Source organism: Lolium rigidum, chromosome 2 (genome assembly GCF_022539505.1).
Source record: "Lolium rigidum isolate FL_2022 chromosome 2, APGP_CSIRO_Lrig_0.1, whole genome shotgun sequence".
Taxonomy (NCBI): Eukaryota; Viridiplantae; Streptophyta; class Magnoliopsida; order Poales; family Poaceae; genus Lolium; species Lolium rigidum.
Genome location: NC_061509.1, coordinates 147280480 through 147341427, shown reverse-complemented (window position 1 = coordinate 147341427; position 60948 = coordinate 147280480). Strand labels below are relative to the sequence as shown.

The window sequence follows — 60948 nt, the reverse complement described above, 5'->3', positions numbered from 1 at the left end:
TCATGGTTATGCGAAGATGCGCCGAAGAAGAAGCTCTCCCATGGTGGTTTATGGGGGAGCAATCTACAAGACTTCGTCAAGCAAGCACAAGCAAGAAAGGCGTTCCATCTTGTTGAGGTCAAGATCGTCGTCATCAAGCTCAAGTGGAATGCGCAAGTATAAGGTTTGCTCTTGATAGGGTTTCTTTCTCACCGGTCTCATAGTGTAGTTGGAGACCGGTTTTTAGTTTAGTTGCCGTACTATCAAGAGGGCTCTCGAGTGAGTAACTCGATCGTATCGTTCGGAGAGAGCTCAAACCTTTGCATCATTGCATCATCTTTCTTGGTTGTTATTTGGACCTTATCCATGTGATGTTTTAGAGCTTGTGCTTATTCTCATGACAAGCTCTAGTTCATCGAAAACGGATTTTGCATAGATCACTTGTTGCGTTTTCGAGTTTGGTTCATCATCTTTCTTGGTTATTATTTGGATCTTATCCATGTGATGATTTAGAGCTTGTGCTTATTCTCATGACAAGCTCTAGTTCATCAAGAATGGTTTTTGCACGGGCAACTTGTTGCATTTTCAAGATTAGAGGTTTTACCGGTATGTCTTTTTTAGATAGGTCAAACCTTTCATCATTTGTTTCTATCCTCCCTTGTTGTACTATGATGGTTTCCTGCATGATCTTGTAGAGCTTGTTCCTAGCTTTAAAACAAGCCCAAGATCATCAAAATCGGAGTCCGGATGCTAAAGTTATGCCCGTTTCGGTTTGATGTTTACGCCAGTTTTCAGGGGGCGGATATTCCGGCCCAAGTTTGGGGCGGATAATCCGGCCCCCGGAAAATCCGGTTTTTGGACAAATCCGGGCAAATATCCGGCCAAATGTCCGGCCCCCATCCTGAGAGCAGTTTTCTCATGTCCTTAGCCGTTTTTTGGGGCCCGGATATTTTGCAAATATCCGGCCCGGAAAATCCGGCCTGAGCACACCCAAACGGTCATATTTCGATGGGAGGGGGTATTTAAGCCCCCCTTCTTCCTCCTTGGGCAGCCACCTCTTCCCCTAAGTGCTCTCCACCATTGTTGACCTTGAGAGCTTCCCTTTCCCTCTACTCCTCCTATGCTTCTTGAATTTTTTTGAGGGAAAAGGAAGAGGAGATCTAGATCTACATTCCTACCAATCAAATCCCTCTCTTTGTGAGGGGAATCCACTAGATCTAGATCTTGGAGAAATTTGGTGTTCCTCCTCTTATTTGTTCTTCCTCTCTTGTTCCCCCAATAGCTTTTGTAGCTTTGTTGGAATTTGAGAGAGAAGGACTTGAGCATCTTTGTGGTGTTCTTGCCATTGCATTTGGTGCATAGGTTTGAGTTCTCCACGGTGATTCGTGGTGGTGAAAGCAAGAAGGTTGTTACTCTTGGGTTCTTGGAACCCTAGACGAATTCTAGGCCTTTGTGGCGGTTTGTTGGGAGCCTCCAATTAAGTTGTGGATGTGTGCCCCAATCTTTGTGTAAGGCCCGGTTTCCGCCTCGAAGGAAATCCCTTAGTGGAACCGTGACCTAGGCCTTTGTGGCGAGGGTCACCGGAGATTTAGGTGAGGCGCCTTCGTGGCGTTCGGGGGTGTGGTGTGAGTACCGCATCTTGGGGTGAGGCCTTTGTGGCGTTGGTGTGCATCGAGCAACCACACCTCAAGGTGAGCCTCTTGTGGCGTTCGGGAGCACTAAGCAACCGCACCTCTCCACCGGAGATTAGCACTCGCAAGAGTGTGAACTCCGGGATAAATCATCGTCTCCCGCGTGCCTCGGTTATCTCTATGCCCGAGCTCTTTACTTATGCACTTTACCTTGTGATAGCCATCGTGCTTGAAGTTATATATATCTTGCTATCACATACTTGCTTGTATTGCTTAGCATAAGTTGTTGGTGCACATAGGTGAACCATTGCTTAGAATAAGTTGTTGGTGCACATAGGTGAACAATAGTATATAGGCTTTGGGCTTGACAAAGTAAACGCTAGTTTTATTCCGCATTTGTTAAGCCCATCTCGTAAAAGTTTTAAATCGCCTATTCATCCCCCGTAGGCGACATCCGTGTCCTTTCAACAGTGTCCTTTCAACAGCTTCACAGACTATGTCCGCACGTGCGCCGCCGGTAGGTTTATCGCCGACCTCCAACATGTAATTCTAAAGTTAATGGGTAAATTTACGGAGTTCAAGGCTAAAGAATAAACTTGAGCAATACTTTTGACCGTTAAAGAATGGACTTGTTTCCTGATAAAACGAATGTTTTTAAGGCCATGTGAAACATAAGAAATTTTGGTCATGTGCATAGAAAATTACAAATAGTGGCCTGACCGTTCTTTAAATTGACATACAACCTCATTGCTTAAATAACAAATAAATATACAGACTAACCTCACGTAATTGAGTATATGATCATAAAAAATTAATTATTACACACATATGCACACTTTACACACACAACTCTATCTAGGATCCGCAGAAATACATACAGATGTATGCCTAGAATGCAGAGTTATGTCTTCTGTGTATGTATGATCAGTTCAAAACATGCATTCCACAACAATTAGCCCAAATCTAAATGACTGAAATTTATTTAAACCTGTGATCTAAAAAAAATCCAAGTCCAAATGACCAGAAAGCAGATCTTCCAAATATATATCACACTACACCAGGAGACGCAGTAAGTAAGCAGCAAGCCGTGGCGTCTTCACTCTTCACTTCTTCAGCTCATCCCCCGATCTCCGACCCGTACTCTAGAGCGAATGGAGATGCCTGACTTTCTCGATCGCCTCCTTGATCCTCCGCGTTGGCTCCTCATACAGTACTGCTGGGTCGTCGAATTGTGCGGCGAGGCTGGGCTCATCGAGAAACGCTCGGAAGGTGTCGGCGACAGAGCTCGAGAGAGACTGCAGGTTGTACCCGCCTTCCAGGAAGAAGACACAACGGCCACCGCAGAGCTCCCTGGCCAGCTCCTTGATGCTAGATGCCAGCATGTAGAAAGTGCCCGTTGTGAATTGCAGCCCAGCTAGAGGGTCCAGCACATGTGCATCGTAGCTGAAAAAGGGATGGATGAACTTTGTGTATTTGTTGAACTTCAATGTAGATAATGCATATTCAGATTGATAAGCTACCAGTTATTTGCAGAACTCTGAAGAATATTAACTTTTCCTTTTCGGCATGTTTCAGTTCTATGAGTAATGAGGTTTGTGAACTCACCCAGCTGAAACGAGGATGATATCGGGCTTGAACCGCTGCGCTGATGGAGCAATGACCTCATCAAACGCACACCTCATCGAATAATCACCTGAACCACCGGGAAGTGGCAGGTTCAGTGTTGTCCCTTCACCACTGCCCTGACCAATTAGGTTCATCTTGCCAGTACCGGGGTAGCTTCCTAGCTGCACACACCAAATTTAGATGATTATATGGTAGGATAAATTTAGCAACAAGTACGTAAGATGATAGTATTATAGACCTGATGCGTTGAGAGGAAGAAAATGTCTGGATCGTCATAAAAGGCATCACACGTACCATTGCCATGGTGAACGTCAAAATCTATAATCATTACTCGCTTTAATCCATGTTGATGCTGAGCATACCTTGCAGCAACCGCAATGTTCCCAAAGACACAAAAGCCCATGGGACCTTCAGGAACAGCATGATGTCCTGGTGGCCTTACTAGTGCAAATCCAAGGGGTGGACTTGGGCCCAGCTTTGATGCTGCAACCTAGCAAAACATACAACATTCTCGGGAAACGAGCACTGCAAAGGAAAATTTACTAAATCGTGAAATAACAAACATGCCAAAACCACCAAGGAAATCAATTGGAAGAAAATTAGTTACCACTGAATCAACCAATGTAATTCCAGCACCAGCTGAAAGAAGTGATTCTTGGAAAGTCTACAAAAATAGAACAAAATTATTTTGAGAAAGAACGGGAGTATCTGAATTTTGATGATTATAATTGTACACAACAATAGTTAAAGTAAAGTACGAACCATCCTCCGGGTCAAACAAAAGTATGAACTACGCCCCAGTCAAATAAAAGTATGAACTAGCCTTGAGTAGTAGTTCAAACAATCCTATCATAAGAAGTTTTTTTCTTATTAAGATTGCACTCAACAATATCACCCATCATAACTTTATTATCTGATCCATTTTGTTTACAAAAACAGGGGGCAAAAACCAGGCTCCATTGCATAAACTCAACTCCGTTCATTGTAATATATAATATGGCAATATATGTATAGCGGTTGAACTATGTTCATCCTAAATCCTACAGTTTCTTTCAAGAGGCAATGAAAGGTGTCTCAGCTGCTAGGCATCACTCTTAGGGACAACAAGCAAATTTAGCTTTTTCTTACATCAGAAGCACGAATATCCTCAAGACCTGAACTAATCACCAGGTCACCAAATAAATACTCCCTCCGATCCAAATTAATTGACTCAACTTTGTCTAGATATAAATGTACCAAGACGCGTTCGTTGTCTAGATACATCTATATCAAGACAAACTTGAGTCAATTAATATGAACCAGAGGCAAGACCAAATTTTCCTTAATTTAATAAGAATGAATCACGCATCAATTAGCCAAACCATTGTTATAAGAGAACTGGAAATAGAAGGTTTATAATGCAATTCTGCAGTGCATTCATGAAACAGGGAAGTGCACAAAAGACTGACTCTGAAGGGATTAGGAAAAATAGTACAGAGGCATAGAGCATTACAGTGTGTGTAGCATATGTTGGTCCAGTTCCTTCGATGAATATCAAACCTTCATCCGAAGCCCTACTCATAGCCTGCAATAATGACCTCTTTACTGTTGTACTTTTCAAAGCAGATTTGGTACATCCATTTACAAGACTTTCAATCTTTTAATTGGAAGAAGGTAATGCAGATCAGAAGATGTGTTCTTCATCCCTACAAAGTATGACCACAAAAAAAAAGAGCTTTATGAAAATTACCTTTTCTAGTCCAGTAATGTATGTTCTTGAATGAACTCTCGCAACATCATCAAGTGAAGCAGGGTAGAAATTTTGAATTTCAAGAACCTGCGAACCGCGATGCTGGATAGAAAACAAATAAGATGTCACATACTCCTAGTTATGAAATACTGTTAGAACATTGATCTTTTCAGTGAGATATGATACAGATGAGACTATTAGCAAGAGATATCAAAGGTGTATTCAGATTTTATTGAAAAAACTCAAATTATACGTTGTTATTTTCGTTTATCTATCTATAAATTCCAGTTTTGACATGCAAGAACATGCCATTACATGTTCCAGAAACAGAACATCCCACTTTTAACTGAAGTGTACTCAGAGAAGTTAGAAGTTAAGGGCAAAAAATAAACCAGTTAAAACCTTAAATAAATAATATAAAAAAGAATAAGAGGGGTTGTTTGAGGGAAAAAAAATTAAGAGGGCAAAGTGTTCCTGCAATTCTCTTTACTTACCTTGGGCGTAAGCTCCAATTTTTCAAGAGCATCAACTATTGCCGGCACTCTTTTGTTTGATTCTGGATGTGATTCCTAAATATCATTTTCCATGATATATTAGAATATAAATCCGAAAATACAACTATCATTGCTTTGCTATGCTACATCCTTTCATTTACAGGACTTACACTTTGGACACAAAACTTATACAGTACGACTAGATAGCAGGATGTCTGTATAATATAGTTCAACAGTAACTCATTTCTGTAACAGACTAAAGTTGCAAGTAAATAGTTCGATCAGGAGGCCAATCTACAAACAAAAGATAAAAATCTGTTCTATTTAAAGTCTATAATCTTTATTCCCCCTCAGTTTGATCAAAATTTACTATTTTATATTACCATGCATTTATATATTCGATGGCTTGATCAAAGAAAGGCATACTAGAGCTAATTAAATTACTGAGTGTTGTTCAGCAATTTGCAATCAAGTTTTTGTGGCCTGAAATCCTGATCCACAGGCGGTAGACCACATGAAGATGACAAAGGATAAAAACATGTTGCTTTACCTACATATTATCACACATATTTCTCTGAACAAAGTAAAACATACTCTTCAATGTCATTTGGATACATGCAAAAAAGATTAAAGTGAACTGTATGTTGTTTTTTCGATCAGTAGTAAGCTTTTAGTTACAAACATGGATGCTAAATTTCACTGTTTGATTTGCTGAATACATGAGAAGATCATCATACTTGTGAACTGTTTAGACAGAATGGACAACGTGTCCGGCTTTAAATTAATAAAGCCCCACGGCAAGATGGTAACAAGGTTATGCTGATAAACTCAGCTTACAACAACAAAACACAGGCAAACACTGCTCTAGAGAAGTAACATGGTCATACCTGTGAACTGGATGCAAAAGCTGCTCTAGAGAAGATACAGAGGATTGGAAGTAGCTTACCTTGTTATGACCCATTGCAGGAGATGCACAGTAGAGAACACGGGCATCGCGAAGCAAACTATCCGGCAAAGCAGAATCCTTCCGAGCACCATTTCCGTCAGAGACGGAGGTTCCACTGCCATTTGGTGCGCACGGCACAGACCAACCCCCACTCAGGTTCTGGTTTCTCCCAGCTGTTTGTACTAAGGGACGATGAGTTCCGAAGACACGGTAGTGCCTGAGAAAAGGAACCATCCTTCCTGAAAAAGAAGTAGCAGTCCCCTAAACGTGTCAAATTTCTTACTGCTATTGCATTCTCTGGGCTAACTGGTTAAGGGGTTGATCAGCAACAGAAGCATGCAAAAAAACTCCGGTAAAGTGGAGGTCAAAGTACACGTGAGCATTTTCACAAGCAGGTGGTAGGAAACGAGGATTTGAGGCGATGAAGGCAAGTGGGTTTGCTGACCTACCTCCAAGAATCGGAACGGGTGGTATCCGCAGCCGCTCCACCACATGCCTCGAAGCCCTCCCTCCTCTTATCCTCCCCTGAGCAAGCCAAGGGAGCCGCAAAACCACAAGTTTTCACCAAAATCTTCTTCCTCTCGCTGTCCTTTTTTTTTTTTGAGAAACCTCTCGCTGTCTTCCGGAGCCTCGTCTCTGCCGTCTAAGCGCGTAACGGGCCAGGTATAGCCCAGGCCCACTATGGCTGGGTGAAGTTTGCCCAGCTGATCGTCACCTACCTTCTCTCGTCTACCTTTGTCTCTTTGAGCTCTCCTTCACCTGCTGCCTCCTTCCCCACAAATCTCGATCTAGTCCAGTCCTTCGATCCAGTCTCGCGCCCGGAGTTATCCGTGGCAAGGGGAGTCTTGCAAACCGGTCACCGCCGCCGGTAGCAGTCTTTTCGCGGTCCGTGTCGAAACCCCAACACCGAGCAAGGAGCCGTTCAAGGAGGAGGCGTCCGACACCCAGGCCTGCCACTCCAAGAACCTCTTCGATTCCAAGAAGTAGGACTCCTATTCTCTTTCTTGCTAATTGATTCGAGGAATTTATGGATAATCTTGGATTTCAACTATGAGTGCCTGGGTGGGGGGTTTGAAGAATTCTTTTGCGATGCTTGAGCATGTCCCAGGATTGGGTAGACCTAGGGAAGCATTTGAGATAGACCTAGCAGTTAGTGGGATTTAGAATGATAAGAATTCATGTATCACTTCTGAATAGCCAGCATCTACATCCTATACCTTCTGCAAAAAGTGGATATTGATGCTTCACATCTTGCAGGTGCCCAGATGGCCACCATAAATTTTGCAGCATTTTCTCCTGCTTACATATTCTTAGGAGCCACCGCATGTACGCGAGTGAAACTATTATTGATGTATTCTCAGACAACTGTTAGTCTTGGCTGCGTAGTAAAATAGTGGCATGGTATGTCATTGTGGTAAACTGTGCTGCTCTTCTATGGTATAGTCTGATATGCTTAGCATATTTGGAATAAACTCTCCCATGTACATTTTGACGGTCCCCGAGGTTTCTTTTATTATTGTATTCACTGCATATGTAGATAATGCATTAAACTCTCCCATGCTTCTCTTGAGTCTTGACTTTCAAGAATTACACGAATACAATATATATAATGCTAATCTGTTGCTAGGACACTAGGTGTGCATTCTGTTTTTATTGGTTACATTGGTTATTCTTACATGATATTAATAGCTATCATGGCTTGATGACACTTTTTGTAGGGAACAAGCAACACCTTGAGCCCCAAGCTGTGAAACCGAAACGTTGGCAGTGAAGTCCGCGACACTCTCCATTGCGTTGCATGGAAGCCTCTGGTGGGGCCAGCGGAGGAGGAGGTGGTGGAGGCGGTGGACCAGCGCCGTTCCTGTTGAAGACGTACGAGATGGTGGACGACCCATCGACGGACGTGGTGGTGTCTTGGAGCGATACGTCGGATGCGAGCTTCGTGGTCTGGAATTCGCCGGAGTTTGCTGCACGGCTGCTGCCTACCTACTTCAAGCACAGCAATTTCTCCAGCTTCATCCGCCAGCTCAACACCTACGGATTCCGTAAAGTAGACCCTGAGCGATGGGAGTTCGCTAACGAATACTTTGTCAAGGGGCAGAAGCACCTGCTGAAGAATATCTACAGGCGAAAGCCAATCCACAGCCACAGCCATCAACCTGGTGCGCTGCCTGATAATGAGCGTGCATTCTTTGAGGATGAGATTGACCGGCTTGCACGGGAGAAAGCAAACCTCCAGGCTGAACTCTGGAAATTCAAGCAGCAGCAGTCGGGAACAATGTTCCAGATTGAAGATCTTGAGCAACGGGTGCTTGACATGGAGCAGCGGCAAGGCAAGATGATTGCCTTCCTGCAGCAAGCTAGCAAGAACCCTCTTTTTGTTCAGAAGCTTGTTAAGATGGCAGAGGCATCCTCAATCTTCTCATATGCTTTCCACAAGAAAAGAAGGTTGTCTGGCTTAGATCACGCCACTGGGGCCACCGAAGCTACTAGTTTTTATGATGACCATAGCACCACTTCCAAGCAAGAAATGGGCAACCTGTTGAATCAGCACTTCTCCGATAAGCTTAAGTTGGGGCTTTGTCCCACAATGACAGAGAATAATCTCATCACTCTCAGTGCTCAAAGTTCGCACGAAGATAACGGTAGCCCTCATGGCAAGCATTCAGGGTGCAATAGAATGGGGACAGAAGACCTTCCGCTGGTGCCACAAACGATGGAACTCTCTGATACTGGGACTTCCATCTGTCCCACCAAGGATGCTTGCTTTACGCCAGCTGTGAATGACGAAGGGCTCTTCCCGTGCCACCTGAGTCTTACTCTCGCATCATGCTCGATGGGTGTCGACAGAAGCCAAGTCCCCAATGCAGATGTGAGCACCGCTGATGAAGGAAGTGAAAACCCACTGGAGGCCACCAAGGATGGTAATCAGAACTCATCAGCTGATGTCGGTACAGCGGACCCGACGACGCCACGAGGGGATGCGCAAGTTGCCACTGAGCTGGCTCCTGCAGCTCCCCCTGTCGTGGTGAATGACAAGTTCTGGGAACAGTTCCTGACCGAGAGGCCGGGCTGCTGTGAGACAGAAGACGCAAGCTCTGGCCTAAGGAGTGACCCTCCAATGGACAAGGGGCAAACAGAGGGCAACTGGAAGGATGGCAGAGAAGACCTGGAACAGCTGAAACTCTGATTTTACTTCTAGCGCTATCAATTCCGCAGCGGTGATATATTATACACATACAGGCATACTATTGTAAGATGTTAGGATCAGGAAGGTGCTGTGTAATCAGAATTAAGTGAATTATTGGGTGTGTGTGTGTGTGATTACACACAACATGGAACGTCTGTACATATTTATAAGGAAAATGTAATAGCGCTGTTGATGGTATGATGCCCTCTGGTTGTACACAATATGCTGATCATATTGGTGAGTATGTAAAATACTACCTTTATAATGCATAGTGTAGTCGCATAAAACAAAGGTTAGGAGTGGCAAAAGTATTGTCAAACTAAAGGACTAAATCATTGCATATCTCAAGGTTCGCTAGCTTCATTACCAAATAATAGTGTTATTCCTGCTTGCTATTTTTCTTCAGGTGTTCGAAAATTCCTCAGTCACTTCTGTCTCGTTGTGAGCAACGTGAGTACAAATCAACACATTCTGTTTCTTTGTCTTGGTTACTGAAGAACATTTCAAAGTGATGTGGTCAGGCCACTATGTTTTCCTGTAACCGTTTTAATAAGGGTAAGATCTATTTTATGAGTTACCAAACTTTATTTTAAACTTATCCGGGCGTGTAGAAACTGAATGTGTGGACTAAATGTTCGAAGCATATTATATGGCAGCCATTTGTTATTTCAAACTTTTACTGTGGTATCTGGAAAATGTGTTACAAAAACAGAGGGAGTATGACAGGTGCTACCATTTACAAGTTACACATATATTCAGTCTCCTACTTTTTGAAAGTATGTGAGCATATCTCGAAAATCTGATCGAGTTTATGGTCATACTCATATGTCACCCATGCCGACTGAACAAGACTTGATTTGATACAAAAATCTACAAAAGTCACAAAATATTGATCAACTTGGTACCTTGCATCAAGCAAGTCCTGTGTAAGTTGATCCTGTTTCCAGAGCAAAAAATTTGAGTTCTTGGAGTAGGGTGGGTGTGAGATCTCTGACATCACAAGAGTGCACCAAAATCCCCACATGAGCACCGACCATCCTTAAACTTGTGGAGCCGTTTACTGTCCCGGACAACAATCTCTCTGTTTGCAAGCAATGAGAAGAATTTAATAGAGCTGTGGCAGTCCCTGCACATGGTTATGTTCTTCGTGACACGGACTGTCGCACCAGGAGGAGTTTCGAGCAGCCCCAGAGCAACGGCTAACCTCTCACTATGGTGCTTTAGTGAAGAACCTGCAGCGGGCTTGTCATCATCCTGGCTGACAGATAACTCAGCATTCTGGTATGGTTCATACCCAACGCCCTTTGCTTTTTCCAGCAAATTCTCCAATAGTTGATACAGCTCGGTAGCTCGAGGGTGAGTTCTGTCCTCAGCTCTGAAGAAATGCACCTTGTCTCTGATTGTAATCCAGCTACGATCTCTAAGAACCCCGACATCTTCGTGTTTGATCAGTTTCCGCACTCTTGCCACATCCCGCCATCTACTTGTCGAAATGTACATGTTCAAAAGCAATACATAGGTTTCAATTACTTTTGGCTTGAGCTCAAGGAGCCTATCAGCAGCGTAGAAAGCAAGTTCCATGTTCCCATGACTCCGACATCCAGCTACCAAACTGGACCAGATGGCTTCGTTCGGCTCGAAACCTGTTCTTTCGATGAATGAAAATGCATCATCCAACCGGCCCAACCGCACAAACATGTCAACCATGCATCCATAATGGTCCACAAGAGGCTCTATCTGATACACATTCTGCATCATGTCGAAGTAGCGCTCAGCTTCCTTGACTAAACCCGCGTAGCTGCAGGCTGATAGTACACTTACAAATGTGATCTCATTTGGTTTAGCGCCAGCTAATATCATGTCCTCAAAGAGTTGTAACGCATCTTGCGATCGTCCATGCTGCGAGTAGCCAGAAATCATAGAGGTCCATGTGACAAGTGTCCGTGTCGGCATTTCGACAAAGGCTTTGGTTGCATATTCGATGCATCCACACTTGCTATACATGTTTACCAGTGCGCTGTTTACAACAACATCTGACAAAGAGCCAGTCTTTATCGTCTGTGCATGGATTTGCTCACCCTGCTCCAAGGCCATCATGGCACTGCAGACTGATAGGATACTTGAGAAGGTGAACAAATCTGGCTTCGTTGCAGACCTCACGAGATCACGGAAAAGTTTGAGTGCCAGGAACCCTCTTGAGCGAGCATGGAGATCATCCTTTGCTGAGTCCATGATTTGCGCATATCCCGCTATCATTGCATTCCATGTAATAATACTGCTGTCCTCCATCTCCTTAAACAACCGCATAGCCTCGTCCGTTTCACCCTTCCTGAGATAGAGGTACATTGTGGAGTTCTTCACTGGAAGATTCGCTTCACATCCAATCTTAACGCAGAAAGCTTGGACTTGCTTGCCCAGGTTCATATCTAGCTTTGCACCGCACAGGCTCATGACACTCGTTAACGTATACTCATTTGGCATCACTCCTTCCTCGAGCATGTCGAGAAACAAACGGAACCCAAGCTCTATGCGGTTCTCATCTTCGGCGCAGGCAGATATCATCGTTGTCCATGTGATCACATTCTTATCGGGGATCCTCTTGAAGGCCTTCATACCAGATTCTAAGTCTCCAGACTTGGTATACAATCTACAAAGTGAATTTCCCATGCTTGTGATCGTATCAGTCTCATACTTGATGGCGTAGCCATGAACCTGCTTGCCCACATCAATGTCGCGTGCGGCAGAGCACGCGTTCAGCATGCCACCTAGCGTGTAATGCGACGGGTACCTTCCCAGCTTAAGCATCTCGACAAACACATGCAGTGCCAATACCGGTTCAGAATTCAGAGTGTAGCCTGTTATAAGTGCTGTCCACGTGACGACATTCTTCTCAGGCATTTCATCGAACAGGCTGCGCGCATCCTGGCTCGCCCCGCATCGCATGTACACATTCACCAGGGATGTTGCCACAAACATATCCTCATTAGTGCCACTCTTCACCATGTGCGCGTGGAGCGCCTTGGCGGTGCTGAGGCTGCCAGTTTTGATGCAGTGGTGCAACAGAGGCACGTACATCGCTGACTGCACCGTTTGGGCGTCTTTCAGCATGCTCATTGCTTCCTGGGCATCTAGAGGCCGAGGGGGGCTCTCCGATCTGCCATTTTCCAGCCCTTGGGTGCTCCTTTGGGAAGAACTGCCCTGGGAATATGCAATTGTGAAAAGAAGATAGTAAGATAATCATCGTTCGCTTACATTCCCTGATTAGCGGAGCTACAAATTTTTTTTTTTTGGTAGAAAGACTTTGGGGGTGAATCTTTTGGAACTGAAAAGCAATAAAATGTCGAATCTTCATAAGAAATTGCGACCTGAGCATGTGCGGAGCTAACAAGAATGCAACAAAGAAGCTATCAAGAGCCCTGCTGAAGCACACATCCATTTTTCATAGTGGAGAGAAAACAGAGACGAGTTAGTCACCTTCTCTAAGCCGACCAAGCTCGGCAGTGGCTTGCGGGAGGGCACAGCGACGACGGCCGGGATTGCAGTGGCGGCGCCGGAGACGGCGACGAAGGGGATGGATGTCATTGGCGGGCCGGGGCTGGGTCAGAAAGGTGTAAGGGGGAACGGGAGAGGGCCACCACCATCACTCCGAGAGCTAGCTTAGCCTGCGGAGCGGATAAGTTTTCAGCCGACCTTCTTCCTCTCGAGCTCCGTCCGCCTCCGATTTCTCGGTCGTCTCTGCTGCGCCGCGTGATGGGCCGGATATAGCCCAAGCCCACTATGGCTGGGTAAGTGGGCCGAACTAAACCGACAGCTCATGGGACAGAATCACCCAGTCTTCTCACCGCCGCCCAGGGTGCGTGTCAAAACCCCAACACCGGCGTCTCTCTCTTGCCCTGATCCGACCAGCCGCGGGAGGGAGAGAGATGGCGCAGCCGAGCAAGGAGCCGTGCAAGAAGGAGGCGTGCGACATCCAGGCCTGCCTCTCCAAGAATCTCTTCGATTCCAAGAAGTACGACTTCGTTTCCTTTTCTTGGTTCTTGCAATTGCTTCTGTGGATTCGCGGATAGTTCGGAACTGCAGCTGGGGTTGGGGGATTCGGAGAATTCGAGGCCGATGCTTGAACATGTCCTAGGATTGGGGAGACCTAGGCTAGCGTTTCAGGTAGACCTAACTTTCATGGGATTTGGGGGCCATCGTGACCTCGTGATGGATTCGCTCTGTGGCGTGGTTGTAGCCAGCAGCTATGCTCGGTTGCAGTGTCGAAGCTAAGTTCTCATCGATGGTCATGGCAGCAACTATCGAGGTGTTGCTTCTTTTCCACGAATGTGCTTATTGGGTGTTGTTGTGGCATATGTTTTAGCTGTGCTATATGTTTTTCAGTTGTGGCAAATGTTTTAGTTGGGATGTGGAGTTCATTGAAGCTGTATTTATGTTCCTTGTTTTCTGCGGTTGTTCTGATTGCATCACCTGTTAATTAATCATGACCAAAAATTGGGGATGGACGATAAGAATCCATGTACTACTTCTGAGTTCTGAATAGCCAGCATCTGCATCCTATACCTTCAGAAAAATGTGGGTATCGATGCTCCAGGTTGCATTTGTCCGGATGGCCTAGCCCTTTACTTCTTCTAGTTAATGAGCTATTTAACCATGAATTGCAGTCTTTTCTCCTGGCTAGCATTGATGTATTATCAGGGAACATTTAGTCTAGGCTGCATAAATAAATAGTGGTATGTTATGCCATTGTGGTGAACTCTGTTGCTCTTCTATGGTATATGCATAAGTACGTAACATTGATATTTTTTCCTCCAATGTACATTTGTACTGCCCATGAGGTTTCTTTCATTAATGTCTTCACCGTATTACCTAGATCATGCATCAAAATCTGAGAATGTTTTTTTTGTTTGCCAGATTTCCAAAGGAATGCATTCGTATCACATTGCCTTTCTTAAGTATCGACTTTCGAGCATTACACAAATACAACGTTTCACATATCAGTCTGTTGCTAGGACAATTATGTGGCACTGAATTCTGTTTTTATTGGTTACATCGGTTAGTCTTGCATAATTAAAACATGCTAGCATGGCTTGCCAACACTTTTTTACGGAAGCAATGCAAAAAGTAGCTTGTTTGCAACAAAGGTATTGGTTCTGACAACTCCCATTTGGGGCATACTCTCAATTTGCCAAGAAAAAAAAAGATGTTTGTGCTTTGTTTGTTGCCACATACCAACTTTTAGCATTTTGGGGAACTTTGCTTACGGATTGAGAAAGTTAATCATGTCAAGTATGTTAAACTAAAGGAGTAAATCATTGGAAATCTTAAGGCTCTTCGGCTTCATTACCGAACAATAGTGATATTCATGCTTGCTATTTTTTCTCTAGGTGTTTGAAAGTTATTCAGTCACTTCAGTCTTGTTGTGACCAGTGCGAGTACAAATCAACACATTGTGGTTCTTTGACTGGGTTACTGAAAAACATAACAAAGTGATGTCACAAGATCGCCATGTTTTTATGTAGCTGTTTAATCAAGGTAATATTATTTCTACAAGCTACGTACCAAACTTTTTCTACAGTTACCAAACATCATTGATGTTCTGCAGTTCCCTGTTCTATTTAAGGTCAATTGTTGCAATTAAGGCTTTCTATCTGAATAAATTATTCTTATTCCCTTCGCACCAAAAATCCAGGTGTTAAGAAAGCTTGTTAGTAGTTGCATAATAGATGGTACTGCACTTTAAATGTCTATTTTGGTTATTCAGCTTTCTTTTCTACAGTGTACATTTCTGTTTTCTGTCACTGAGTACTAGCCTACTAGGTATATTGTAAATACAGTATATTAGATCGACTATAAACTAAGAATAATATTTTTTTCATCTGTCCATATCAAAATGTAAATGCATTAGTTTGTCGTCTTTGGCATCCAAATACAGGCCAGTACTGTATGTGTTCTTGAGAAACCAAAGATTATTGATGCATGTACGGATGAACTACAAACATGCACCAGAAAAGAAATATAACCATGACGGAAAATGTGGCACTGTCAGCATAAATTAAATTGCTGCATGAATACAACATATGATCGTAAGTACTTGGTCAGATTCACAAGTAGAATAAGAATCTTACCAGGTCTATTCTGATACTGTAGATAAGCAGTACACCTACTTGCACTGGGCTAACTGTTATGTACAACATTTTGTGCTGCTGCCATAAAGTTCTGTTTCAGTTAAACGCTAAATAATGTTTTTTTGTTGACCGATGATCTTCGCATTTACAGGTCATTGTAGGTTACTAGGTTTGCTCAGTTTCTCTTATTCATCATGGTACAGTACAATCTGGATGCTTCAATTTACTTTGCTTAGTGGATCATGTTGACCATAGCATACCATATTTAGTTTTTGATTTTGGTGCTATTATGAGAGGAAGTCACATGTGACTGGTTGATTGGCTGAATTATTATGTTATTCCTACTTGCAGCATCACTGAGGGGAAAAAAAAATACTGCAATCATTCTCAACCTCCAGAATGATGCTCTGGTTGCTGAGTTGTTCGGTACTGAGATTTGTCAACAGATAGACATTTCTAGAAGATGGATACTGCTACACCATATGCTTGTAATACCCTTCATAGTTCTTATGCTCCTGTTCACATGTAATCCCATGTTTCTTTTCAGAAAAATAATTAGCCGCTGGTGTTCATGTACATTTGTCCACATGTGTGATACAGGGAAAATGTCTGGAGTGTAATTGTAATTTTCACAGTGCATGTTCTAGGTAACAAGGAATAACAAGCTTGTTAAAAAAACATGTACCTCTTCCTAATATATTATGCAGTTAGGAACTTAGGATGTAGATATGCTTTTGAACGTCAAATAACGTGTCAGATCATATAATGTCATTATTCCATTGCTTAGCATTTGTGGTAGTATCCGCTTATTGGTTAGTATATTCTCGTTAAGGAATCCAGAACTTTGCCATGACTATCTACTGCCAGTATCCAACAACCTTAGTGGGTCTTATCTTCTGTGATGCGATACCTACCAAGCAAGTGTAGATCGGTACGCTATGCAATGACACCTCAAGCTGACATGTACATTACATTCTGTACAACTATTTTTTGCTGTCCAACTGGGAGCTGGACCGACCAGTTCGTTGGTGTGTCATCTCCATGGGCATGTCTTAATTTTCATCTTATCTTCCATAGATGCCATAATTCGATTAGCATTAATATCTGCAGAAGAGGGGTCGGTTTATATGCGGCCAAACCTTTGTAATGATAATAAGATCACACTATTGTATTTCCATTATTCTTCAAAAAATAAATATCATATTTCCGTTAAAGCTGGATTTTGTTCTTTACAATGAACTTGTACATCTATTAAACTACTAGCAGGCTGAAGGTGCTGCACTTTGAATTTGTTGAAGGAAATTCCCTGACATCATATACTCATTAGTTCTGTGAGTTCTTTCTTAGTTTAGTCACCATGTCAAGTCAGAGAGGTCACTTGATTCTGTCACGATGATTCCACTGGGACACTAAGCTGTTAGTGGGTAATCATGACTGTCATTTGAGCTTGAGGACCGATATCCGCATGATGGTTGCTGCACTAAAGAGGAGACAATAAACTATATGGGCAACCTTTCGAAGGAACTTTCTAATTGTTCTGAATCTTGAAATGATTATGAATTTAGCCTAAGTATTTAATCTGAAAAGAACTAGCAAAAGTACAGAACCATCATAATTTCAGTATGCTCTGAACTTCTGATGTGGCTGCTCAAGCAGATCCCAAGTACAATTATCCATAATAACCATAATTGAGCTGAATGGAGCAGAACAAGTTTCTGAAGAGCCACATAGAAAGGAAAAAAAGAAAATCAAGTGAGAGAAACAAGAAGATCCATTCATCACACAAAAAAACATAGTGAGAGAAAGATGTATTGATCAACCGATATATACACCTGATATCGATTTATCAAGCATGCACCCTATATAATTCTTGCATCCAAGATGTTGATCAGATCGGTGGCGTCGTCCTTGAGGTGGTGGCGCTGGACTTGCGGCGCCCCAAGAAGAGCTTCTTGAGCAGCTTGAGCATCATCAGCAGGCTCAGCCTCCTGCGCCGGACCACGCTGCATCCGGAGGCAGCCACCACATGCCGGGATAGTGTGCCGTCGCCGGCGAGCCACGCCTCACTCGCCCACTCCTTGCTCAGCGGGCATGGCGGCGCCGCGCGGGAGAGCTCCTCGTTGAAGTCCTCCCACAGCATGTCCATCTTGTGCTCCTCCACGACGGTGAACCTCTCCGAGCGTGCTCCCAGGTATTCGCCGTTGCTGGCTTTTCCGGCGTGCTCGACGGCCGAGAAGCACCTACGGTGGTGGTCGTGCGCCGCTGCCGCATCCCCAGCGATCGGGACGACGAACCACGGCGGCGTGGAGGCGAAGTGAGGGAAAGGGAGCTTCTTGGAGCCGCACTGCTCTGGTGGGATGCTAGGGAATGTGAAGTCTTCCACCATGACGTATTTGTTTGTGTATGATGAAGTCTCTCTGTGTCTAAGTCTGTATGATGTATATGTGGAATTGCTAATGTTGGTTGCAACTTCTTATCTACCTCTTCCAATGCCTAGAGAGAGAAACACGAGAGAGAGAGAGTATGGTCTATGGTGGTTTCTTTATTTCTGAAGCTCAAGTGATGGTTGGCGAATGGGACTATGGGAGTACTATAGTTTGGTGGTTGGCTTGATTCGAATTGGCTTGATTAGCTTGGCCTATCAGGAAACGCCAATCAGTCAGGAAGCACTAAGACAAAAGGACCTACCAATTAATTGTTAATGTTTAGTTGCAACATTCCAAGGTCATGCCATACAGCTAGAGTTCAAGAGCTCAAGATCACATTGAAAATTATTGGGCCCTGGAGAATGTCCAGTTCAGACATGAACAGCGCCTAGACATAATAATCTTAGCTGAAAACTCTTAGTTAACCAATTAGGCATGTGTGGGTGTGCTTCTCTTTTGCTGTTAAAGTAAATCAAGTGGAGTGTTGGTTAGGGTAATGGGTGATTATGTGGGAAACAGAGCCAGGCAAGCTGGAGTCCATAGAGCATAAACTGGAGTAGTGATGTCGGGAATAGTGATGTTTTTTTGAATGGTTTTGGAGGGAGCGAGCATAGAAGTATTTAGATGGGACATACAGGGCAGTGTTTCGCGGCTCGTGATGTGTGGCTTTCTGCTAAAGGTCTCGTCTATTTGGATTTGACAACGACGATGCTCATCGTCGGTTTTGTGCAGACAATACGAGACCGCCTGCCGTGCTCACTTTTCGTGCCATTAGGCCATCTCCAACCGCGCGACCCATCCCACGCCCGCGCGTCCGGATGGGTCGAGTCGGATAAAATCCCGGCCCAACGCGGGAACGCACCGCAAAAGCGGATGGCCGCGGCGTCCGGAACGACGCAAACCCGACCCAAATCTGGACTAGGTATGCGTGACCGCGGATGCACGCGCCGTCCGCTCGCGTCCGGGCGCTGGTCGCCTCGTCTCCCTTGGGCCCACCTTTCGGTGGCCAGGGAGGCTATTAAATGGGGACTGGAGGGGATCTGCCCTCCACTCCAGTCCCCACTCCACTCCCGCAGCGAAACCGCCGCCATGGCCCCGAAGCGACGGTTCGCTTCCGGAGCCAACGACGACGAGGCGAGCAGCAGCCGTCGTCGTCCGCCGGCGCTGCGGCCATCCGGACGAAACCGAGGCGGCCTCCACATCGAAGAGGCCGCCCGCGGCGGCGCGGCATTGCCGCAACCGCCGCCGCTGCTTCTCGAGCCCAAGCCCAAGTCCTCGGAGGAGGACCCGGACCTCCGCGCCGCGCTGCTCATCTCGGCGACGGAGGAGGACGCGAAATGGCCGCACCTCCATGCGGCCATTCGCACCTCCGAGATGGAGGAAGCGGCCCGGCAGGCCGTGGAGGAAGCCGAGGGCTAGGAGCTCTACGCCCAGGCCCGCCAGGCGCGACGGGAGGAGGAGGAAGCGGCGCGACGGGAGGAGGCCAGGCGCCGCGCCGACGAGGAGCGCCGCGAGGAGCAGCGGCGGCAGGGGGCCAGGCGCCGCGCGGAGGAGCAGCGGCGCCAGGAGGCTAGGCGCCGTGCCTGGCAGGAGAGGGCTGCTCCGTGCGCCGCCGCATCCTCGGGTGGCTCCGGACCCCCACTCGGCCTGGAAGGAGGCCATGTGGTCTCCGTGGCCGGAGTCCCCGGCGCGGTCGAGCCACAACAGTGCCTCGCCGCCCGGGGACGTCGTCCACGACGACGACGACGCCGCCGACGCCCACAGGGGCTAGGCGGCGTACCGGCGGCCACCGCGCCGCCGACCAAACCCTAATAGAGGGTTTTTAGTTTAAATTTTAAAGCCCATATAGGGGCTTCTTTTGTTAGTTATTTGCCCAAAATAGGGCTATGTACAAATTTTCCCAAAATAGGGCATATGTTTAATCAAATTTCGTTTAAATTTGCCATTTTTCTTTTGTTTTGGTGTTTCTCCGATTATGCGCTGCATCCGCCCGTTGGGCGCAGCGCGCGACCCAAACGGACACGCGGACGCGGGCCGCTGTCCGCGTGTCCGCTCGGCCACCCAAACGGCCCAAAACGGACGGCCCAGCGCGTCCGTTTGGATCGCGCGGTTGGAGATGCCCTTAGAGCATCTCCCCCGCGGTTCCCAAATAGGCGCCGGCAGGGACGTCGGTACTATCGTATGGGAGCGCTAGCAGAGCATCCTCTATTTGGGGATGTTGTTCCCACACCGACGCCCTCCGTACGGCAGCCCTAACAGAAATTTAAATTCAAATTAACATTTAAAAACCGAAGTTCATACGAATATTGACTAGTTTTATACAAAAGTGATCCGAATTTAAACTAAAAACTTTTAAAAAAATAGCAGCGGCGTTCATCGAAGGCGCTGAAGTCGATTTTGTTGGCGTCGTCGTTGTCGTCGTCGCTGGACGAGCCGAAGGACCAATCGTCGTCCTCCTCCTACTTTGGCGCCGGCGGCTCAGAAGGTTCAGCGAGGTCGACGAACTTGGCACCGTGGTCCCTGGCGGACCACACTGCCGCCTGCCGCGGGTCCATCGTCATTTGCCAGTAGTCCTCCTCGATGGAGCAGCCGATGATGAAGTTTTGCCCTAGGAATTCCTCCGGGTCGTCGCCGCCACGGAGGATCGCTTGCGCCTCTGCCTCCATCTCTCACCATTGCCTCTTCGCCGACGGAAGTTGTGCGGGGGCGTCCTCCTCCTGGATGTGGCGGCGTTGGGTCAACCCCATCGTCCGACGGGCCGGAGCCAAAGACGCTCGCCTCGCCCTTTCGTGGATGACGACGCCACCCGAAGGAGGCGCGTGCGCGGATGAGCGCGCGTGGTCGCCGGCGACGGACGACCCAGTGCACGAGCTCCTAGACGCCGTCGTCCTTGCCGATGGCCTCTGTAGAGTCGGCGCCACCGGCGCCATGCACCCCACCCGTGGGTAGTACAGCGGGATGCGCGGCGGGTCGCCGCGGACGCACTGGCGGTAGCTGTATTGCTGCAGTGTGGCGTCGACGTCGCGGCCGAGCCACCAGGCACGGCGACCAACATTGTTGAAGCGGCCGTTCGCGCGGCCGGCTACCCGCGCGAGCTGGATGGCGCGCTCCTCTTCGAATCGCCGCGTTCACGCCAGGCTGTTGAGCGCGTTCGACGGCAGGCTCCTCTGCACCGGCGTCATCTGCTTCCGCCACTCAGTGATGAGGGCACGCAACTCCGGTCCTGCCGGTGGCGGCGGTGGCACGACGAAGCTGGCGTTGGAGATGTGCCACACGTGCGGCATCTTGTACTGTACTGGCACGGGGATGCGCTACTAGTACAGTACATCCGCCTTGTTAGTTGCAGCGAGCGGAGCATGCTGCGCTGCCTCCGGCCTCATCGTTGTGTGCCATCGCGTCGGTGGGGTGCATGGGGGAGGTGGGTGTTTGGCGCGGCGTCTGCGACAATGGAGGCTGCTAGGGTTGGAAGACGGGGAAGAAGAGAGGTGCGCGCCGGTGGGGTTTTAAGGGAGGCGAGGGACGCGCATTGAAGGTGCGTGGGGGAGGTGGGTGGACGCCGCGTGGCCAGTCGCCGCCCTCGTCGCCGCTTCAGTTTTTGCGCGGGAGTCCATTAACGCCGACGATCAACCTTCCCGCGTCGTTTCCAACGTGAACCGATCGCGTCCTCTCGCTGCCAAGGTGGGCCCATCTGGGAAAACCGACGTGCCGCAAGGCGTCGGCGTGCCTGATTCGCGCTCTTCGCGAAGGTTGCCGACGCTTCTATTGGGCTCGAAAAAGCGCCGGCGGTTTGTGGGACGCGCCGGTGCGACATGGGCGGATACACAGGGTGGGCCGGGTGGGCTGATACGTCTCAAACGTATCTATAATTTCTCATGTTCCATGCTAGTTTTATGACAATACTCACATGTTTTATATACACTTTATATCATTTTGATGCATTTTCCGGCACTAACCTATTAACAAGATGCCGAAGCGCCAGTTCCTGTTTTCTGCTGTTTTTGGTTTCAGAAATCTTGCACAGGAAATATTCTCGGAATTGGACGAAACAAAAGCCCACGGTCTTATTTTCCACGGAGCTTTCCAGAACACCGAAGGAGAGACGGAGAGGGGCCAAGGCGGCCCCACACCCTAGGGCGGAGCAGCCAAGAGATGGGGCGCGCCCCCCTATGGGGTGGGCCCCTCGGCCGCCTCCCGACTCTGCCCCTTCGCCTATTTATTCTCTCCGTCGTGAAAACCCTAGTACCGAGAGCCACGATACGAGAAAAGTTCCAGAGACGCCGCCGTCGCCAATCCCATCTCGGGGGATTCAGGAGATCGCCTCCGGCACCCTGCCGGAGAGGGGAATCATCACCGGGAGGACTGTACATCATCATGCCCGCCTCCGGATTGATGCGTGAGTAGTTCATCCTTGGACTATGGGTCCATAGCAGTAGCTAGATGGTTGTCTTCTCCTCTTGTGCTATCATGTTTAGATCTTGTGAGCTGCCTAACATGATCAAGATCGTCAATTTGTAATGCTACATGTTGTGTTTGTTGGGATCCGATGAATATGGAATACTATGTCAAGTTGATTATTGATCTATCATATATGTGTTGTTTATGATCTTGCATGCTCTCTCGTTGCTAGTAGAGGCTCTGGCCAAGTTGATACTTGTGACTCCAAGAGGGAGTATTTATGCTCGATAGTGGGTTCATGCCTCCATTGAATGCAGGACAGTGATGGAAAGTTCTAAGGTTGTGGATGTGATGTTGCCACTAGGTATAAAACATCAATGCTTTGTCTAAGGATATTTGTGTTGATTACATTACGCACCATACTTAATGCAATTGTCACGTTGTTTGCAACTTAATACTTGGAAGGAGTGCGGATGCTAACTTCGAAGGTGGACTTTTTAGGCATAGATGCATGCTTGGATAGCGGTCTATGTACTTTGTCGTAATGCCCTAAGTAAATCTCATATTAGTCATCATGATATGTATGTGCATTGTTATGCCCTCTCTATTTGTCAATTGCCCAAGCTGTAATTTGTTCACCCAACATGCTATTTATCTTATTGGAGAGACACCACTAGTGAACTCCGGATCCCGGTCCATTCTTTTACATCTGAAATACAATCTACCGCAAACTCTGTTCTCTGCTTGTTCTTTGCAAACAAACATCATTCTCCACACCATACGTTTAATCCTTTGTTTACAGCAATCCGGTGAGATTGACAACCTCACTTGTTAAGTTGGGGCAAAGTATTTTGATTGTGTTGTGCGAGGTTCCACGTTGGCGCCGGAATCCCTGGTGTTGCGCCGCACTACACTCCTCCACCAACAACCTTCACGTGGCCTTCATCTCCTACTGGTTCGATAACCTTGGTTTCTTACTGAGGGAATCTTGCTGCTGTACGCATCACACCTTCCTCTTGGGGTTCCCAACGGACGTGTGCTTTAGGCATCATCAAGCTAAATTTTTGGCGCCGTTGCCGGGGAGATCAAGACACGCTGCAAGGGGAGTCTCCCACATCCAATATCTTTACTTTGTTTATTGTCTTGCTTTACTTTACTTTATTTTCTGTTTTGTTTGCTTTCCTTATATCAAAAATAAAAAATTAGTTACTTGCATTTACTTTATTTCATTTTCTGTTTTGTTTGCTTTCTTTATATCAAAAACACAAAAAAAATTAGTTACTTATTTTACTTTACTTAATTTGCTTTACTGTTAAAATGAATACTCCTGAGAACACTAAGTTGTGTGATTTCACTAGCACCAATAATAATGATTTTATATGCACTCCTATTGCTCCACCTGCTACTACAGCAGAATTTTATGAAATTAAACCTGCTTTACTAAATCTTGTTATGAGAGAGCAATTTTCTAGGTGTTAGTTCCGATGATGCTCGCTGCCCATCTTAATAATTTTGTTGAACTTTGTGAAATGCAAAAGTATAAGGATGTAGATGGAGACATTATAAAACTGAAATTGTTTCCTTTCTCCTTAAGAGGAAGAGCTAAAGATTGGTTGCTATCTTTGCCTAAGAATAGTATTGATTCATGGAATAAATGTAAAGATGCTTTCATTGGTAGATATTATCCTCCCGCTAAAATTATATCTTTGAGAAGTAGCATAATGAATTTTAAGCAATTGGATAATGAACATGTTGCTCAAGCATGGGAAAGAATGAAATCTTTGGTAAAGAATTGCCCTACCCATGGACTGACTACTTGGATGATCATCCAAACCTTCTATGCAGGATTGAATTTTTCTTCGAGGAACCTATTGGATTCAGCTGCTGGAGGTACTTTTATGTCCATCACTTTGGGGGCGGCAACAAAGCTTCTTGACGATATGATGATCAACTACTCGAATGGCACACTCGAAAGGACTCCTCAAGGTAAGAAGGTAAATTCTGTTGAAGAAACCTCTTCTTTGAGTGATAAGATTGATGTTATTATGTCTATGCTTGTTAATGGTAGATCGAATGTTGATCCTAATAATGTTCCTTTAGCTTCATTGGTTGCCCAAGAAGAACATGTTGATGTGAACTTCATTAAAAATAATAATTTCAACAACAATGCTTATAGGAATAATTTGGGTAACAACAACTATATGCCATATCCTTCTAATAGTAGTAATTCTTATGGTAGATCTGTTTTGCCTAGTGAGGAAAAGATGCTAGAAATCGAAAGAGCCACTAAGAGCTTTATGAAATCACAATATGAGCAAAATCAATTGTTTACTAAAACTATGAATGAACAATCTGTCTTGTTGAAAAATATAGGGAATCAACTTGAAAATTTGGATATGAAAATTTCTGGTTTGCAAACTAAGCTTTCAAATGCTGAAAACCGAATCTCATACATGTCTGAGTCACAAGCTTCTTTAATTAATAAAATGGTTGCTAAACCCGAGGATAATGATAACAAAATTCTTACTACAACAAATGCCATACAAGTTCGAATTAATGAAAATATTAGATTGATGGCTGAATTGCATGCTAGGTGGGAAAGAGAAGAAAAACTAGCTAAAGAGAATAATGTTGCTAAAGTTTGGACTATTACCACCACTAGTAATGATGATGCTTCAGATGTTGCTAAACCTCCTACTATCAATGGTAAAATAATTGTTGTTGGCAATGTTTCTACTCCTAGTGCAAAGCGTGCAAAATTGCCTGAAAGTGCTGAAAGTGCTGAAACTGTTTGCGATAAAAGTGCTGAAATTTTTCAGAATATTGGGAACAATAATCCCATTGCTTTAGATCATAATGGTTTAGATTTTGATAATTGTCATATCTCTGAAGTTATTAAGTTCTTACAAAAACTTGCTAGAAGTCCTAATGCTAGTGCTATAAATTTGGCCTTTACAAAACATATTACAAATGCTCTCATTAAAGCTAGAGAAGAGAAATTAAAACTTGAAACTTCTATTCCTAGGAAGTTGGAAGATGGTTGGGAGCCTATCATTAAAATGAGGGTCAATGATTTTGATTGTAATGCTTTATGTGATCTTGGTGCAAGTATTTCTGTTATGCCTAAGAAACTCTATGATATGCTTGACTTGCCACCATTGAAAAATTGTTATTTGGATGTTAATCTTGTTGATAATTCTATAAAGAAACCTTTGGGGAGGATTGATAATGTTCACATTACGGTTAACAATAACCTTGTCCCCGTTGATTTTGTTGTCTTGAATATTGAATGCAATGCATCTTGTCCTATTATTTTGGGAAGACCCTTTCTTCGAACTGGTGGTGCTATTATTGATATGAAAGAAAGAAATATCAAGTATCAATTCCCTCTTAAGAAAGGTCTGGAACACTTCCCTAGAAAGAGAATGAAGTTACCTTTTGATTCTATTATTAGAACAAATTATAATGTTGATGCTTCATCTCTTGATGTTACTTGAGTTACACTTTCTGCGCCTAGCTGAAAGGCGTTAAAGAAAAGCGCTTATGGGAGACAACCCATTGTTTTATTTCTGCAATTTTGTTTTATATTTGTGTGTTGGAAGTTGTTACTACTATATCAACCTCTCCTTATCTTTATTTTATTGCATTGTTGTGCCAAGTAAAGTCTTTGATAGTAAGGTTGATACTAGATTTGGATTTCTGCGCAGAAACAGATTTCTAGCTGTCACGAATTTGAGTAGAACTCTCTGTAGAAAACTCAGAAAAATCTGTGAAAATTCATGAGTGATCCTCAGATATGTACGCAACTTTCATTCAATTTGAGCTTCTTCATCTGAGCATGTTAAGTGCCTCAAAAAAATTCATCTTTACGGACTGTTTTGTTTTGACAGATTCTGCCTTTTATTTCGCATTGCCTCTTTTACTGTGTTGAATGGATTTCTTTGTTCCATTAACTTCCAGTAGCTTTGAGGAATGTCCAGAAGTGTTAAGAATGATTGTGTCCTCTCTGAACATGTGAATTTTTGATTATGCACTAACCCTCTAATGAGTTTGTTTTGAGTTTGGTGTGGAGGAAGTTTTCAAGGATCAAGAGAGGAGGATGATATAATATGATTAAGAAGAGTGAAAAGTCTAAGCTTGGGGATGCCCCCGTGGTTCGTCCTGGCATATTTCAAGAAGACTCAAGCATCTAAGCTTGGGGATGCCCAAGGGATCCCCTTCTTCATCGACAACTTATCAGGTCACCTCTAGTGAAACTATATTTTTATTCCGTCACATCTTATGTGCTTTACTTGGAGCGTCTGTATGCTTTTATTTTTGTTTTTGTTTGAATAAATTTGGATCCTAGCATTCTTTGTGTGGGAGAAAGACACGCTCCGCAATTTCATATGAACACTGGTGTTCGTAGCTTTATTTTTAATGTTCATGGCGAAGGTTGAAAACTGCTTCGTTCTTTGCTATTTGGTTGGAAACAGAAAATGCTCCATGTGGTAATTGGTATATTGTCTTGAATAATTTGATACTTGGCAATTGTTTTGAGATCTCAAATAGATCATGTTTAAGCTCTTGCATCATGTGGTGTTGAACCTATTAGTGGAGAATTACTGTAGAGCTTGTTGAAATTTGGTTTGCATGATTGGTCTCTCTAAAAGTCTAGATATTTTCTGGTAAAGGTGTTTGAACAACAAGGAGACAGTGTAGAGTCTTATAATGCTTGCAATATGTTCTTATGTAAGTTTTGCTGTACCGGTTCATACTTGTGTTTGCTTCAAACAAACTTGGTAGCCAAAGCCTTGTACTGAGAGGGAATGCTTCTCGTGCATCCAAAACCTTGAGGTAAAACCCATGCCATTTGTGTCCACCATACCTACCTACTATGTGGTATTTTTCTGCCATTCCAAGTAAATTGCTTGCGTGCTACCTTTAAAATTTCATTCCTTGTCTTTGCAATACATAGCTCATGGGAAAATAGCTTAAAAAACTATTGTGGTATTGAATATGTTGCTTATGTATCTTATTTCTTATAAGTTGCTTGTTGAGCGGTAACCATGTTTCTGGGGACGCCATCAACTGCTACACCTTTGTTGAATATCATGTGAGTTGCTATGCATGTTCGTCTTGTCTGAAGTAAGGGTGATTTATCATGATTAAATGGTTTGAGTATGCATATTGTTAGAGAAGAACATTGGGCCGCCAACTAAAGCCATGTATCATGGTGGAAGTTTCAGTTTGGACATTAATCCTCAATCTCTTATGAGTATATTATCTGTTGTTGAATGCTTAAGCATTAAAAGAGGAGTCCATTATCTGTTTTCTATGTTGTCCCGGTACGGATGTCCTCAAGTTGAGATTTATCAAAAACGAGAAATCAAATGCGATCTATCTCCTTGGACCTTTGTACAGGAGACATAGAGGTACCCCTTTGTGACACTTGGTTGAAACATATGTAATGCAATGATAATCCATGGAAATCCGAGCTAATTAGGACAAGGTGCGAGCACAATTGGTCTTGCAACTTATAGGATGTTTTATGCATAACACATATGAATTATTACTACCGTTGACAAAGTTGTTTCTGTGTTTCCAAAATAAAAAGCTCTAGCACATGAGTAATCCCTGCTTCCCTCTGCGAAGGGCCTTTCTTTTACTTTATGTTGAGTCAGTTTACCTACTTCTTTCTATCTTAGAAGCAAACACTTGTGTCAACTGTGTGCATTGATTCTCACATACTTGCTTATTTGCATTCATCATATTACTTTGTGTTGACAATTATCCATGAGATATACATGTTGAAGTTGAAAGCAATTGCTGAAACTTATATCTTCCTTTGTGTTGCTTCAAAACCTTCTACTAAGAATCTATTGCTTTATGAGTTAACTCCTATGCAAGACTTATTGATGCTTGTCTTGAAAGTACTATTCATGAAAAGTCTTTGCTATATGATCAGTTGTTTAGTCATTATCTTTACCATTGCTTTGAATCACTTCATTCATCTCATATGCTTTACAATAGTATTGATCAAGATTATGATAGCAGCATGTCACTTCAGAAATTATCCTTGTTATCGTTTACCTACTCGAGGGCGAGTAGGAACTAAGCTTGGGGATGCTTGTGTCAACACCCGGTTTTTTAAGTCTGAATGCCTATTATGTCATTCATCGCAATCCCAGGAATATTGTTGTTGCGAGGCATAATAGTCGAATATCATAGTCATCATTCATTACAAACCATATTGTCTTACAACTTCAGATCACATGATCCATATTACACAAATAGTTGATCTTTGAGCTAAACACCGAGGGGTTGGTGTTCTGGAAGTTCTTGAGCTTTGATCCGGGGTGATCATGATTCCCATGGCCTTGGTTGGCAAGGTTTTGCAGTGCTGTGATGTTGGCTTGGCGTTCAGCTCGGTCAGTCTCCCTGTCGGCCATCAGGGTTTGCAGCAGTTGCATCATGGCATCGTTGTTGTTGCGATTGGGAGGGGCCATCTGAACATAGAGAAGATCATGAGATAAGAGGGAAATTTCTATGGTTTATTTTGAGTAAGTTCAAAACTTTAAAACTTGAATGCTTTTGATGACAAACACAAACATTCATTCATTCATTCAACATCACACCTTACAAACTAACACTTCCCATGGTTTTAAGAACCATTTTTCATGCTACGATACAAGGGACGGGATACAACTCACACCTACATAAGTGATCAAGTGCAACTACTCCTCATCATCAACATCGATCGGGACAAAGTCGTCTGGTCCTGCCTCCAGGAACTCGTAGTCCTCCTCCTCGGTGAACTCGTCCTCCTCAAAGTCGTCGTCATCGCTCAGGAAGGCTCCTCCTCCCTGAAGGTCGAAACCTCCATCATCTTCCTCCATCTCTCTCAGCTGGTCCTCTTGGGCCTTGACAGTGGCCTCCAAAGATGCTATCTTGGCGCGAAGGCGCACAATAGTAGCGTCCTTCTTGGCACGCTGCATGCGGAGTGTCTTGCGGTCCTTGGCGAGCATCTTGATGGCATCGGCATGAGTTGCCAGTGCAAGGTGAGTCTGGTTGGCGTAAGCACGGGCGTTGTCCAGATCTGCTAAGTGTGGTACATCATGAAATCCAGTTGCTCAGCATGGTGCCTCAACTCAGGGTGCGGCTGCAGCTCCATGGGCACTCCCATGGCATCACGCCTCACGAGATGCGCGAAGCGGGAAGCGAGGATGCGCACCACGTTCTGTCCACAGAGACGCGCAAGTGCCTCCTGAAGGGCACGTGCGAGTCCGTCGAGCCAGTTGCTCTCGCAGAAGGAGAAGAGGATCCTCTCCGAGGTGGGAGGCTCCATCTTGCCCCTCAAGTCAGCGGTGATGATCCATTGCAACTCTCCTCCGGGCTGGTCGTCCACCTGGATTCCGTGGAACTCGGGGTGTGGGCGTCCAAGAAAGTCCAAGACGGCGTCGAGGTCGTGCTCGAAGATCAGACTCCCGCCATTCCCAAGCTGGTAAAACTTGGTGTTGATGGGTTGATACGTCTCCGACGTATCGATAATTTCTTATGTTCCATGCCACATTATTGATGATATCTACATGTTTTATACACATTATATGTCGTATTTATGCATTTTCCGGCACTAACCTATTAACGAGATGCCGAAGAGCCGATTCTTGTTTTCTAGCTGTTTTTGGTTTCAGAAATCCTACAAAGGAAATATTCTCGGAATTGGACGAAATCAACGCCCAGGGTCCTATTTTTGCACGAAGCTTCCAGAAGACCGAGGGGGAAAGGATGTGGGGCCATGAGGCGCCGGCACAACAGGGCGGCGCGGCCTGGACCCTGGCCGCGCGGCCCTGGCGTGTGGGGCCCTCGTGTGGCCCCCCGCGTTGCCCTTCCGCCTACTTAAAGCCTTCGTCGCGAAACCCCCAGTACCGAGAGCCACGATACGTAAAACCTTACTGAGACGCCGCCGCCGCCAATCCCATCTCGGGGGATTCTGGAGATCACCTCCGGCACCTCGTCGGAGAGGGGAATCATCTCCCGGAGGACTCTTCACCGCCATGGTCGCCTCCGGAGTGATGAGTGAGTAGTTCACCCCTGGACTATGGGTCCATAGCAGTAGCTAGATGGTTGTCTTCTCCTCATGTGCTTCATTGTCGGATCTTGTGAGCTGCCTAACATGATCAAGATCATCTATCTGTAATTCTATATGATGTGTTTGTCGGGATCCGATGGATAGAGAATACTATGTTATGTTGATGATCAATCTATTACCTATGTGTTGTTTATGATCTTGCATGCTCTCCGTTATTAGTAGAGGCTCTGGCCAAGTTTTTACTCTTAACTCCAAGAGGGAGTATTTATGCTCGATAGTGGGTTCATGCCTCCATTAAATCTGGACGATGTGACGAAAGTTCTAAGGTTGTGGATGTCTTGTTGCCACTAGGGATAAAACATTGATGCTATGTCCGAGGATGTAGTTATTGATTACATTACGCACCATACTTAATGCAATTGTCTCGTTGTTTTGCAACTTAATACCGGAAGGGGTTCGGATGATAACCTCGAAGGTGGACTTTTTAGGCATAGATGCATGCTCGGATAGCGGTCTATGTACTTTGTCGTAATGCCCAATTAAATCTCACAATATTCATCATATCATGTATGTGCATTGTTATGCCCTCTCTATTTGTTAATTGCCCGACCGTAATTTGTTCACCCAACATGCTATTTATCTTATGGGAGAGACACCTCTAGTGAACTGTGGACCCCGGTCCATTCTTTTACATCGAATACAATCTACTGCAATACTTGTTCTACTGTTCTTTGTAAACAATCATCATCCACACTATACATCTAATCCTTTGTTACAGCAAGCCGGTGAGATTGACAACCTCATTGTTTCGTTGGGGCAAAGTACTTTGGTTGTGTTGTGCAGGTTCCACGTTGGCGCCGGAATCCCTGGCGTTGCACCGCATTACATCCCGCCGCCATCAACCTTCGACGTGCTTCTTGGCTCCTACTGGTTCGATAAACCTTGGTTTCTTACTGAGGGAAAACTTGCCGCTGTACGCATCACACCTTCCTCTTGGGGTTCCCAACGGACGCGTGTCCGTACGCGTATCAAGACTAGTTTTACGGCGCCGTTGCCGGGGAGATCAAGACACGCTGCAAGGGAGTCTCCACAATCCAATCTCTTTACTTTGTTTTGTCTTGCTTTATTTTATTTACTACTTTGTTTGCTGCATTATATCAAAACACAAAAAAATTAGTTGCTAGCTTTACTTTATTTACTGTCTTGCCTTCTATATCAAAAACACAAAAAAATTAGTTACTTGCATTTGCTTTACTTATTTCAACATGTTTCCTTTTAATTTTACTGAAAAAGATATACCTGTGGGACAAGGGTCTATAATTGGAAGAGATAATATAGAAGAATTTTTTTACCCATGTTAGTATGCATGAAGATCTTAAAGATATACCCCTTGCAAAAGCTGTCCCTACTTATGAAGATGCCTCTGTTTGTTTGGTACGCATGATGGAAGCTAGATTTATTAGTCTCAACCCCATGATACAACACATGTTTCTTACACTTTCTGATATGGAGCGGGGAGAGAAGAGAGATTTTGTTCTAAAAGTCTTAGTGCGAGAATTTGCGGATATAGCTAAAGAAGCTAGAAAAGTTTTTAGTAAGCATGAAAGGCTTGGTATGATCACCGATTTTAAAAGAACACTTGAAAAATGGATATGGATAGAATTAAGTACACTAATAATGTTAATGATGGTGGGGAGATTAAAGCACCAATACCATGTAAGCTCCTAGCAATGCATGAAGCTCTAGATAATAATTATGCTCGGCTTGTTCCTGAAAATTTGTTTGATGAGAGTAGCAAGCCCAAGACTAATGAAAAGGGAGCCGCTGAAACTTATGTATCCAACATACTATGCATGGTTGAGAAAAATCCCAACACCCAAGGTAATGTCAATGCTTCATCTCTTGATAACACTTGATATACACTTTCTGCGCCTAGCTGAAAGGCGTTAAAGAAAAGCGCTTATGGGAGACAACCCATGTTTTTACTACAGTAATTTTATTTTATATTTGAGTCTTGGAAGTTGTTTACTACTGTAGCAACCTCTCCTTATCTTAGTTTTGTGCATTGTTGTGCCAAGTAAAGTCTTTGATAGTAAGGTTCATACTAGATTTGGATTACTCGCGCGATGAATGATTTCTTTGTCTGTCACGAATTTCGACCTGCCTCTCGTAGGTAGCTCAGAAAAATATGCCAATTTACGTGCGTGATCCTCAGATATGTACGCAACTTTCATTAAATTTGGGCATTTTCATTTGAGCAAGTCTGGTGCCTCAATAAAATCCATCTTTACGGACTGTTCTGTTTTGACAGATTCTGCCTTTTATTTCGCATTGCCTCTTTTGCTATGTTAGATGAATTTCTTTGTTCCATTAATGTCCAGTAGCTTTATGCAATGTCCAGAAGTGTTAAGAATGATTGTGTCACCTCTGAACATGTTAATTTTTATTGTACACTAACCCTCTAATGAGTTGTTTCGAGTTTGGTGTGGAGGAAGTTTTCAAGGATCAAGAGAGGAGGATGATACAATATGATCAAGGAGAGTGAAAGATCTAAGCTTGGGGATGCCCCGGTGGTTCACCCCTGCATATTTTAAGAAGACTCAAGCGTCTAAGCTTGGGGATGCCCAAGGCATCCCCTTCTTCATCGACAACATTATCGGGTTCCTCCCCCGAAACTATATTTTTATTCCATCACATCTTATGTGCTTTGCTTGGAGCGTCGGTTTGTTTTTGTTTTTGTTTTGTTTGAATAAAATGGATCCTAGCATTCATTGTGTGGGAGAGAGACACGCTCCGCTGTTGCATATGGACAAATATGTCCTTAGGCTTTACTCATAGTATTCATGGCGAAGGTTGAATCTTCTTCGTTAAATTGTTATATGGTTGGAATCGGGAAATGCTACATGTAGTAATTCTACAATGTCTTGAATAATTTGATACTTGGCAATTGTTGTGCTCATGTTTAAGCTCTTGCATCATATACTTTGCACCCATTAATGAAGAAACACCTAGAGCTTGCTAAATTTGGTTTGCATATTTGGTCTCTCTAAAGTCAAGATAATTTCTAGTATTGAGTTTTGAACAACAAGGAAGACGGTGTAGAGTCTTATAATGTTTACAATATGTCTTTTATGTGAGTTTTGCTGCACCGGTTCATCCTTGTGTTTGTTTCAAATAACCTTGCTAGCCTAAACCTTGTATCGAGAGGGAATACTTCTCATGCATCCAAATCCTTGAGCCAACCACTATGCCATTTGTGTCCACCATACCTACCTACTACATGGTATTTCTCCGCCATTCCAAAGTAAATTGCTTGAGTGCTACCTTTAAAATTTCTATTCCCTACCTTTACAATATATAGCTCATGGGACAAATAGCTTAAAAACTATTGTGGTATTGAATATGTACTTATGCACTTTATCTCTTATTAAGTTGCTTGTTGTGCGATAACCATGTTTTCGGGGACGCCATCAACTATTCTTTGTTGAATATCATGTGAGTTGCTATGCATGTCCGTCTTGTCTGAAGTAAGGGAGATCTACCACTTTAATGGTTAGAGCATGCATATTGTTAGAGAAGAACATTGGGCTGCTAACTAAAGCCATGAATCATGGTGGAGGTTTCAGTTTTGGACATATATCCTCAATCTCATATGAGAACACTAATTTTTGCTACATGCTTATGCATTAAAGATGAGTCCATTATCTATTGTCTATGTTGTCCCGGTATGGATGTCTAAGTTGAGAATAATCAAAAGCGAGAAATCCAAAATGCGAGCTTTCTCCTTAGACCTTTGTACAGGCGGCATGGAGGTACCCCTTTGTGACACTTGGTTAAAACATGTGTATTGCGATGATCCCGTAGTCCAAGCTAATTAGGACAAGGTGCGGGCACTATTAGTATACTATGCATGAGGCTTGCAACTTGTAAGATATAATTTACATAATACATATGCTTTATTACTACCGTTGACAAAATTGTTTCATGTTTTCCAAATAAAAGCTCTAGCACAAATATAGCAATCGATGCTTTCCTCTTTGAAGGACCATTCTTTTACTTTTATGTTGAGTCAGTTCACCTATCTCTCTCCACCTCAAGAAGCAAACACTTGTGTGAACTGTGCATTGATTCCTACATACTTGCATATTGCACTTGTTATATTACTTTACATTGACAATATCCATGAGATATACATGTTATAAGTTGAAAGCAACCGCTGAAACTTAATCTTCCTTTGTGTTGCTTCAATACCTTTACTTTAATTTATTGCTTTATGAGTTAACTCTTATGCAAGACTTATTGATGCTTGTCTTGAAGTACTATTCATGAAAAGTCTTTGCTTTATGATTCAGTTGTTTACTCATGTCATTACCATTGTTTTGATCGCTGCATTCATTACATATGCTTACAATAGTATGATCAAGGTTATGATGGCATGTCATTCCAGAAATTATCTTTGTTATCGTTTACCTGCTCGGGACGAGCAGGAACTAAGCTTGGGGATGCTGATACGTCTCCGACGTATCGATAATTTCTTATGTTCCATGCCACATTATTGATGATATATACATGTTTTATACACATTATATGTCGTATTTATGCATTTTCCGCACTAACCTATTAACAAGATGCCGAAGAGCCAGTTGCTGTTTTCTGCTGTTTTTGGTTTCAGAAATCCTAGTAAGGAAATATTCTCGGAATTGGACGAAATCAACGCCCAGGTTCCTATTTTTGCACGAAGCTTCCAGAAGACCGAGGGGGAAAGGAAGTGGGGCCACGAGGCGCCGCCACAACAGGGCGGCGCGGCCTGGGCCCTGGCCGCGCGGCCCTGGTGTGTGGGGCCCTGATAACCCACAAGTATAGGGGATCGCAGCAGTCTTCGCGGGTAGTAAAACCCAATTTATTGATTCGACACAAGGGGAGGTAAAGAATACTTATAAGCCTTAACAACTGAGTTGTCAATTCAGCTGCACCTGGAAAAGCACTAGCAACAGGGGTGATGTGAAAGTAGCAGTGATATGAGAGCAATAGTAATAGTAACACAGCAGCAGTAATAGTAATATGAGAGCAATGGCACCAGAAAATAGTTGATACTACTTCCAATGACATCTAGAACGAGTATATGATGATGAAAGATGGACCGGGGTTCCCAGCTATCTACACTAGTGGTAACTCTCCAATAACAAGTGTTGGGTGAACAAATCACAGTCGGGCAATTGATAGGATTGAAATAGCATTAAGACAGAATATCAAGATCATTAATCATGTAGGCATGTTTTCCAATAATAGTCATACGTGCTCGCAATGAGAAACTTGTACAACATCTTTTGTCCTACCAGCCGGTGGCAGCCGGGCCTCTAGGGAATCTACTGGAAATTAAGGTACTCCATTTAATAGAGCACCGGAGCAAAGCATTAACACTCCGTGAAAACATGTGATCCTCATATCTAAGCCTTCCCCTCCAGTTGTCCCAATTTCTGTCACTTTGGGGCCCTTGGTTCCGGACATAGACATGTGCATACAACTTGTAGATACAATCTAAGCAATAAGTATAGAGCTTAAATCTAAGATCATGCCACTCGGGCCCTAGTGACAAGCATTAAACACAACAAGATTGCAACAACAATAACTTCATAAACTTTGTAGATAGACAATCATAACGTAACAATCCATCGGATCCCGACAAACACAACACCGATTACATCGGATGAATCTCAATCATGTAAGGCAGCTCATGAGATCATTGTATTGAAGTACATGGGGGAGAGAATACCAACTAGCTACAGCTAGAACCCGTAGTCCATGGGGGAACTACTCACGGAGCATGATGGAGGCGATGGCGTTGATGGAGATGGCTTCCGGGGGCACTTCCCCGTCCCGGCGGGGTGCCGGAACGAGACTTCTGTCCCCGAATTGGAGTTTCACGACGGTGGCGGCGCCCATGGAGTCTTTCTGGAGTTTCGTCAAGTGGTACGGTGTTTTTAGGTCGAAAGGGGTTTTATAGGCGAAGAGGCGGCGCGAGGGGGCACTGGGGCGCCTCACCCTAGGCCGGCGCGGGCCCGGGCCAGGCCGCGCCGCCTTAGGGTGTGGTGGCCCTTCGGCCCCTCTCCGACTCTTCGTCGGTGTTCCGGAGCCTTCCAGGAAAAATAGGAGGCTCGGCGTTGATTTCGTCCAATTCGAGAATATTGCCCGAACAGCCTTTCCGGAACCAAAAACGGCGGAAAACGAGGACTGGCACTGTGGCATCTTGTTAATAGGTTAGTTCCGGAAAACGCATAAAAACATTATAAAGTGCAAGCAAAACATGTAAGTATTGTCATAAAACAAGCATGGAACGACGAAATTATGGATACGTCGGGGACGTATCAGCATCCCCAAGCTTAGTTCCTGCTCGTCCCGAGCGAGGTAAACGATAAAAAGAATAATTTCTGTAGTGACATGCTACTTACATAACCTTGATCATACTATTACAAAGCATATGAAATGAATGAAGTGACACAAGGCAATGATCTATAGTTGCTAACAAGTAGATAACATATAGCAAAACTTTTCATGAATAATACCTTCAAGACAAGTATCAAAAGTCTTGCATAAGAGTTAACTCATAAAGCAATAAGTTCAAAGTAAAGGCATCGAAGCAACACAAAGGAATATATAAGTTTCAGCGATTGCTTTCAACTTTCAACATGCATATCTAATGGATAATTGTCAACATAAAGTAATATGATGAATGTAAATATGCAAGTATGTAAGAATCAATGCACAGTTAACACAAGTGTTTGCTTCTAAGATGGAAGGAAGTAGGTAAACTGACTCAACATAAAGTAAAAGAAAGGCCCTTCGAGAGGGAAGCATGGATGCTAAATCATGTGCTAGAGCTTTTAAGTTTTGAAATCATATAGAGAGCATAAAACTAAAGTTTTGAGAGGTGTTTGTTGTTGTCAACGACTGATAGTGGGCACTCTAACTACCTCATCAACCAGACTTTCAAGAGCGGCTCCCATGAAGGACGTTATCTCTACCAGCAAGGTAGATCATCCCTCTTCTCTTTTGTTTACACATGTACGTACTTTAGTTTTATTATTTATGGATGACACTCCTCCCAACCTTTTGCTTACACAAGCCATGGCTAACCGAATCCTCGGGTGCCTTCCAACATTCACATACCATGAAGGAGTGTCTATTTGCAAAATTAAGTTGCTTACTGATGAATCAGAGCAAAACATGTGAAGAGAATTATTAATGAAGGTTAATTAATTGGGGCTGGGAACCCCATTGCCAGCTCTTTTTGCAAAATTATTGGATAAGTGGATATGCCACTAGTCCATTGGTGAAAGTCTGTCCGAAGTAAATGACAAGATCGAAAGGTAAACACCACATACTTCCTCATGAGCTATAAAACATTAACACAAATGGAGAAGCATTTTGAAGGTTTAAAGGTAGCACATGAAGTATTTACTTGGAATGGCAGAAAATACCACATAGTAGGTAGGTATGGTGGACACAAATGGCATAGGTTTTGGCTCAAGGTTTTGGATGCACGAGAAGCATTCCCTCTCAGTACAAGGCTTTGGGCTAGCAAGGTTGTTTGAAGCAAACACAAGTATGAACCGGTACAGCAAAACTTACATAAGAACTTATTGCAAGCATTATAAAACTCTACACTGTCTTCCTTGTTGCTCAAACACTTTTACCAGAAAATATCTAGACCTTAGAGAGACCAATCATGCAAACCAATTTCAACAAGCTCTACGTTAGTTCTCCACTAATAGGTTTAAACTACATGAAAAAAAAACTTAATAATGATCTACTTGAGAGCTCAAAACAATTGCCAAGTGTCAAATTATCCAAGACATGATGAGGCATTTTCTGTTTCCAACCAAATATAAATAAGTGCAACAGCTTCCAACTTTTATCATTGAACACTAAAAGTAAAACGAAGAACACAAGTGTTCATATGAAAAAGCGGAGCGTGTCTCTCTCCAAAACAAGGATTGCTAGGATCCGATCTTATTCAAACAAAACAAAAATAAAAGCACACAGACGCTCCAAGTAAAGCACATATGATGTGACCGAATAAAAATATAGTTTCAATAGAAGAAATCTGATAAGTTGATGAAGAAGGGGATGCCTTGGGCATCCCCAAGCTTAGACAGCTTGAGTCTTCTTGAAATATGCAGGGATGAACCACGAGGGCATCCCCAAGCTTAGACTTTTCACTCTTCTTGATCATATATCATCCTCCTCTCTTGATCCTTGAAAACTTCCTTCACACCAAACTTCTCATAAACTTCATTAGAGGGGTTAGTACTCAAAAAACTTGAATTCACCTTGGCCCTGTAGTGACATATTGCAAGAACTCAATAAAACATTAGCTACAGCTCTCCACGTGTAGAAAGCCTTGGTTAAAGTCCGCAAGAGACAATGCAAAAAACAGAGACAGAATCTGCCAAAACAGAACAGCCAGTAAAGACGAATTTTAAATAAATACTTCCGTTGCTCAAATCAGAAAACTCAAAACTAATGAAAGTTGCGTACATATCTGAGGAACAAGCACGTAAATTGGCATATTTTTCTGAGTTACCTACAGAGAAAACAGCCCAGATTCGTGACAGATAGAAATATGTTTCTGCGCAGAAATCCAAATCTAGTATCAACCTTCGATTAGAGGCTTCACTTGGCACAACAAAAGACAAAACTAAGATAAGGAGAGGTTTATACAGTAGTAAACAACTTCCAAGACACAAATATAAAACAAAGTACTGTAGCAAAATAACACATGGGTTATCTCCCAAGAAGTTCTTTCTTTATAGCCATTAAGATGGGCTCAGCAGTTTTAATGATGCACTAGAGTTGAAGCAAAAGAGAGCATCAAAAAGCAAATTCAAAACACCTTTAAGTTTAACCCACTTCCTATGCAAAGGAATCTTGTACACAAATAAATTCATGAAGAACAAAGTGACAAGCATAAGAAGATAAAACAAGAATAACTTCAAAAATTTCAGCATATAGAGAGGTGTATTAGTACCATGAAAATTTCTACAACCATATTTTCCTCTCTCATAATAATTTTCAGTAGCTTGATGAACAAACTCAACAATATAGCTATCATAGGCAGCATACTTTTCATGATTTCCAAACACATAATTTTTATCAAGTTCAAGAATAGTGGAATTAAAACTTTCAAACTTACTTTTATTAATAATATAACAAGGTAGTCGATCAATCTCAAGAGATATGGGACTCCTAAATAAAGTCAATACTTCTCCAATCCCATTTTCATTAGTAGCACAATTAATATTTTCAAGTAACATAGGACCATCATCTAGAGCTTTATCATAAACATTTGCCAAGCAAAATTCTTTAGTACCATGCATTTTGACATCAGGCACAAACAAAGCATTATCATAAGATTTATCAAAATAGCATGGATTATCATATATAACAGTAGCATAATTATTCTCACAAGTTTTACTCATAGGTAATATTTCAAGAGAATCCACAGGAACATAACATTCAACCTCTTTCGGTAAGCATGGAGGACAATCAAATAATGTAAGAGATAAAGAGTTACTCTCATTAGAAGGTTGGCATGGGTAGCTAATCCATTCTTCCTCCTTTTGTTCATCACTCTCCTCTTCTTTTTCATCCAATGAGCTTTCGGGTTCATCAATTTCCTCCTCTTTTTCATCCAATGAGCTTTCGGGTTCATCAATTTCTTCTTCCAGCGGTTCCTGCAAATTGTGAGTGCATTCTTGTGCATTAATGTGTCTCTCTTTATAATCAAGGATATAAGGATTCCTCTTGTAGCATTCTATGCAAGAATTAAGGATAGTAGAGACATAATCTTTAAGGTCCTTACAAATAGCACAAGTTTCATAATTCTCAACCATGAAGGATTCTATCTCGGAGGCTCCCATAAATAAGACAAATTGTTCTACCTCTTCGAACCCATAATGAATATAGCAATTCCGATTATAGTTCTTAATTAAAAATTCCTCACTAAAGCCACATTGAAATTTAAGATGTTTAGTATCCTGTTGAGAGCAACAGTTTATATCATGGCGTCTAAGCAAGATTCTAGCCATTGTATTCAATTTTTCTATCATAGCACTCATTATTTTACCAGTTGTTGATTCTCTATAATTATTATAGCATTCTATAAGCTCCAAGTAGGTTGTAGGTTCTCCCATAATAGCAGTTTTTAATTTTTAGATTTTTCAAATTTTTATGGATTTTTGGGTATATGAGGAAAATAAAACAAGACAAAAAGAAACTAAGCAAAAGTAAACTAAGCAAAATAATAATAGACATAAATAAACTAAGCACAAATAAACTAGACAAAAGTAAACTAAGAAAAATAAAATAAAATAGAGAGAAAGGTAGAGTGTACTCCCCAGGTGAACTTATGAGTAGAGCTATTCCTCCCCGGCAACGGCGCCAGAAAACAGTCTTGATAACCCACAAGTATAGGGGATCGCAGCAGTCTTCGAGGGTAGTAAAACCCAAATTTATTGATTCGACACAAGGGGAGGTAAAGAATACTTATAAGCCTTAACAACTGAGTTGTCAATTCAGCTGCACCTGGAAAAGCACTAGTAACAGGGGTGATGTGAAAGTAGCGATGATATGAGAGCAATAGTAATAGTAACACGAGCAGCGAGTAATAGTAATATGAGAGCAATGGCACCGGAAAATAGTTGATACTACTTCCAATGACATGTAGAACGAGTATATGATGATGAAAGATGTGACCGGGGTTCCCAGCTATCTACACTAGTGGTAACTCTCCAATAACAAGTGTTGGGTGAACAAATCACGGTCGGGCAATTGATAGGATTGAAATAGCATTAAGACGGAATATCAAGATCATTAATCATGTAGGCATGTTTTCCAATAATAGTCATACGTGCTCGCAATGAGAAACTTGTACAACATCTTTTGTCCTACCAGCTCGGTGGCAGCCGGGCCTCTAGGGAATCTACTTGGAAATTAAGGCACTCCTTTTAATAGAGCACCGGAGCAAAGCATTAACACTCCGTGAAAACATGTGATCCTCATATCTAAGCCTTCCCCTCCAGTTGTCCCAATTTCGTCACTTTGGGGCCTTTGGTTCCGGACATAGACATGTGCATACAACTTGTAGATACAATCTAAGCAATAAGTATAGAGCTTAAATCTAAGATCATGCCACTCGGGCCCTAGTGACAAGCATTAAACACAACAAGATTGCAGCAACAATAACTTCATAAACTTTGTAGATAGACAATCATAACGTAACAATCCATCGGATCCCGACAAACACAACACCGATTACATCGAGATGAATCTCAATCATGTAAGGCAGCTCATGAGATCATTGTATTGAAGTACATGGGGGAGAGAATACCAACTAGCTACAGCTAGAACCCGTAGTCCATGGGGGAACTACTCACGGAGCATGATGGAGGCGATGGCGTTGATGGAGATGGCTTCGGGGGCACTTCCCCGTCCCGGCAGGGTGCCGGAACGAGAGTTCTGTCCCCCGAATTGGAGTTTCGCGACGGTGGCGGCGCCCCTGGAGTCTTTCTGGAGTTTCGTCAAGTGGTACGGTGTTTTTAGGTCGAAAGGGGTTTTATAGGCGAAGAGGCGGCGCAGGGGGGCACCTGGGGGCGCCTCACCCTAGGCTGGCGCGGGCCCAGGCTTGGCCGCGCCGCCTTAGGGTGTGGTGGCCCTCTGGCCCCTCTCCGACTCTTCTTCGGTGTTCCGGAGCCTTCCGGGAAAAATAGGAGGTTTGGCGTTGATTTCGTCCAATTCCGAGAATATTGCCCGAACAGCCTTTCCGGAACCAAAAACGACAGAAAACAAGAACTGCATCGTGGCATCTTGTTAATAGGTTAGTTCCGGAAAACGCATAAAAACATTATAAAGTGCAAGCAAAACATGTAAGTATTGTCATAAAACAAGCATGGAACGACAGAAATTATGGATACGTCGGGGACGTATCAGGCCCTCGTGTGGCCCCCCGCGTTGCCCTTCCGCCTACTTAAAGCCTTCGTCGCGAAACACCCAGTACCGAGAGCCACGATACGGAAAACCTTCCAGAGACGCCGCCGCCAATCCCATCTCGGGGGATTCAGGAGATCATCTCCGGCACCACTGCCGGAGAGGGAATCATCTCCCCGGAGGACTCTTCACCGCCATGGTCGCCTCCGGAGTGATGAGTTAGTAGTTCACCCCTGGACTATGGGTCCATAGCAGTAGCTAGATGGTTGTCTTCTCCTCATGTGCTTCATTGTCGGATCTTGTGAGCTGCCTAACATGATCAAGATCATCTATCTGTAATTCTATATGTTGTGCTTGTCGGGATCCGATGGATAGAGAATACTATGTTATGTTGATTATCAATCTATTACCTATGTGTTGTTTATGATCTTGCATGCTCTCCGTTATTAGTAGAGGCTCTGGCCAAGTTTTTGCTCTTAACTCCAAGAGGGAGTATTTATGCTCGATAGTGGGTTCATGCCTCCATTAAATCTGGGACGAGTGACAGAAAGTTCTAAGGTTGTGGATGTCTTGTTGCCACTAGGGATAAAACATTGATGCTATGTCCGAGGATGTAGTTATTGATTACATTACGCACCATACTTAATGCAATTGTCACGTTGCTTTGCAACTTAATACTTGGAAGGGGTTCGGATGATAACTCTGAAGGTGGACTTTTTAGGCATAGATGCATGCTTGGATAGCGGTCTATGTACTTTGTCGTAATGCCCAATTAAATCTCACAATATTCATCATATCATGTATGTGCATTGTCATGCTCTCTTTATTTGTCAATTGCCTGACTGTAATTTATTCACCCAACATGCTATTTATCTTATGGGAGAGACACCTCTAGTGAACTGTGGACCCCGGTCCTATTCTTTACATCTGAAATACAATCTACTGCAATTGTTCTTTACTGTTCTTTGCAAACAATCATCATCCACACTATACATCTAATCCTTTGTTACAGCAAGCCGGTGAGATTGACAAGCTCACTGTTTCGTTGGGGCAAAGTACTTTGGTTGTGTTGTGCAGGTTCCACGTTGGCACCGGAATCCCTGGTGTTGCGCCGCACTACATCTCGCTGCCATCAACCTTCGACGTGCTTCTTGACTCCTACTGGTTCGATAAACCTTGGTTTCTTACTGAGGGAAACTTGCTGTTGTACGCATCACACCTTCCACTTGGGGTTCCTGATGACCCACAAGTATAGGGGGTGTATCGTAGTACTTTCGATAAATAAGAGTGTCGAACCCAACGAGGAGCAGAAGGTGTTGACAAGCAGTTTTGATGAAGGATTCACTGTAAATGCTCACGAGACAAGTATTCGGGGGTTTTGATGTAACGGATGAATAAAGTACGAGTAAGTAAAATGCGAGAGAAATAATTGCAGCGAGTGGCCCAATCCTTTTTAGCACAAAGGACAAGCCGGTTTGTTTACTTATAATGACCAAACGTTCTCGAGGACACATGGGGTTTTAGTCTAGTGCTTTCGCTACATACGGCTAAATAATCTTCATTGTTTTGATAAGTGTTGTGTGGGTGAACCTATGCTAATGTACCGCCCTTCCTAGGACTAATACATACTTGTGATTATACCCCTTGCAAGCATCCGCAACTACAAGAAAGTAATTAAGATAAATCTAACCACAGCCTTAAACTCTGAGATCCTGCGATCCCTCCTGCATCGATATACCAACGGGGGTTTAGGTTTCTGTCACTCCGGCAACCCTGCAATTGGCAAACGAGTACAAGATGTATTCCCCTAGGCCCATAAATGGTGAAGTGTCGTGTAGTCGACGTTCACACGACACCACTAGAAGAATAACACCACAACTTAAATATCATAACATTGAATATTACTCAACCATAGTTCACTACTAACATTTAGACTTCACCCATGTCCTCAAGAACTAAACGAACTACTCACGAGACATCATATGGAACATGATCAGAGGTGATATGATGATGAATAACAATCTGAACATAAACCTTGGTTCAATGGTTTCACTCAATAGCATCAATAACAAGTAGAAATCAATACCGGGAGAGTTTCCCCTATCAAACAATCAAGATCAAACCCAAATTGCTACAGCGGTGACGATGTCCAGCGGTGGAGATGGCGGTGATGATGGTGGAGATGATGATGATGGTGATGGAGATGATGTCCAGCTCGATGACGGTGACGATGGCATCGATTTCCCCCTCCGGGAGGGAATTTCCCCGGCGGATTCCTGCCCGCGGGAGAGCTCTTTTCTCTCTGGTGTTCTCCGCCCCGCAGAGGCGGCTGTAACCCTTCGTGAGGATTCCTCTGTGGCTTAGGTCTTCGGGACGAAGGGTTTCGCAAAGAAAAGGAGGCGAAAGAGGCCGAGGGGGCTCCACACCACATGGTGGCGCGCCCAGGCCATGGGCCGCGCCACCCTATGGTGTGGGCCCACCCTGGGTCCAGCTGGCTCCCCCTTCTGGCTTCCTCCGTCATCTGGAAAAATATGATTTTCTGTAAAACTTCCTTCCACAGTTGATCTTCCGAAATATTGCATCCTGACGGTGCTTTTTCCAGCAGAATCCTAGCTCCGGTGCTCGATCTCCAAATAATCATGAAACATGCAAAATAGATGAAATAACATAAGTATTGTGTCCCAATATGAAATATATCAATGAATAACAGCAAATTATGATATAAAATAGTGATGCAAATTGGACGTATCAACTCCCCCCAAGCTTAGACTTCGCTTGTCCCCAAGCGAAACTGAACTCGTAAACAGGTCCACATGTTTATGGAGTGAAGAGTCGATAAATAAAATACGGACAAGAAGCATCATATTCATTCACACAAGACATTATAGTAAGCAACTTCCTCATATAACTCAACTTGAAACAAGTATAAGGTAATCACAAATAAAGGTGCATAAGAAATCATAATTGGTGATGGCAAACTTTGTTCTTGGTCAGAGAACGATTAACAGATTATACTTTATCTATTGAGCAGCGCTCTCATATTAAAAGCTTATGGTAAACTTGCATACTCAATCATATTAATCATTGATGACTTTCAAAGCTATATTCATTCAGGTAAAACTTGTACTAAACAAGAAAGAGTAAAGACATGATGAAGCAAATCACAATATAATGGTTTGATCACAACAACTCAAATGCTTGCTTGAGATGGAGGGAAATAGGTTTACTCGACTCAACATAAAGTAAAAGACAGGCCCTTCGCAGAGGAAGCGAGAGATTAAATCATGTGCTAGAGCTTTTTCAGTTTTGAAATCATATGAAGAGAATAAAAGTAAAGTTTTGAGAGGTGTTTGTTGTTGTCAACGACTGGTAGCGGGTACTCTAACCCCCTTGCCAAACAAACCTCCAAAGAGCGGCTCCCATGAAGGACGTTATCTCTACCAGGAAGGTAGATCATCCCTCTTCTCTTTTGTTTACACATGTATTTTAGTTTATTTAAGGATGACACTCCCCCCAACCTTTGCTTACACAAGCCATGGCTAACCGAATCCTCGGGTGCCTTCCAACAATCTCATACCATGGAGGAGTGTCTATTGCAAAATTAAGTTGCTTACTGATGAATCAGGGCAAAACATGTGAAGAGAATTATTAATGAAAGTTGATTAATTGGGGCTGGGAACCCCGTTGCCAGCTCTTATTGCAAAATTATAGGATAAGTGGATGAAGCCACTAATCCTTTAGTGGAGGCCGCCTAACAAGACTGAAAGATAAAACACCACATACTTCCTCATGAGCTATAAAACATTGACACAAATAAGAAGTAATAACTTTTGAATTGTTTAAAGGTAGCACATGAAGTATTTACTTGGAATGGCAGACAATACCATGCAGTAGGTAGGTATGGTGGACCAAATGGCATAGGTTTGGGTTCAGGTTTGGATGCACGAGAAGTATTCCCTCTCAGTACAGGTCTTTGGCTAGCAAGGTTAATTAGCAAGCATAAGAGTTGAGGGAAACAAACAAATATACATGTGATAAAAACAATCATGCATCTTACTTGTAAGCACAAACAGTTTTAACTTTAGAATACTAAGCTAAGAACTGATAAGCAAGATAATAACATCTTCTACATGTATTTCCTCTATTCTTCTTAAACTCAAAGTGTTGTTGCTATTGACCATTGCTAAGTTTGCCAAAACCAAATAGATTTACTCAATGCTCCCAAAGTGTTACCAATACTAAAATCAAGATCAATCATATAGTAGAAATTGCAAACCAAAATAAGGTGTGCAATATGTAAATGATAAGACTTCTCATTAATATTCCATAACGATAACTCACACCAAGGGATACATAAACAAACTAAAGGAGAGATACTTCCACACTGCAACCCATCTCATACGATAACTTCCCTACTCATGATATGACACTAATTGATAGTAAAAAGTAAAAGGTAATGATGATGTGATACCGCGGCACTCCCCCAAGCTTGGAATAAACCAAGGGGATGCCAATACCGATGATGGATTACTCCTTTGGTGATGGTGGTGATGAATTCATGACAAGCTTCTCAATAAGCTCCTGAAGCTCATCAATCCTGTATATGAGGTTGCGAATCATCTCCGAATTGTGCTCGACGCGGTTAAGAAGTCTGTCCGACGACGAGTCCCAACTCTTGGAGTTATTTCCCCAACCTTCAGCTTCGGGCTCCGTCTTTCCTGCATTGTTAGAACGATCTATATCCCAATTGCTAGGAAGTGCTGCCTTGGGAGTCCTTTCAATTTGATTATTGTAGTTTAGATTGTGGAAAGGATGGTGAATGCCTGAAGAGGATGTCCTTGGAGCTAGGTAATGGCGGGGAAGTCCTCCTCCGGTCCTAATCCGTGCGCTCTTCTTGGCGTTGAGCGAGTTTGTCACCACTTCGATGCTTGCAATGGTGGTGCGTGGGTGCTCTTGCGGAACTTCTTCGACTTCTTCTTCATCCTCCTTTGCTTCTTCCTTGACGCTCTTGTCCTCTTCTCTCCACTCACGATCTTGATTATCTTCATCCGGAAGCTCCTTGCCCTTGTTCTTAGAGACCATGGTGCTTCTAAGCGAAAACAGATCTCGGCAGAAACAGCTCGAAACAAAACACGTCGGGAAAAACGATATACGGACCTCCAGGGGTCCGGGGGATTTTATAGTAAAAATTTTCAGAACAAACGGAAAGTACCAGATCGAACCAGAGTCGGAAAGGGGCGACGAGGCGGCCAAACCATAGGTCGGCGCGGGCCCGAGTCGGGCCGCGCCGGCCTATGGTGGCACGCCCTCGTGCGTCCTTTCCACTCCGTTTCGAACTCGTAATTTTTCATATTTTCCAAAAACAACAAAAATAATGTTCGGAAAGTAAATCGCGAACTTTTCATTACCAATACTGTTACCTATTCAAAGTCGAGTTCTGGCGGACTGTCAATTTGTCCTTTGATGAAAGCCTCCGGTGTTTCCACTCGAATAATATCAACATCAACATTATAAGAATCACCTGAAATATAATGCTTGAGTCTTTGTCCATTCACCACTTGCGTAGCATTGCCTTGGAGAGAGCTAATTTTAATTGCTCCTGAACGATACACCTCCTCAACAACATATGGTCCTTCCCATTTCGAGAGTAATTTCCCTGCAAAGAATCTGAGACGAGACCGATACAATAGGACTTTATCCCCAATATTAAACTCTCTTTTGATGATCCTTCTATCATGCCATTTTTTAACTTTTTCTTTAAAGAGTTTAGCATTTTCATAAGCTTCACTTCTCCATTCATCTAGAGAACTTAATTGTAGCAACCTCTTATCACCGGCAAGTTTAGGATCTTTATTTAATTCTCCAACAGCCCGATAAGCTTTGTGTTCTAGTTCTAAAGGTAAATGACAAGCTTTTCCGTAAACCATTTTATAAGGCGACATTCCCATGGGGTTTTTATAAGCAGTTCTATAAGCCCATAGTGCGTCTTTCAATTTACTAGCCCAATTCTTTCTAGATTTATTAACGGTTTTCCGCAAGATAGATTTAATTTCTCTATTTGATAGTTCTACTTGACCACTACTTTGAGGGTGATAAGCGGAAGCAATTCTATGATTAATACCATACTTAGCAAGAGTTTTTCTAAAACCTCCATGAATAAAATGAGAACCTCCATCAGTCATAATATATCTAGGTACTCCAAATCTAGGAAAAATAATATCTAAAAGCATTTTTAAAGAGGTCTCACCATCAGCACTTTTTGTAGGTATGGCTTCCACCCATTTAGTAACATAATCAACAGCAACAAGTATATGAGTGTTACCTTTTGAAGAGGGAAAAGGTCCCATGAAGTCAAATCCCCAACAATCAAACGGTTCAATAACAAGAGTATAATTCATAGGAATTTCATTGCGTCTGGAGATATTACCAACCCTTTGACATTCATCACAAGATAAAATAAACTTCCTTGCATCTTTGAAGAGAGTTGGCCAATAAAAACCTGATTGTAGAACCTTTTGCGCGGTTCTATCTCCGGCGTGATGTCCTCCATAAGCACTACCATGACATTTACTCAATATCTCTTGTTGTTCATATTCGGAAACACACCTTCGCATAATACCATCCACTCCTTCTTTATATAAGTGTGGGTCATCCCAGAAATAATGCCTCAAGTCATAAAAGAATTTCCTCCTCTCGCTGAGCTGAAAAGGTTGGAGGCAAGTACTTGGAAACAATAAAGTTAGCATAATCAGCATACCAAGGACTGTCTCGCGAGCTCACCTTTATTACAGCCAATTGTTCATTTGGAAAACTATCATTAACGGGAACGGGATCATAAGCAATATTTTCCAATCTAGACAAATTATCAGCAACAGGATTATCAGCACCTTTCCTATCTACAATATGTAAATCAAATTCTTGCAAAAGAAGTACCCATCTAATAAGCCTCGGCTTAGCATCTTTCTTTGTCATAAGGTATCTACTTGCAGCATGATCAGTATGAATTGTAACTTTTGAATCAACAATATAAGATCTAAATTTATCACAAGCAAAGACTACGACTAACAATTCTTTTTCGAGTAGTAGCATAATTTCTTTGAGCAGCATCAAGAGTTTTACTAGCATAATGAATAACATTTAATTTTTTATCTACTCGCTGTCCAAGAACAGCGCCTACGACAAAATCACTAGCATCACACATAATTTCAAAAGGTAAATTCCAATCAGGGGTTCAACTATAGGAGCAGTTGTTAAGGCTTTCTTTAGAGTTTCAAAAGCTTCCTTACAATCATCATCAAAAACAAAAGGTACATCTTTTTGAAGAAGATTAGTAAGAGGCTTTGAAATCTTGGAGAAATCTTTAATAAATCTTCTATAAAACCCAGCATGACCAAGAACACTACGAATACCTTTAACATCCCTTGGATAGGGCATCTTCTCAATAGCTTCAACTTTAGCTCTATCAACTTCGATACCTCTCTCGGAAATTTTATGTCCCAATACAATTCCTTCATTAACCATAAAGTGGCATTTCTCCCAATTAAGAACAAGGTTAGTTTCTTCACATCTCTGCAAAACTTTATCAAGGTTTCGCAAGCAACTATCAAAAGAATTCCCGTAGACGGAAAAATCATCCATGAATACTTCCACAATACTCTCACAAAAGCCATGAAAAATAGCAGACATGCATCTTTGAAAAGTAGCAGGAGCATTACATAAACCAAAAGGCATACGCCTATAAGCATAAGTTCCATAGGGACAAGTAAAAGTGGTTTTCTCTTGATCTTTAGCTTTAACAACAATTTGTGAAAACCCAGAATAACCATCAAGAAAGCAAAAATGAGTATTTTTAGATAACCTTTCTAGCATTTGATCAATAAATGGTAAAGGGTAATGATCTTTCTTAGTAACTTTATTAACTTTTCGATAATCAATGCACATTCTATACCCTACAACTACTCTTTGAGGTATGAGCTCATCATTATCATTAGGCACAACGGTCATTCCTCCTTTCTTAGGAACGCAATGCACAGGACTAACCCATCTACTATCAGCAATAGGATATATAATACCAGCTTCAAGAAGTCGTAATACCTCATTTCTTACCACATCCTTCATCTTGGGAATTAGATGACGCTGAGGTTCAACAACGAGCTTCGCATCATCTTCCATATTAATGGCATGTTGGCAAATAGAGGGAGAAATCCCCTTCAAATCATCAAGAGTATAGCCAATAGCACCTCGGTGTTTCTTCAATATTTGCAATAATCTTTCTTCTTCAAACTCTGTAAGCTTAGAACTAATAATAACAGGATATATTTTCTTATCATCAATATGAGCATATTTAAGATTATCAAGCAAAGGCTTTAAATCAAAAACAGGATCTTCCTTTGGTGGCGGTGTTGTACCCAAGTCTTCCACCGGTAAATCATGCTTGAGAATAGGTTGGCGAAGAAAAATCTCCTCAAGCTCATCTCTTTCTTTCCTAAAAACTTCACTCTCGCTATCCTCCAAATGTTGCTGCAAAGGATTATTAGGAACAAGAACAATAGATGCACACTTGCTCCATTTTAAAATCATTACTAGGCAAATCAGCTTTATAAGGAGTTTTAGTAAATTTGGAAAAGTTAAACTCATAAGATTCACCGGCAAATTTAGTCAAAATTTTCTCTTTCTTGCAATCTATAATAGCTCCACAAGTATTTAAAAAAGGTCTACCAAAAATGATAGGACAATAATCACTAGCAGCAGAACCAAGTACCAAAAAGTCAGCGGGATATTTAATCTTACCACATAGAACTTCCACATCTCGAACAATACCAATTGGAGAAATAGTTTCTCTATTAGCCAGCTGAATAACCACATCAATATCTTCAAGTTCACAAGAATCAATTTCGTGCATAATCTCCGTGTAAAGCTCATAAGGTATAGCACTAACACTTGCACCAATATCACATAAACCATAATAGCAATGATCACCAATTTTAACGAGATAGCATAGGAACACTAGCTTGTTTGGGTTTATTAGGATGTGAAACAATATTAGAAGCATCTTCACAGAAAATAATATGACCATCCTCTACATTTTCAGTCACAAGATCTTTAATTATGGCAACAACAGGTTCAACTTTTATTTGTTCTTCAGGTTCTCTAGGTTTCTTTTCACTTTTATGAACTGCACTATTTATAACAGAGTACTCTTTCATTTTAGCAGGAAAAGGAGTTTTTTCAATATAAGCTTCAGGAATAACACGATCAACAGTTTCAACTACAACACATTTATTAATAGATGAATCAATTTTATCTTTATACGGTTCATGATACTTATCAAAATTCTTCTTAGGCAATTCATAATGAGAGGCAAAAGCTTTATAAAGGTTTGCAGCAACTTGAGAATCAAGACCATATGTAGCACTCATATTACGAAATGTATCGGTATCCATAAAAGCTTCAATGCATTTATAATCATAAATTATACCTGATTCTCTATCCTTGTCGTTCTCCCAACCTTCCGTATTTTCTTGGATCCGATCAAGAAGGTCCCTTTTAAACTCTTCTTTATTGCGCGTAAATGATCCAGAACAAGAAGTATCCAGCAAGGTCTTGTCTTGAAAAGAAAGTCTTGCATAGAAATTATCAATAATAACATTACCAGGAAGCTCATGAATGGGGCATTTGAGCATTAAAGACTTCAATCTCCCCCAAGCTTGGGCAATACTCTCTCCATCATGAGGCCAGAAATTATATATGCGGTTCCGATCTTTGTGAATTTCACTTGGAGGATAAAATTTGGAATAAAATAAAGGCACAATGTCCTCCCAGTCAAGAGAATCACCATTCTTCAGCAATTTATACCAATGCGCCGCTTTACCAGACAGCGATATAGAGAATAGCTTCTTCCTAACTTCATTCATAGCAATACCTGCACATTTTAATAACCCGCATAATTCATGCAAAAACAGTAAATGATCACCAGGATGGACAGTTCCATCCCCTTCATAGCGGTTATCCATAACATGTTCAATAATTTTCGTAGGTATTTTATATGGTATTACTTCCTCACCTGGCGCCTCATCCACTACCGTTGCAGTAGTAGTAGATTTCCCAAATAGAAATTGAAGAGAAGATCTCTCCATGATGACTTATAGCAGCAGGCAGAAATAAAATCAGCACAAACAGTAAAGGTTTTCCTTACCAATTCCGCTTACCAATAGCGCTTCACTCCCCGGCAACGGCGCCAGAAAATAGTCTTGATGACCCAAAAGTATAGGGGGTGTATCGTAGTACTTTCGATAAATAAGAGTGTCGAACCCAACGAGGAGCAGAAGGTGTTGACAAGCAGATTCGATGAAGGATTCATCGTAAATGCTCACGGACAAGTATTCAGGGGGTTTTGATGTAACAGATGAATAAAGTACGAGTAAGTAAAATGCGAGAGAAATAATTGCAGCGAGTGGCCCAATCCTTTTTAGCACAAAGGACAAGCCGGTTTGTTTACTTATAATGACCAAACATTCTCGAGGACACGTGGGGTTTTAGTCTAGTGCTTTCGCTACATACAGCTGATTAATCTTCATTGTTTTGATAAGTGTTGTGTGGGTGAACCTATGCTAATGTACCGCCCTTCCTAGGACTAATAAATACTTGTGATTATACCCCTTGCAAGCATCCGCAACTACAAGAAAGTAATTAAGATAAATCTAACCACAGCCTTAAACTCTGAGATCCTGCGATCCCTCCTGCATCGATATACCAACGGGGGTTTAGGTTCTGTCACTCCGGCAACCCCGCAATTGGCAAACGAGTACAAGATGTATTCCCCTAGGCCCATAAATGGTGAAGTGTCGTGTAGTCGACGTTCACACGACACCACTAGAAGAATAACACCACAACTTAAATATCATAACATTGAATATTACTCAACCATAGTTCACTACTAACATTTAGACTTCACCCATGTCCTCAAGAACTAAACGAACTACTCACGAGACATCATATGGAACATGATGAAAGGTGATATGATGATGAATAACAATCTGAACATAAACCTTGGTTCAATGGTTTCACTCAATAGCATCAATAACAAGTAGAAATCAATACCGGGAGAGTTTCCCCTATCAAACAATCAAGATCAAACCCAAATTGCTACAGCGGTGACGATGTCCAGCGGTGGAGATGGCGGTGATGATGGTGGGGATGATGATGATGGTGATGGAGATGATGTCCAGCTCGATGGCGGTGACGATGGCGTCGATTTCCCCCTCCGGGAGGGAATTTCCCCGGCGGATTCCTGCCCGCCGGAGAGCTCTTTTCTCTCGGTGTTCTCCGCCCCGCGAGGCGGCTGTAACCCTTCGTGAGGATTCCTCTGTGGCTTAGGTCTTCGGGACGAAGGGTTTCGCGAAGAAAAGGAGGCGAAAGAGGCCGAGGGGGCTCCACACCACATGGTGGCGCGGCCAGGCCATGGGCCGCGCCACCCTATGGTGTGGGCCCACCCTGGGTCCAGCTGGCTCCCCCTTTTGGCTTCCTCCGTCATCTGGAAAAATAGGATTTTCTGTAAAACTTCCTTCCACAGTTGATCTTCCGAAATATTGCATCCTGACGGTGCTTTTTCCAGCAGAATCCTGGCTCCGGTGCTCGATCTCCAAATAATCATGAAACATGCAAAATAGATGAAATAACATAAGTATTGTGTCCCAATATGAAATATATCAATGAATAACAGCAAATTATGATATAAAATAGTGATGCAAATTGGACGTATCAGTTCCCAACGGACGCGTGTTGTACGCGTATCATGAATACTTGTGCGATCACAACCCGTCGTGGATGACGTAGCTGGGCCTGTGCAACGTCCCGGCCTTCGACAATGATCACACTCGCATTTGAAACAGAGAAGGGTGAGGTTCAGTCATATGATGAACATGAGTGGGCGGGCGGCCCTCACTCGGCGGCGCACGAGAAGGATGAGTATGGCAGCGACGAGCTGGCAAGAGAGGATGCTGATAATAGCGGGTGGTCGCAGCGGCGGCCACGACCATGCGAGATGTTCGTGTGCAACCTGCCACACAAGTGCAATGTCGATGAACTGCTCGAGCTCTTTAGGCCTTACGGCACCATCCTCTCATACTTTGCTCTTGATTTTGAAGTTAGTGTTACAAGCTGAACTACATTGTTTCGACATTTTGAATCTGTGGCAGTTTTGTGTTTATGCTTCCACATTATCTTATTGGTAGCTATTGATGAATAATGTATACTTTTTTCGCAAAAAAGGTAATGTACAACACTACAGGTACAGGTTACTCCTTCACGTCACTCGTATAATAAGATGATGTCCAGCAAACGTCTATGAAGTGCGGCTAGGTATAATGGTAATTGTGAGTAGATCACATTGATTGATTGCGAGTTCGAATCCCCACCGAGCACAGCTAGTTTTAATTTTTTATGTAAGCCACTGACAAGTGGGATCAGCTTGTAAGGCAGCTCTATGGTTACAAGTTCAAAAGAAAAACACATAGGGTCTTTTTGCAAAAAATACAATGCCACATGTCACTTTCTGATTGCTTTGTACCTATTTGCTTCCTCAGTAGAAGTTTGTGTACTCCCGAATTCACTTTACAAGTTGTTGTATGAATTTGCTCCGACTTGACAAGTTGATGTATCTGGGGTGCTAATATCTCTATCATATAGTAGTATCTTGCATATGATACTTGTTTATGATACTATCTTTATAGTGGGTCGTATTATAGAATAATATTATAATCTTCTATTTCTTTTTTTGTACAATTCTAATATAAATATGTGTACAAGATCTATTTAGTACTAACTTTTCTCGTAACGTGCAGTATAATACAATATTTACTATGATACTCTAATCTTATCTCTTCTCCTTAATTATATGCCATATCAGTATTTTTATGGGCATATGATGCATGATATTAGATACTAGCACTATGACCACCCTTTATTTGTGTGGTGGAGATTGCTCATGCATTCAATGTGAGCTATCATATTTCATGCGGATTGTTGGACTTTCGTACAAGTAAGTTACACGTAATTTATAAAATTTGAAACTTACCAACTCGTGTACGTACCTTTTGTCTTTTTTTTATGTTGGTCATCAGTATATACATTTAAGTTTTAATCTTTGTACACACATAACCAAATGCATTTCCTAAGTGTAAATATTTTTTTCGAGTTCTAGAAATACATTTTTTATACACGACAATAATAATATACTATATTATAGTACGGGTCCCGCTGGCCCTACCATGCAAACCAACCACAACCACATGTTTTAGGGAGCAACCTAGCTCAGGTGCAACTCGTTTCCGTTGAGCATAACCAACCATAAAACAATACTACTAAATAACCCATAAGAGCAAGTACAATAGTAGAGTCGATTGTTGGCTCTAGCATATTGCCATGTCACATATAGCTAATCTTATATCCAATATGTATATGTACAATAGGGATGTACAAAAAAGTACTATTTTAGTGATACCTGGCCCAGCATTCACTCTCACAACATGTTTAGGAGCACGTGCTAGAGCTGGCTCTTACATGAGAGCCCAATCCACTTTTATCTTCTCTCCTGTCTCATTCAATTCAGCGAAAATATAATATTTAATCACTTAGAGTCAACTGACTAGGCTCTATTGTACATGCTCTAAGCAATAAAGAGCTATAACTCCATGTGTTGGTTCTCAAGAGCCGTACCCATTTTTCGAGATGAACCTTTCATCCTCATCATCGTCAGGAGCAAAGAACTGGTTGCTCCCATCCGGCTTGAAAATGTAGAACATGAAGAGGAACAGAGCAACCAAATAACGTTGTTAACATACTAAATATTCCCAGTTCAGTTGTGGAAATATTGCAGAAACAATACATAGTTAACATATAACGTACAACTAATTTAAGAAAAATACGACAATACATGATCCTAAGAAATAGAAATGAAAAAATCGAGAACTTCCGCCTGGAATACCTCATGTCCAATAACACTAAAAATTGGACTCCTTTCGATCCAAATTACTTGTCGCGTAATTGGGAAAACTCAGAGGGAGTACCATAATCATCATCGGTGGCAGCCTGGAGATGCTAGTATAAGTCTAGACCGACTCTTTTGTAAGAGAGCATATATGCAAAGGGATAGCCAGTCTGTGACGTACCCCATCGCTCGTGAGGAGCGATTAGGGTTCCTCTGCCTCCCGTCGGCGGCCGCCTCCGATCTGACTGCCTCTGTGGCCTTCGGGCCATGGAGTACGGCAGATCGTGGCTCTTGTCGGCGGGAGGGCTTCGTTTCCCACTTTTAGGTGCTTCGTTCCCCGTCTTTAGGGTTTTTGTTTGAAGGGACGACGCTCAGGTGGCGGTGCCTCATGCAATAATGTTTCCCCGGATTCAAACCAATCTCGATGGCGACGGCGAGAAGCTTGTGGGTGTGGTGTGGTCTTCGAGGATTTCGTCTGGATGTGGGGATCTTCGGATCGTCAAGGAGCTTCATCGGTAGTTCATCCTACTTCTTCGTCTCCGGGACGGATGTGGTCTTTTTGACCCGTTCGGCGACTTCCTTTCCGCAATCAACAACGCCCGGCCAACTCAGGGAGGACCGGCAGAGGCGGCGCGCCGTCGACATGGTCTAGAGCTTGAAGACGAAGGACTTCTTAAGGATCTCGTTGTAATTTTTGTTTTTCTCGAGCTACTTTGTATTTTTCGATGTTTCTTTTAATACCAGTGTCCTATTCGCAAAAAAGAGAGCATATATGCAATGCTCCGGTACATTCTCTCACTAGTGGAAAACATGCCATTTGTGGCGGGTCGTTAGGACCTTTTGTCGCGGGCGGCCAGCCACGACAACGAAGACGCGATAAAAGGTGGACCTTTTGTCACGGGTCAGTTACCACCCGCGACATATGGTCCACCACGTGGCAGGCGCGGGGCGCGCAGAGGACAACCCCTTTTATCGTGGGCCGTATTACGACCCGTGACAAAAGGACCTCTATCTATGATGGTTTAATAGTCGTAACTCTGGAGCATCCTGGTCAGGTTGATCGACCTACCATGTCAAAAAGGAAAAAGTAGATCGCTCTACTGCTATTGAACATGCACAAACGTCAATCGCTTTGGTTGTTATTTCAGATCACAATACCCATATTTGGTGTAGTGCTCCACTACTAGCTAGATGGAAAATTGGAAAGTACTCATTCCGGTCCTCTTTAATTAACTCAAATTTAATACTAGAACGAGCAAACCGGCCCCGGCTGCACGGGTGTCACGAGAAGCCATCGCCGAAGTGGGAGATGACGGCTCTCGCCTTGTGGTTTGCTTTGGTGGAGGCGGCTAAGGAGTGCAAGGGGAGGAGGACGTGGTACTTGGCGGCGAGTAACATGTCCGCTGGCGGACGGTGTGAGCTTTGTGGTTGTGAACCTGCGGGGAAGAGTAACCAACGAAAAAAATCTATTTTTTTAGGAGTACAACTCAAGCAAAGAAACGAAAGGAGTATGCATTTAGAAATAGCCACAATTTTATCTAGATTTATATGTATCTAGCCATATTATGATGCATATGTATTTGGAAATAGTTGTGACACTTTTCTCATACTGAGTGAGTCTATCCTTGTTTAACCTAACGTCTCTTCACAGGCACAATGAAACATTTTCATTTTTCTATCTAACCAAAGCGTTCGCGATGCAAAGCCCCATCTTTCCGCTACCGCACAATCAACAAAAAAAAACTGATAATCTTCTTAAAATAAATTACATGGCTAACCAATCAACCGCTTGGGACATCAGAATATCGATGAATTCAACACCCCGTGCATGCAAATTCACTTCTTCAAAAAAAAAAGCGTACTAAGAACACTTATTACAACTACTGATTCGGACCAAAAGTAAACAAATTACCGAATTATTATTACACATCTCTAAACAGTAGCAACGCCCAAATATGGAAGACTCAACAACAGAGCCACACGAGGCAGCTAGTACAGCCTGCATCTTACTCCTCGACTCGTCCAAGGGTTACCTTTGGATGCCAATGTCAACAACCTCCTCAGCTGATAGTGATGCCGCAGGAGCTAATCAACAAGACTTCCAACCAGGAAGTGATCTGTACTCTGACTAAATTATACTCGTGAACTGGCTCAATGGTTTGCCGCATGTGAAATGTTGGGTATCACTGCAAACCATGGGTACTTCATAAGGTAAACACAATGTTCACCCACCTATCTTATTATCATGTTTCCTAGTTGAGTTGAATATACTGATTTACGATCAAAATAAAAAATAAATATGTTTTATACGAAAATCTTATACATGTTTCAACTTGTCTTTCGTAATACAACATTAATGAGTACAATTCATTAGTTATATGTCACAATTAACAACATAACAATGTTTCTAAAAAATATCTTTAGTGTATTTTGTAATTCAAGTGTAATGTATATCACTAAAAAATACTTGTGCTAAATTTAAATTTTATGTTGTAACAAAACCTCTCTCTGTATTAGTTTTCCGAACTTGCATAAACTATGCAGTGAATGCATACGAATTTGTCTAGCCTGCATCTTACTCCTTGACTCGTCCAAGGGCTACCTTTGGATGCCAACGTCAACAACCTCCTCAGCTAACAGTGATGCCGCGTGAGCTAATCAACAAGGCACCCAACAAGGAAGTGATCCGTACTCTGACTGAATTATACTCGGTGGGATGAACTAGCTCAATGGTTTTACGCATGCGAAATGTTGGGTATCACTGCAAACCATGGCTACTTCACAAGTTAAACACAATGTTCATCCTCCTATCTTATTATCATGTTTCCTAGTTGAGTTGAACATACTGATTTCTGAGGAAAATAAAAAATAAATATGTTTTATACTAAAATCTTACACCTGTTTCAACTTGTCTTTCATAATACAACATTAATGGGTACAATTCATTAGTTATATGTAACAATTAACAACATAACAATGTTTCTAAAAAATATCTTCAGTGTGTTTTGTAATTCAAGTGTAATGTATATTGCTAAAAAAATTGCTTGTGCTAAATTTAAATTTTATGTTGTAACAAAACTTCTCTTTGTATTAGTTTTCCGAACTTGCATAAACTATGCAGTGAATGCATACGAATTTGGCTATGTACATATGTGTTCATCTATATATTTTAATATTATTAAATATCATGATACAAATATCTAAAACATAGATTCGAACAAATATCTTAATTAGGAGTGATTCTGGCATATTATTAGATATGTATAGTCACGGAAGCTTCTAGAGCATAATTAAATTGAAGTGTTTGCAAAGGTGTCTGGCAAGTAAGATTTAGTAATAAGTTGACAACATGTGCATACTTATGCGTGGTACTGAAATAACATTGCTTAAATCACCATCCAAGAACATTAAATTGAGACAGATTCTAATTTTGCCCATATGCGGCGTGCGAGCCTAAGCGGGAGATGGCGGCTCTCGCCTTGCGGTTGGCTTTGGTGGAGGCGGCTAAGAAGCGCAAGGGGAGGAGGACGTGGTACTTGGCGGCGAGTAACATGTCCGGCGGCGGACGGCGTGAGCTTTGTGGTTGTGAACCTGCGGGGAAGAGTAACCAACGGAAAAATCTATTTTTTTAGGAGTACAACTCAAGCAAAGAAACGAAAGAGTATGCATTTAGAAATAGCCACAATTTTATCTAGATTTATATGTATTTGGCCATATTATGATGCATATGTATTCGGAAATAGTTGTGACACTTTTCTCATACTGAGTGAGTCTATCCTTGTTTAACCTAACGTCTCTTCACATGCACAATGAAACGTTTTCATTTTTCTATCTGATCAAACCGTTCGCGATGCAAAGCCCCATCTTTCCGCTACTGCACAATCAACAAAAAAAACTTATAATCTTCATAAAATAAATTACATGGCTAACCAATCAACCGCTTGGGACTTGAGAATATTGATGAATTCAACTCTCCATGCATGCAAATTCACTTCTTAAAAAAAAACTTACTAAGAACAATTATTACAACTACTGATTTGGACCAAAAGTAAACAAATTACCGAATTAATATTACACATCTCTAAACAGTAGCAACGCCCAAATCTGGAAGACTCAACAACAGAGCCACTTGAGGCAGCTAGAACAGCCTGCATCATACTCCTCGACTCGTCCAAGGGCTACCTTTGGATGCCAATGTCAACAATCTGTGATGCCGCAGGAGCTAATCAACAAGGCACCCAACCAGGAAGTGATCTGTACTCTGACTAAATTATACTCGGTGGGATGAACTGACTCAATGGTTTGCCGCATGTGAAATGTTGGGTATCACTGCAAACCATGGCTACTTCATAAGGTAAACACAA

The 60948-nt window shown here is 42.7% G+C and overlaps 5 protein-coding genes across 6 annotated transcripts; 2 read left to right on the top strand and 3 right to left on the bottom strand.

The window, feature by feature from the left end:
- Nucleotides 1–2394: 2394 nt before the first annotated feature.
- LOC124690202 (histone deacetylase 10, chloroplastic-like) lies at nucleotides 2395–6966 on the bottom strand (the record flags this gene model as incomplete). The annotated part of the gene is made up of 9 exons (XM_047223620.1): nucleotides 2395–3053; nucleotides 3216–3397; nucleotides 3475–3726; nucleotides 3844–3900; nucleotides 4729–4800; nucleotides 4966–5067; nucleotides 5460–5534; nucleotides 6406–6644; nucleotides 6855–6966. Coding segments are annotated over 9 exons (1392 nt in total), but the record flags the coding sequence as incomplete, so codon positions are not given.
- Nucleotides 6967–7346: 380 nt separating this feature from the next.
- On the top strand, nucleotides 7347–9793 carry LOC124692433 (heat stress transcription factor A-5-like). The gene is made up of 2 exons (XM_047225809.1): nucleotides 7347–7388; nucleotides 8124–9793. The coding sequence occupies exon 2, from the start codon at nucleotides 8204–8206 to the stop codon at nucleotides 9593–9595; it is 1392 nt and encodes a 463-aa protein (XP_047081765.1). The 5' UTR covers nucleotides 7347–7388; nucleotides 8124–8203; the 3' UTR covers nucleotides 9596–9793.
- Nucleotides 9794–10325: 532 nt separating this feature from the next.
- On the bottom strand, nucleotides 10326–13281 carry LOC124692432 (putative pentatricopeptide repeat-containing protein At5g52630). The gene is made up of 2 exons (XM_047225808.1): nucleotides 13070–13281; nucleotides 10326–12793 (listed from the first exon to the last, which is right to left on the bottom strand). Exons 1-2 carry the CDS (start codon nucleotides 13175–13177, stop codon nucleotides 10592–10594), a joined length of 2310 nt encoding a protein of 769 aa, XP_047081764.1. The 5' UTR covers nucleotides 13178–13281; the 3' UTR covers nucleotides 10326–10591.
- A 212-nt stretch (nucleotides 13282–13493) lies between these two features.
- Nucleotides 13494–16389, top strand: LOC124687415 (cx9C motif-containing protein 4-like). 2 transcript variants are annotated; one of them, XR_006998213.1, is made up of 4 exons: nucleotides 13494–13604; nucleotides 14980–15127; nucleotides 15872–15917; nucleotides 16072–16389. XR_006998213.1 is itself a non-coding variant. In XM_047221198.1 (3 exons), exons 1-2 carry the CDS (start codon nucleotides 13519–13521, stop codon nucleotides 15083–15085), a joined length of 192 nt encoding a protein of 63 aa, XP_047077154.1. In that variant the 5' UTR covers nucleotides 13494–13518; the 3' UTR covers nucleotides 15086–15127; nucleotides 16072–16389. The 2 variants fall into 2 exon arrangements, 1 of the variants encoding a protein (XP_047077154.1); XM_047221198.1 differs by lacking the exon at nucleotides 15872–15917.
- Nucleotides 16390–17412: 1023 nt separating this feature from the next.
- On the bottom strand, nucleotides 17413–18106 carry LOC124690201. The gene has a single exon (XM_047223619.1). It carries the CDS (start codon nucleotides 18104–18106, stop codon nucleotides 17609–17611), a length of 498 nt encoding a protein of 165 aa, XP_047079575.1. The 3' UTR covers nucleotides 17413–17608.
- Between the last annotated feature and the right edge of the window lie 42842 nt (nucleotides 18107–60948).

What these genes read in the sequence shown, in the direction of transcription:
- LOC124692433 (XM_047225809.1), top strand. Translation starts at nt 8,204, where the DNA reads ATGGAAGCCTCTGGTGGGGCCAGCGGAGGAGGAGGTGGTGGAGGCGGT.
- LOC124692432 (XM_047225808.1), bottom strand. Translation starts at nt 13,177, where the DNA reads ATGACATCCATCCCCTTCGTCGCCGTCTCCGGCGCCGCCACTGCAATC. An exon ending in GCTTGGTCGGCTTAGAGAAG is followed by an intron (nt 12,794 to 13,069) that starts GTGACTAACTCG and finishes GCATATTCCCAG; the next exon opens with GGCAGTTCTTCCCAAAGGAG.
- LOC124687415 (XM_047221198.1), top strand. Translation starts at nt 13,519, where the DNA reads ATGGCGCAGCCGAGCAAGGAGCCGTGCAAGAAGGAGGCGTGCGACATC. An exon ending in AATCTCTTCGATTCCAAGAA is followed by an intron (nt 13,605 to 14,979) that starts GTACGACTTCGT and finishes TTTTTTCTCTAG; the next exon opens with GTGTTTGAAAGTTATTCAGT.
- LOC124690201 (XM_047223619.1), bottom strand. Translation starts at nt 18,106, where the DNA reads ATGGTGGAAGACTTCACATTCCCTAGCATCCCACCAGAGCAGTGCGGC.